At 32.5% G+C, this 72,089-nt stretch overlaps 2 protein-coding genes across 2 annotated transcripts; one reads left to right on the top strand and one right to left on the bottom strand.

Annotated features, from left to right (window-relative positions):
• The first annotated feature begins 25,894 nt into the window (after positions 1-25,894).
• On the top strand, positions 25,895-28,143 carry LOC139897488 (1-aminocyclopropane-1-carboxylate oxidase homolog 1-like). Its single transcript, XM_071880192.1, has 3 exons — positions 25,895-26,629; positions 27,048-27,369; positions 27,704-28,143. Exons 1-3 carry the CDS (start codon positions 26,094-26,096, stop codon positions 27,956-27,958), a joined length of 1,113 nt encoding a protein of 370 aa, XP_071736293.1. The 5' UTR covers positions 25,895-26,093; the 3' UTR covers positions 27,959-28,143.
• Positions 28,144-31,653: 3,510 nt separating this feature from the next.
• Positions 31,654-41,033, bottom strand: LOC139897487 (mitogen-activated protein kinase kinase kinase 3-like). Its single transcript, XM_071880191.1, has 11 exons — positions 40,447-41,033; positions 38,007-38,390; positions 37,082-37,169; positions 36,851-36,913; positions 36,146-36,306; positions 35,982-36,057; positions 34,908-34,967; positions 34,674-34,781; positions 32,820-33,059; positions 32,571-32,662; positions 31,654-32,167 (listed from the first exon to the last, which is right to left on the bottom strand). Exons 1-11 carry the CDS (start codon positions 40,968-40,970, stop codon positions 31,891-31,893), a joined length of 2,073 nt encoding a protein of 690 aa, XP_071736292.1. The 5' UTR covers positions 40,971-41,033; the 3' UTR covers positions 31,654-31,890.
• Between the last annotated feature and the right edge of the window lie 31,056 nt (positions 41,034-72,089).

Here is a 72,089-nt window from a genome sequence, read left to right as displayed (position 1 = left end):
AAGGTGTAAGGCGGTTTGTGGAATTCGTAATTAGGGCCACATCAGATGGTAGGAAACGGTTTTCAGTAGTAATGTTGAGTAACCGTAACTAAAAAAGGGGGAAAAACTGATAGCAAGTATTATAACTTTTTTTATCCATAATTTCACAAGAGTGCATTTAGCTGAACAGTTTGCAAGCGCTTTTCAAACCTGATCACCCCAGGTTCGATTCCCGAGGGATATTTTTTAAAATAAATAAAATATGATATTATATGATAATTTAAGATTTGAAAATAATATCAGAAAAGCACACGTGAATTTACATGTCATTAGCATAATTAATTAGAAAATTACACGTAAGCAAATTATTGAGAGAATTAAGGAGGAGCCGGCACATAGAATTTAATCCCTTGATTAGTCGACGATCATACTGTGACGACCCGGAAAAATTCAACCAAATTTAAACCTAATCTTAATATGATTTCGACACGATAAGCAAAGTCTGTTAAACTGAGTCTTAAAATTTTTGTACTGTTTACATGGATTCAGTTAACCTTTGACTACTCCCGACGATTCACGAACAAATGTGTGTAAGTAAATATGTATATATATATATATATATATATATATATATATATATATATATATATATATATAAGTGTATATATAATATTTTGAATTAATAAATACTCTCCAATTAATTGAAATTAAAAATGTAAAATAATATACAGAGTATTTAAGTTGCTATTAAAATAAAAATATATATATGTATACAACTTTTATACATACTTAATAATATATGTAATAGTTTGAAATAATAATATACGATTTAATTGCTTAAACTAAATCAGTAAAATAAATAAAAGTTAATCATTTGAATAGAAAATGTAAAGTAATATACGAAATAATTAAGCTGTTATTAAAATGAATCTACATATATATGACTTCTATAAATAATCAATATTATATGTATATTGTAATCTATATATATATATATATATATAAATAATCAAATAGGTTATTATATAAAATAAGTAATACATAATTAATGAAATGTAAGATTAATATACTAAACCTTATTACAAGTTAAAATATAATTGCTATGTTAATAATATTATTATTACTTTTATTAATATCAATATCTGTAATAATATAATATATAATATATAGCTATAGAAATTGAAACATATAACTTCTTATTACTAGTATTATTAATATTACTATATATTATATATATATATGAAGTTGATACATCTAATGGGTTGTAATTATTATCAATAATACTGTTATCATCATTAATATTATTAAAAAAACATTATAATTAGTAATGAAATTATGATTTTTAGTTATTATTATGATTAAGTATTATTCTTAATATAAAAAAAAATTATCATTTTTTTATTATTATCATTAATTTTACTTTTATCTTCACTATTGTTGTTATTAATATAATTATTAATTATTAATATTAATTACATTATATATATATATATATATATATATATATATATATATATATATATATATATATATATATATATATATATATATATATATATATATATATATATATATATATATATATATATATATATATAACTATTATATAACGCGTAATTCCTATTGCCTATCTGCATCATATTTTTTTCCTGTCCTTGAGATTATGTATGTCGAATTCTGTCTACCATTACAAACAAAATTCAGTTAGGGGTCGACATCTGAGTTTTTTATTTATTTATTTATTTTCTATCTGCTTTATAATATTTTGTTCGATACTTCCTGGCTCGAATAAGCTGTCGACTACGTTAAATTCTATATAATAAACGATTATTGTTGACAGAAACCAAACGACCTTTACTCCATTATATTCAACTATCAATTTTATCTGCGAATTTATACAGAAAAGAACAACACCCATTTATCACCTCTGTTTTGAACTCAAATTGCAAAAACCATGAATTCGAATTCAATTTCAAAATGTATAAACGTAGTTTTGTCAGAAATCCCTCACTCAATCTATCTGTAAAGTTACAGCCTTCAATTTCAATTATCGAATCCGAATTTTTCGAGTCAAAGATAATTTTCAAAAAGTCAACAAATTTGTTCATCGGAAAATTCGCGTTCGTTGGGATGTTTTAAGCCGAATTGACTATCCAGAAAGTTTATGGGTTTGATTTAGAATATTTTTCATGAAGAGATCGTAGTCTCAAAACATCTCTATATTAAAAATTCTTTAAAAAAAAAATTTCTTTCAGCGACTGCAGCTGTTTTCTTTTATTTTTCTATTACGAAACTCAATCCAATCACTTTCAATTATTTTTTGTTTCATATAAACGCCTAAATAAAATACGCTGTTATGAAATTTTTGTTGCTTTGGTTGTTGTATGAATCTGTGAAGAAGAAGAAAAATGAGACAGAATAATACGGGTTAAAAATAAATGGAAAGGGTTTTAAATCAGAAACTGGGAAACAGCCCAACAGTTCAGAGTGTTTACAGGTGAGCGGGAGGTCGCGGGTTCGAGTCCTGCTCGGGATAAAAAAATTTAGAAAGGCTTACACTATGAGGTAGTTATTATATTTTATTATTATTACTTCCTTATTATTATTATTTTTATGTTATTATTATTATTACTTTGATTATTATTATGAATTATTATTATTATTGTTATCATGTTAGATATTATTATTAACAAAATGATTAATAATATAATTTATGATATTATCATTATTATTACTAGTATTATTATTTATAAATTTATTAGTATTATCATTACTAATATTATTATTATTATTATTATTATTATTATTATTATTATTATTATTATTATTATTATTATTAGTATTATTATTATTGTATTATTATTGTTAGTATTATTATAATTTCAAGGATACTAAACATGTTAATAACATAAATATATAATCAAAGATGATGTGATAAAGATTATAGAAATTAGTTATAATTATACGAATACAGGTAAAAATTATGATTATAGTTACAAATAAATGTTATAAGAAGCTATAATCATTAGTATAGAAATTTAACACGAAGATTATGATTATTATGATTAGGAATATGAAGGCTTTATTAATATTATTAAGATTATCAAATATAGAAATTTTAGATATAAATATTATTATGAAAATGATTAAAAGGTATTATTAAAACTATTACAATTATTGTTATCATAGTTATTATAATATAACTCAGTATCATTATTATTATTATTAATATCATTAATTTTATTAATATCATTATTATCACTTTTATCATTATTACCAATATTAGTATTATCATAATTATTAATTTCACAAATAAATGATTTTCATATAAAAATATATTTAATATATATAACTTAACTATATTTATATTTTTATATATAAAATGGATATATTTAATTAAATAATGAAATATATAAGTTATTAATATAAAAACAATATCAATAATAATAATATGTATATTTGTTCGATTACAAGTATATGTTTTAATATATATATGAATGATATAGGTTCGTGAATCCGAGACCAACCTTGCATTGTTCAGTATCGTCGTATGAATATTTTTACTACAAAATATTGTATCGTGAGTTTCATTACTCCCTTTTTAAATGCTTTTGCAATATACATTTTTGGGACTGAGAATACATGCGCTACTTTTATAAATGTTTGACGAAATAGACACAAGTACTTAAAAACATTCTACGATTGAGCTACGAGTACACCGGATATCACCCCTTTTTAGTCTGGTAATCTAAGAATTAGGGAACAGACCCCCTAATTGACGCGAATCCTAAAGATAGATCTATGGGCCTTGACAAGCCCCAGTCAGAGAATTTGAACTGCTTTAGTACTTCGATTTTAGTATACAACTGCCAGCTTTAAAAGATATGGACCTGTTTGTGAGGTGTACACAACCGTCATATTTAAAAGAGTGGCCTGTTTGTATGCTGTTTGCATGCAGTTTGCGAAATGCCTGTATGCGGGGAATATTCTAGATGCATTTTGTTAATGTCGATTACCAGGTGTTTAATTTCATTTGAATGATTTTTATAGCAGTGAGCAGACCTGCACAGATTGTTTTTGAAATATGAGTATCTTATGGTCTATAAAAATGATGGAAATGAATATTGATTATGATAAACTAATGAACTCACCAACCTTTTGGTTGACACTTTTAAGCATGTTTATTCTCAGGTATGAAAGAAATTTTCCGCTGTGCATTTGCTCTTTTTAGAGATATTACTTGGAGTCATTCATGACATATTTCAAAAGACGTTGCATTCAAGATGTTGAGTTCATCAAGATTAATATTAAGTCATTCATAGTTTGGATATATTATGAAAGGATATGCATAACTGTCAACTTTCGATGTAATGGAAGTTTGTCTTTTAAAAACGAATGCATTGTTTGTAAAATGTATCATATAGAGGTCAAATACCTCGTGATGAAATCAATTATTATGTAACTTTTATAATCGATATGAACGAAGCATTTCAGTTGGTATCAGAGTGGTGGTCTTAGCGAACCAGGTCTTGCATTAATGTGTCTAATTGATAGTTGTTTAAATGCATTAGTTTGTCTGGACTTCGACCGTGTCTGCATGTCAAAAGTTTTTCTTATCATTTCATGTCAAAAATTATTTGCTTCTCATCCTTAAAGTCTAGACACGTCTTACTGCCTCTATTGCATAGATAGTGTATAGATAAATTCGTATCTTAGCGTATCTGTTACTGTAAACTTTGCCTGACAGCTTTCGAAAATTCCTTCGTAATCTACGGGAACTCCTGTACTATGTATAGGTATTCTATGTAATTCTGACAGCTATTCCGACATGGATGTTCACCTAAGCTCCGAAAGCAGCGTCACCGGAATGAATCAACCAATCACCCATCATCAATTCTGGATGAATTGGGGATGGGTTCGTAGTCTCCTTAATCAATGGAGACGAGAAGAAGGCGATCCTTTCCACCAACCGAATTCCCCTTTTAGCTAAGAACCTGAAGCACTTACCGGCGAACCTGTTCGTACTACCATTTCCTTTCTCATTTCCAGATTAGCTCGTCATGATTATATACTATCTAAAATTCTAAACCTTATTCATCCGCTCGTTCCGACCGACAATCATTCCGGAATAATAGAAGAAGTCAACGAACTTCGCGCTCGAGTAATCAATTTGGAGAATATGGTGCAAAATTTACCCGGGTTAATTCTGAGCGAGAGGTCAAACCAATCCCATTCATCCTGGTCTGTTCCGAACGGATCTTGTTGAACGAAGTGATCCATTGTTCTATGCCCTACTTCTTAGTTCATTTTTTCCTAAGCAACATCACCGGCACCAACAGTACCACCAGCATCGGCACCAGTACCATCAACAACCACATCCGCGCCGCAAACCTCAACTTCACAATCTGTCCCACGAGCATCAACGTCGTACGCACCATAGATACCAAGGAGTATCGATAACAGTAACTGATGAAGTATTAATTTATAATTTCATTGGAGAAATATTAGGCGGCGATTATGTAATCTCTAAAGTTTTAGAGATTATTTATTATAGTTCCAACCAAAAAATCAAATGAGATTAATATCATATTAACTCATTAAATCTATATTACATCTGAAGAAAATATATATATGTAAGTATATTTTCATAAAGATTGTAATTAAAAATTCTTTTGTACAAACTGTTAATGGTGAAAATATTTTAATGGGTAGGTAATACCCTAGAAATATTTAGATTTCACATTAATATGTTACACTGTACATTCTTCAATTCTGATTCAATAGTCATTAACTATCCTAATTGCATCCGCACATATACGAATCTGTTCACCACAGAATAACAATTTTCATTCAATTTCATATTTGGATTTTAACTTATCAGAATCCAACAAGTGGCATAATGAAGAAAACATTAGACAAAAAAATTGTTAGAAACAAAGAAATTAACTATGAGAAATTTTGTTAAGAATCCATGCTAACAAAATCCTAGCTAACTGTTAATTCCTTATTACATTTTATTTATCGCAATTTATTTATCGCAATTTATTTATCGCAATTTTAATACTCGCAATTTTATTTACTGTCATTTAATTTCTGTTATTTATTTTACGCACTTTAAATATCGTCGGATAAATCGGGACACGTATACAATGTTTTGACATATCATATCGACGTCATCTATATATATATTACTTAGAATAACCGTAAGTCACTCTATATGCGGTAATGCTCGAGTTAGCATATAAAGGGTCGAGGTTGATTCTAAAATAATATATATATATATACCTTGAGTTGTGATCGAGTATGAGACATGTATACAATGGGTCACGATACGTATCAATTAATTCGAATATTATATATTAAACTATATATGAATTATTGAACTACTATCTGTTGGACTACTAACATTGGACAATTAAAATGAATTAAAATATTGATTATAACATATGAAACTAAACAATTCTTCAAGTTTGCCACTTGATTTCATCTTAAACCTCATTTGTATCTTGACGATTACAATCTGCGTTCAAACCTTTCATGATTCTTGAAAACACCTCAATCGAGAGGATGAACCAACCGCACTTCATCTACGAGAAGAAAGATTTAAGCAATAATCATGCACCTGGAAAACTCTCAGAAACTAAGTAAAAGTTTAACACGAATCCGTATCAGATCCTGTAAGCATTATTATTACCCAAAATAACTTGGTAATCCCTTTCAAAGTAGCAAATTTTGTCACAGCTCCAACAAGACAACTTTGACTTTTCCTCCAGAGTAACTCTATTATAACCCTGATATATACGATTACCCTTTCCATCATTATTACCGGGGAACCTTTTATATTCCACCACATTAGCAGTAAACTTACCAGTAACTTCATTACTCATTGGCTTAAGTCTCTCCGAAGAACCATTATAATTGTTCATCAAAACCCTATCGTATACTCATCCACATCTTATAACGAGAATGGCCATACCAGCTACTGGGAATTAGCAATCAGTATTTTGAATCTCGCCATATTTTTACATCAACAGTTATATGTATACATATAACATTTATCTCTTAGAATTATGATCTTCCATTCTAAAATTCTGAAAAACACTCAGTCTACGAATCAATACTCTGAATTTTTGAAAATGCTGATGAAACAGCAAAAATGTAAACGACCTTAACAGTCAAAAGTTTGATGATAAAGAATAATGTGTTGGCAAAGATCAGAAAAAGAGAAGGTTTGGAACTGGAAAACGGATTGAACAAACCATTAAGGAGGCTGTGGACAAAACACAAGGACTAAATCTGCCTTCAAAGAATCCAAATGATTCAGTATCTGCTGAAGTCATTAACGAATACCTTGCTCCTGACTCTAAATCTTTGCGAACAAATCTTCTTTAACATCCTTCGATATTAGAAATTCTAAGATATCATCGTATCTTTCATTATAAATATCCTCGATATTTCTGAAGATATTTTCATAACTATTCTTATCTGAAATCATTTATCTCCTCGCGTTATCTGTATTACATCATAAAGGAAACTGTTTAGTTTCTATATTCTGTAAACCTTCGAGTTTAAATTATGAATGTTTTTGAAGTAGTGTTGGGAATTGAAGCATGAGTTAGTATAATATAATGACACTTGATCAACGTGATTATATTACAGTAAGTCATGCTGAGTTTCTAACGGAACGTGATAATTCACATATTATAATGTCATCATGTGCCATGTTACACAACTCTTACATTCTACCTAATCTCTAAACAAATCAAGAACATATTTTCTTGATAATTCTATCATTTCCAGTAACTTCTAATAATTTGGCAAATGCTTTGAAAATATGAATTGAAGTATAAAAGATGAGAATAATGGAACGAAAGAAGTTCATTTATAATGAAATACCAGACAGAGCAATCGAGACAGATGATCGCTATTATTTAAAAGGTCATAATTTCCTTAAATCCCGAAGAATCAGATCTTATTTAGATTTTAAAGATTTTCTCTGAATCCCTTGAATTCCGGAAATCCACAGTGACTACGTCAAAAGTTAAATCTCTATTTTTTGTGACAGCTTCACTCGTACTCTCCACAAAAATCAAATTGTTTTATCCATATTTCTCACTATTGATAAAACTTTAAATTTCAACTCGTATGAGTCATGAAAACATACTTATTGTCATCCATGACCATCCAAATCAAATTTCGGGACGAAATTTCTTTAACAGGTAGGTACTGTGACGACCCAGAAAAACTCGAACAAATTTAAACCTAATCTTAATATGATTTTGACACGATAAGCAAAGTCTGTTAAACCGAGTCTTAAAATTTTGGTACAGTTTACATGGATTCAGTTAACCTTTGACTACTCCCGACGGTTCACGAACAAATGTGTGTAAGTAAATATGTATGTATATATATATATATATATATATATATATATATATATATATATATATATATATATATATATATAAGTGTATATATAATATTTTGAATTAATAAATACTCTCCAATCAATTAAAATTAAAAATGTAAAATAATATACAGAGTATCTAAGTTGCTATTAAAATAAAAATATATATATAGGTATATGACTTTTATACATACTTAATAATATATGTAATAGTTTGAAATAATAATATACGATTTAATTGCTTAAACTAAATCAGTAAAATAAATACAAGTTAATCATTTGAATAGAAAATGTAAAGTAATATACGAAATAATTAAGCTGTTATTAAAATGAATCTACATATATATGACTTCTATAAATAATCAATATTATATGTATATTATAATCTATATATATATATATATATATATATATATATATATATATATATATATATATATATATATATATATATATAATCAAATAGGTTATTATATAAAATAAGTAATACATAATTAATGAAATGTAAGATTAATATACTAAACCTTATTACAAGTTAAAATATAATTGATATGTTAATAATATTATTATTACTTTTATTAATATCAATATCTGTAATAATATAATATATAATATAATTAAGATGTTTTCTTTTATTTTTCTGTTACGAAACTCAATCCAATCACTTTCAATTATTTTCTGTTTCATATAAACGCCTAAATAAAACACGATGTTATGAAATTTTTGTTGCTTTGGTTGTTGTTTGAGTCTGTGAAGAAGAAAAAAATCGAGACAGAATAATACGAGTTAAAAATAAATGGAAAGGGTTTTAAATCAGAAACTGGGCAACAGCCCAACGATTCAGAGTGTTTACGGGTGAGCGGGAGGTCGCGGGTTCGAGTCCTGCTCGGGACAAAAAAATTTTAGAAAGGCTTAAACTATGAGGTACTCCCTCCGTCCCTTAATAAGTGTCCTGTTTGACTTTTCATGGTCTTATTTTCAAGATTTTGACTTCAATTATTTTTATTTGTATTATGTAGTATTTGATGAAACTTATATGAATAAATTCGGTTTTAAAATGTGTTTCCATTGCTATAAGTTTCATCAAATATTATGTAACACAAACAAAAATATTGGAAGTCAAAAATCTACAAGTAAGATCTTGAAAAGTCAAACAGGACACTTATTATGGGACGGAGGGAGTAGTTATTATATTTTATTATTATTACTTCCTTATTATTATTATTGTTATGTTATTATTATTATTACTTTCATTATTATTATTAATTGTTATTATTGTTATCATGTTAGATATTATTATTAACAAAATGATTAATAATATAATTTATGATATTATCGTTATTATTACTAGTATTATTATTTATAAATTTATTAGTATTATCATTACTAATATTATTATTATTATTATTTGTATTATTATTATTGTATTATTATTGTTAGTATTATTATGATTTCAAGGATACTAAACATGTTAATAACATAAATATATAATCAAAGATGATGTGATAAAGATTATAGAAATTAGTTATAATAATACGAGTACAGGTAAAAATTATGATTATAGTTACAAATTAATGTTATAAGAAGCTATAATCATTAGTATAGAAATTTAACACGAAGATTATGATTATTATGATTAGGAATATGAAGGCTTTAATAATATTATTAAGATTATCAAATATAGAAATTTTTGATATAAATATTATTATGAAAATGATTAAAAGGAATTATTAAAACTATTACAATTATTGTTATCATAGTTATTATAATACAACTCAGTATCATTATTATTATTAATATCATTAATTTTATTAATATCATTATTATCACTTTTATCATTATTATTACCAATATTAGTATTATCATAATTATTAATTTCACAAACAAATGATTTTTATATAAAAATATATTTAATATATATAACTTAACTATATTTATATTTTTATATATAAAATGGATATATTTAATTAAATAATGAAATATATAAGTTATTAATATAAAAACCATATCAATAATAATAATATGTATATTTGTTCGATTATAAGTATATGTTTTAATATATATATGAATGATATAGGTTCGTGAATCCGAGGCCAATCTTGCATTGTTCAGTATCGTCGTATGAATATTTTTACAACAAAATATTGTATCGTGAGTTTCATTACTCCCTTTTTAAATGCTTTTGCAATATATATTTTTGGGAATGAGAATACATGCGCTACTTTTATAAATGTTTCACGAAATAGACACAAGTACTTAAAAACATTCTATGATTGAGTTACGAGTACACCGGATATCACCCCTCTTTAGTCTGGTAATCTAAGAATTAGGGAACAGACCCCCTAATTGATGCGAATCCTAAAGATAGATCTATGGGCCTTGACAAGCCCCAGTCAGAGAATTTGAACTGCTTTAGGACTTCGATTTTAGTATACAACCGCCAGCTTTAAAAGATATGGACCTGTTTGTGAGGTGTACACAACCGTCATATTTAAAAGAGTGGCCTGTTTGTATGCTGTTTGTATGCTGTTTGCATGCAGTTTGTTAAATGCTTGTATGCGGGGGATATTCTAGATGCATTTTGTTAATGTCGATTACCGGGTGTTTAATTTCGTATGAATGATTTTTACAGCAGTGAGCAGACCTGCTGTAGTGACCCGAACATTTCCATGTTTACATATATATTAAATGAAATTGTTATTTACATGATTAAGTGTTTCCAACATGTTAAGCAATCAAACTTGTTAAGACTTGATTAATTGAAATAGGTTTCATATAGACAATTGACCACCCAAGTTGACCGGTGATTCACGAACGTTAAAACTTGTAAAAACTATACGATGACATATATATGGTTATATATATAGTTAACATGATTTTATTATAAGTATGTATCTCATTAGGTATTTTAACAATGAGTTATATACATAAAAATGAGACTATTAATTTAAGAAACTCGAAAATGATATATATATATAACGATTATCGTTATAACAACGTCTTACTAGGTAAATATGAATCATATTAAGATATTGATACACTTGGTTAATTATGTTAAATGATAATTAAATATATTATTTAATGTATTAACAATGAAATACATATGTAAAAATAAGACTACTAACTTGATGATTTCGAAATGAGACATATATGTAACGATTATCGTTGTAACGACATTTAACTGTATATATATCATACTAAGATATATTATATATCATGATAATATAACAATTTAACATCTCATTTGTTATAATAAACAATGGGTTAACAACATTCAACAAGATCGTTAACCTAAAGGTTTCAAAACAACATTTACATGTAACGACTAACGATGACTTAACGACTCAGTTAAAATGTATATACATGTAGTGTTTTAATATGTATTCATACACTTTTGAAAGACTTCAAGACACTTATCAAAATACTTCTACTTAACAAAAATGCTTATAATTACATCCTCGTTCAGTTTCAACAACAATTCTACTCGTATGCACCCGTATCCGTACTCGTACAATACACATCTTTTAGATGTATGTACTATTGGTATATATACTCCAATGATCAGCTCTTAGCAGCCCATGTGAGTTACCTAACACATGTGGGAACCATCATTTGGCAACTAGCATGATATATCTCATAAAATTACAAAAATATGAGTAATCATTCATGACTTATTTACATGAAAATAAAATTACATATCCTTTATATCTAATCCATACACCAACGACCAAAAACACCTAAAACACTTTCATTCTTCAATTTTCTTCATCTAATTGATCTCTCTCAAGTTCTATCTTCAAGTTCTAAGTGTTCTTCATAAATTCCAAAGTTCTAGTTTCTTAAAATCAAGAATACTTCCAAGATTGCAAGTTTACTTCCAAGTTTTCTAAATCCATTCCAAGTAATCATCCAAGATCAAGAAACCTTTGTTACTTACAGTAGGTTATCTTTCTAATACAAGGTAATAATCATATTCAAACTTTAATTCAATTTCTATAACTATAACAATCTTATTTCGAGTGGAAATCTTACTTGAAATTGTTTTCGTGTCATGATTCTGCTTCAAGAACTTTCAAGCCATCCAAGGATCCTTTGAAGCTAGATATATTTTTCTCATTTCTAGTAGGTTTATCCAAGGAACTTGAGGTAGTAATGATGTTCATAACATCATTCGATTCATACATATAAAGCTATCTTATTCGAAGGTTTAAACTTGTAATCACTAGAACATAGTTTAGTTAATTCTAAACTTGTTCGCAAATAAAAGTTAATCCTTCTAACTTGAATTTTAAAATCAACTAAACATATTTTCTATATCTATATGATATGCTAACTTAATGATTTAAAACCTGGAAACACGAAAAACACCGTAAAATCGGATTTACGCCGTCGTAGTAACACCGCGGGCTGTTTTGGGTTAGTTAATTAAAAACTATGATAAACTTTGATTTAAAAGTTGTTATTCTGGGAAAATGATTTTTATTATGAACATGAAACTATATCCAAAAATTATGGTTAAACTCAAAGTGGAAGTATGTTTTCTAAAATGGTCATCTAGACGTCGTTCTTTCGACTGAAATGACTACCTTTATAAAAACGACTTGTAACTTATTTTTCTGACTATAAACCTATACGTTTTCTATTTAGATTCATAAAATAGAGTTTAATATGAAACCATAGCAATTTGATTCACTCAAAACGGATTTAAAATGAAGAAGTTATGGGTAAAACAAGATTGGATAATTTTTCTCATTTTAGCTACGTAAAAATTGGTAACAAATCTATTCCAACCATAACTTAATCAACTTGTATTCTATATTATGTAATCTTGAGATACCATAGACACGTATACAATGTTTTGACCTATCATGTCGACACATCTATATATATTTCGGAACAACCATAGACACTCTATATGTGAATGTTGGAGTTAGCTATACAGGGTTGAGGTTGATTCCAAAATATATATAGTTTGAGTTGTGATCAATACTGAGATACGTATACACTGGGTCGTGGATTGATTCAAGATAATATTTATCTATTTATTTCTGTACATCTAACTGTGGACAACTAGTTGTAGGTTACTAACGAGGACAGCTGACTTAATAAACTTAAAACATCAAAATATATTAAAAGTGTTGTAAATATATTTTGAACATACTTTGATATATATGTATATATTGTTATAGGTTCGTGAATCAACCAGTGGCCAAGTCTTACTTCCCGACGAAGTAAAAATCTGTGAAAGTGAGTTATAGTCCCACTTTTAAAATCTAATATTTTTGGGATGAGAATACATGCAGGTTTTATAAATGATTTACAAAATAGACACAAGTACGTGCAACTACATTCTATGGTTGAATTATCGAAATCGAATATGCCCCTTTTTATTAAAGTCTGGTAATCTAAGAATTAGGGAACAGACAACCTAATTGACGCGAATCCTAAAGATAGATCTATTGGGCCTAACAAACCCCATCCAAAGTACCGGATGCTTTAGTACTTCGAAATTTATATCATATCCGAAGGGTGTCCCGGAATGATGGGGATATTCTTATATATGCATCTTGTTAATGTCGGTTACCAGGTGTTCACCATATGAATGATTTTTATCTCTATGTATGGGATGTGTATTGAAATATGGAATCTTTTGGTCTATTGTTACGATTTGATATATATAGGTTAAACCTATAACTCACCAACATTTTTGTTGACGTTTAAAGCATGTTTATTCTCAGGTGAATACTAAGAGCTTCCGCTGTTGCATACTAAAATAAGGACAAGATTTGGAGTCCATGTTTGTATGATATTGTGTAAAAACTGCATTCAAGAAACTTATTTCGATGTAACATATTTGTATTGTAAACCATTATGTAATGGTCGTGTGTAAACAGGATATTTTAGATTATCATTATTTGATAATCTACGTAAAGCTTTTTCAACCTTTATTTATGAAATAAAGGTTATGGTTTGTTTTAAAAATGAATGCTGTCTTTGAAAAAACGTCTCATATAGAGGTCAAAACCTCGCAACGAAATCAATTAATATGGAACGTTTTTAATCAATAAGAACGGGACATTTCAGTTGGTATCTGAGGGTTGGTCTTAGAGAACCAAAAAATTTGCATTAGTGTGTCTTATCGAGTTTGTTAGGATGCATTAGTGAGTCTGGACTTCGACCGTGTTTTCTTTAAAAATGATTGCTTAACATTTTTGTTGGAAACTATATATTATTAACATGTATATATTATGTGATATATTAATCTCTTAACATGTTTGATATTGTGTGATAGATGTATACCTCTAGCACAAATCCCATTGACTCACCTAATAATAACGAAGATTCGAATATATCTTGGACTGATTCACAAGTTCCCGAAGAAGAACCGGAAGAAGAATCAGAACCGGAAGAGGAGGAACCGGAGGAGGAAATAGAACCGGTGGGGGAAATAATAAAACGGTTAAGTAAAAGAAAATCCTCAACCAACCGACCAAGGTTAATTATGGTCAATGGTGTTTCCGCCAAGGAAGCAAAATATTGGGAGGATTACCAATTCTCCGATGAATCGGATTCCGATGAGAATTCCGATGATGTTATAGAAATTACCCCAACTGAATTTAAAAAGGAAAAAGAAAATAATAAGGGAAAGGGCATAAAAATAGAGAAATTTAATTCCAACCCCGATGAACTTTATATGTATCGTCAACCCCCGAAGCCCTTAAGTTGTAACAATGACCCGGGAACCACTAAACCACCAGGTTTTTCTAAACCGTTGTGGAAAACGACAGCTCGTATTAGGGGAACATCATATATCCCTAGAAACTTGGCAAAACGAACCAAAACCGAAGAAGAAGAAACGAGCGAGTTGGAATATGATAGTTGTATTCGTGTGGTGTAATATATGTAATATAGTGTGCTTATGCTTTATGATATATGTAAAAATTGCTTGTATTAATAAGTATTTTTTTTTTTTTATGAATCTAACTCTTGTCTATTTTACAGTATAAAAACACAAAATGGATAGACAACCCAATATTTTAAGAGACCTACCCGGAGACATGATTGATGAAATCTTGTCTAGAGTCGGTCAGAATTCTTCGGCACAACTATTTACGGCGAAATCAGTTTGTAAGACATTCGAAGAACGTTCCAAGAATGTCTTGGTTTATAAAAGATATCACATTGGGAAACCCATAAGTTACAATGTGTTTACTTTGACGTATATATTGCGAGGAACCCAAATGCTATTTTACGCAACGGGTTACGAAATTATTTTGACTCAATGTATCCGAATATAGGACTTCATGATTTAGAAAAAGCGGCTAACATGCAACATAAAGAAGCATGCTATGCTTACGGGTTAGTAATGTTCGCTTCTCACCAAAGTGAGAAAAAGAACATCGGGCTACAACTATTAAACAAAACGTTCCCACAAGTGACGGAGTCGGTAATTGGGGTAAGAAATGAGGTTTTTAGGTTATTACGAGACTGTTGGTCATTACGTAACCCTCGTCCCTTTGACGACGTTACAACACGCTGTCTTATCAACGGCCATAACGGTTATGTTCCACAAGACCAAGGATGGGAAGTAGTCCTAGTAAAACCAGAATGCATGACTTGTTTCTGGACGTATGAATTACGTGTCTTTATTGCCTTTGCTTAACGACTTGTGTACTAGCTAGAATTATCTTCACAACTATCTTGTATCAAAGTTATTGTGTGCTATATTTCATGCTTTATGTAAAATAAGCGATATTGTAAGTTGTAAAATATTGTATAAAAGTTTGAACGCGAAATATTATTATAATCAGTTTTTCATATAGAATTGTAGTAGTTGAATTGTATATTAGCTACTAAGTATGAACTTAACGGGTAGGTACTACCCGAATTTAAACTTATAAAACGCTAATATGAAGAAAAAGCTTTTATAAATGAGTTCATATTATGCTACAAAATACTATTAACTACTCTTAATATTCTGTATGATTAACTTGTTCCATTTGACTATTTTGAAGGAAATGGCACCGACTACTCGACACACCGTGAATATGAATGAAGAGGAATTTCGTACTTTTCTAGCTTCAAACATAGCCACAGTACAGGCTGCGCTACATACCAACAATAACCTTGGATCTAGCAGTACAGGAAATCGTGTAGGATGCACCTACAAACAATTCACTGCCTGCAAACCTTTGGAATTTGATGGAACCGAAGGACCGATCGGATTGAAACGGTGGACCGAGAAGGTCGAATCGGTGTTTGCCATAAGTAAGTGTACTGAAGATGACAAAGTGAAGTACGCTACGCATACCTTCACAGGTTCTGCGTTAACATGGTGGAATACCTATCTAGAGCAAGTGGGACAAGATGATGCGTATGCACTACCGTGGTCAGCATTCAAGCACTTGATGAACGAGAAGTACCGTCCCAGAATCGAGGTCAATAAGCTCAAGACAGAACTTAGAGGGTTACGAACCCAAGGATTTGATATTACCACGTACGAAAGACGATTCACAGAATTGTGCCTATTGTGTCCGGGAGCGTTCGAAGATGAGGAAGAGAAGATCGACGCGCTTGTGAAAGGATTACCGGAAAGAATCCAAGAAGATATAAGTTCACACGAGCCCGCCTCCATACAACAGGCATGTAGAATGGCTCGCAAACTAGATTGAGGAAAGAATTAAAGAACAGACGGCTGAAGAGGCCAATGTGAAGCAAGTCAAAAGAAAGTGGGAGGAAAACGGTGATAAGAATCACCAATACAACAACAACAGCAATTACAATAATAATCGCAACAATTATCCCAACAATCGCAACATCAATCGCAACTACAACAACCGGCCCAACAACAACAACAACAACAACAACAACAACAACAACAACAACAACAACAACAACAACAACAACAACAACAACAACAACAACAACAACAACAACAACAACAACAACAACAACAACAACAACAACAACAACAACAACAACAACAACAACAACAACAACAACAACAACAACAACAACAACAACAACAACAACAACAACAACAACAACAACAACAACAACAACAACAACAACAACAACAACAACAACAACAACAACAACAACAACAACAGCAGCAACTACAGCAATCATCCCAACAACAATAACAACCGCAACAACAACAACAATCAGAAGCAGCTACGCCAAAGGTGTGAAAAGTATCACTCGGGGTTCTGCACCAAATTTTGCAACAAGTGTAAAAGAAATGGTCATAGCGCAGCGAAGTGTGAGATCTACAGACCAGGGGTTAACAAAACGAAAGGAACAAATGGTGTCGGAACGAGTAATGGCGGAGCAAGTAGTGTCGGAGCAAGTTATGCCAATGTAGTTTGTTATAAATGTGGAAAACCGGGCCACATTATTAGAAATTACCCGAATCAGGAGAACATGAATGGACAAGTCCACGGAAGAGTTTTCAATATTAATGCAGCAGAGGCACAGGAAGACCCGGAGCTTGTTACGGGTACGTTTCTTATTGACAATAAATCTGCTTACGTTTTATTTGATTCGGGTGCGGATAGAAGCTATATGAGTAGAGATTTTTGTGCTAAATTAAGTTGTCCATTGACGCCGTTGGATAGTAAATTTTTACTCGAATTAGCAAATGGTAAATTAATTTCAACAGATAATATATGCCGGAATCGAGTAATTAAACTGGGTAGCGAAATATTTAAGATTGATTTGATACCAGTAGAGTTAGGGAGTTTTGATGTAATAGTTGGCATGGACTGGCTGAAGAAGGTGAAAGCAGAGATCGTATGTTATAGAAATGCAATTCGCATTGTACGAGAAGAAGAAGAACCCTTAATGGTGTACGGAGAAAAGGGCAACATGAAGCTACATCTTATTAGTAATTTGAAGGCACAAAAACTAATAAGAAAAGGTTGCTATGCTGTTCTAGCACACGTCGAGAAAGTACAAACTGAAGAAAAGAGCATCAATGTTGTTCCCATCGCAAAAGAATTTCCCGATGTATTTCCGAAAGAATTACCGGGACTACCTCCACATCGATCTGTTGAATTTCAAATAGATCTTGTACCAGGAGCTGCACCAATAGCTCATGCTCCTTATAGACTCGCACCCAGCGAGATGAAAGAACTGCAAAGCCAACTGCAAGAACTATTAGAACGTGGTTTCATTCGACCAAGCACATCACCATGGGGAGCTCCTATTTTGTTTGTCAAGAAGAAGGATGGTACATTTAGGTTGTGTATTGACTACAGAGAGTTGAACAAACTTACCATCAAAAACCGTTATCCACTGCCGAGAATTGACGACTTATTTGATCAACTACAAGGCTCGTCGGTTTATTCGAAGATCGATTTATGTTCTGGATATCATCAAATGCGAGTAAAGGAGGATGATATTCCAAAAACTGCTTTTAGGACGCGTTATGGTCATTACGAGTTTATGGTTATGCCGTTTGGATTGACTAATGCACCAGCTGTGTTCATGGACCTTATGAACCGAGTGTGTGGGCCATATCTTGACAAGTTTGTCATTGTTTTCATTGATGACATACTTATTTACTCAAAGAATGATCAAGAGCACGAAGAACATTTGAGAAAAGTGCTAGAAGTATTAAGGAAAGAAAAACTGTACGCTAAGTTTTCAAAGTGTGCATTTTAGTTGGAAGAAGTTCAATTCATCGGTCATATAGTGAACAAAGAAGGTATCCAGGTGTACCCGGCAAAGATCAAAACCGTTGAAAAGTGGGAAACCCCAAAAACTCCGAAGCATATACGTCAATTTTTAGGATTGGCTGGTTACTACAGAAGATTCTTCCAAGATTTCTCCAAAATAGCAAAACCCTTGACTTCATTAACGCATAAAGGGAAGAAATTTGAATGGAAGGATGAACAAGAGAAGGTGTTTCAATTATTGAAGAAAAAGCTAACTACGGCACTTATATTATCATTGCCTGAAGGGAATGATGATTTTGTGATTTATTGTGACGCATCAAAGCAAGGTCTCGGTTGTGTATTAATGCAACGGACGAAGGTGATTGCTTATGCGTCTAGACAATTGAAGATTCACGAGCAAAATTATACGACGCATGATTTGGAATTAGGCGCGATTGTTTTTGCATTAAAGACTTGGAGGCACTACTTATATGGGGTCAAAAGTATTATATATACCGACCACAAAAGTCTTCAACACATATTTAATCAGAAACAACTGAATATGAGGCAGCGTAGGTGGATTGAATTGTTGAATGATTACGACTTTGAGATTCGTTACCACCCGGGGAAGGCAAATGTGGTAGCCGACACCTTGAGCAGGAAGGACAGAGAACCCATTCGAGTAAAATCTATGAATATAATGATTCACACTAACCTTACTACTCAAATAAAGGAGGCGCAACAAGGAGTTTTAAAAGAGGGAAATTTAAAGGATGAAATTCCCAAAGGATCGGAGAAGCATCTTAATATTCGGGAAGACGGAACCCGGTATAGGGCTGAAAGGATTTAGGTACCAAAATTTGGAGATATGAGAGAAATGGTACTTAGAGAAGCTCATAAAACCAGATACTCAATACATCCTGGAGGGAAGATGTACAAGGATCTCAAGAAACATTTTTGGTGGCCGGGTATGAAAGCCGATGTTGCTAAATACGTAGGAGAATGTTTGATGTGTTCTAAGGTTAAAGCTGAACATCAGAAACCATCAGGTCTACTACAACAACCTGAAATCCCGGAATGGAAATGGGAAAACATTACCATGGATTTCATTACTAAATTGCCAAGGACTGCAAGTGGTTATGATACTATTTGGGTAATAGTTGATCATCTCACCAAGTCAGCACACTTCCTGCCAATAAGAGAAGATGACAAGATGGAGAAGTTAGCACGACTGTATTTGAAGGAAGTCGTCTCCAGACATGGAATACCAATCTCTATTATCTCTGATAGGGATGGCAGATTTATTTCAAGATTCTGGCAGACATTACAGCAAGCATTGGGAACTCGTCTAGACATGAGTACTGCCTATCATCCACAAACTGATGGGCAGAGCAAAAGGACGATACAAACGCTTGAAGACATGCTACGAGCTTGTGTTATTAATTTTGAATACAGTTGGGATCGACATCTACCGTTAGCGGAATTTTCCTACAACAACAGCTACCATTCAAGCATTGAGATGGCGTCGTTTGAAGCACTTTATGGTAGAAAGTGCAGGTCTCCGATTTGTTGGAGTGAAGTGGGGGATAGACAGATTACGGGTCCGGAGATAATACAAGAAACTACCGAGAAAATCATCCAAATTCAACAAAGATTGAAAACCACCCAGAGTCAACAAAAGAGCTACGCGGACAGTAAAAGAAAAGATATAGAGTTTGAAATTGGAGAAATGGTCATGCTTAAGGTTTCACCTTGGAAAGGCGTTGTTCAATTTGGTAAACGGGGGAAACTAAATCCAAGGTACATTGGACCATTCAAGATTATAGATCGTGTCGGACCAGTAGCTTACCAACTGGAGCTACCTCAACAACTCGCAGCTGTACATAACACTTTTCACGTCTCAAATTTGAAGAAATGTTTTACTAAAGAAGATCTCACTATTCTGTTGGACGAAATCCAAATCAATGAAAAAACTTCAATTCATTGAAGAACCCGTCGAAATAATGGATCGTGAGGTTAAGAGACTTAAACAAAACAAGATACCGATTGTTAAGGTTCGATGGAATTCTCGTAGAGGACCCGAGTTCACCTGGGAGCGTGAAGATCAGATGAAGAAGAAATACCCGCATTTATTTCCAGAAGATATGTCAACACCTCCAACTGCTTAAAATTTCGGGACGAAATTTATTTAACGGGTAGGTACTGTAGTGACCCGAACTTTTCCATGTTTATATATATATTAAATGAAATTTTTATTTACATGATTAAGTGTTTCCAACATTTTAAGCAATCAAACTTGTTAAGACTTGATTAATTAAAATAGGTTTCATATAGACAATTGACCACCCAAGTTGACCGATGATTCACGAACGTTAAAACTTGTAAAAACTATATGATGACATATATATGGTTATATATATAGTTAACATGATTTTATTATAAGTATGTATCTCATTAGGTATTTTAACAATGAGTTATATACATAAAAATGAGACTATTAATTTAAGAAACTCGAAAACGATATATATAACGATTATCGTTATAACAACGTCTTACTAGGTACATATGAATCATATTAAGATATTGATACACTTGGTTAATTATGTTAAATGATATGTAAATATATTATTTAGTGTATTAACAATGAAATACATATGTAAAAATAAGACTACTAACTTGATGATTTCTAAACGAGACATATATGTAACGATTATCGTTGTAACGACATTTAACTGTATATATATCATATTAAGATATATTATATATCATAATATCATGATAATATAACAATTTAACATCTCATTTGTTATAATAAACAATGGGTTAACAACATTCAACAAGATCGTTAACCTAAAGGTTTCAAAACAACATTTACATGTAACGACTAACGATGACTTAACGACTCAGTTAAAATGTGTATACATGTAGTGTTTTAATATGTATTCATACACTTTTGAAAGACTTCAAGACACTTATCAAAATACTTCTACTTAACAAAAATGCTTACAATTACATCCTCGTTCAGTTTCATCAACAATTCTACTCGTATGCACCCGTATTTGTACTCGTACAATACACAGCTTTTAGATGTATGTACTATTGGTATATACACTCCAATGATCAGCTCTTAGCAGCCCATGTGAGTCACCTAACACATGTGGGAACCATCATTTGACAACTAGCATGAAATATCTCATAAAATTACAAAAATATGAGTAATCATTCATGACTTATTTACATGAAAACAAAATTACATATCCTTTATATCTAATCCATACACCAACGACCAAAAACACCTACAAACACTTTCATTCTTCAATTTTCTTCATCTAATTGATCTCTCTCAAGTTCTATCTTCAAGTTCTAAGTGTTCTTCATAAATTCCAAAAGTTCTAGTTTCATAAAATCAAGAATACTTCCAAGATTGCAAGTTTACTTCCAAGTTTTCTAAATCCATTCCAAGTAATCATCCAAGATCAAGAAACTTTTGTTACTTACAGTAGGTTATCTTTCTAATACAAGGTAATAATCATATTCAAACTTTAATTCAATTTCTATAACTATAACAATCTTATTTCGAGTGGAAATCTTACTTGAAATTGTTTTCGTGTCATGATTCTGCTTCAAGAACTTTCAAGCCATCCAAGGATCCTTTGAAGCTAGATCTATTTTTCTCATTTCTAGTAGGTTTATCCAAGGAACTTGAGGTAGTAATGATGTTCATAACATCATTCGATTCATACATATAAAGCTATCTTATTCGAAGGTTTAAACTTGTAATCACTAGAACATAGTTTAGTTAATTCTAAACTTGTTCGCAAATAAAAGTTAATCCTTCTAACTTGACTTTTAAAATCAACTAAACACATGTTCTATATCTATATGATATGCTAACTTAATGATTTAAAACCTGGAAACACGAAAAACACCGTAAAATCGGATTTACGCCGTCGTAGTAACACCGCGGGCTGTTTTGGGTTAGTTAATTAAAAACTATGATAAACTTTGATTTAAAAGTTTTTATTCTGGGAAAATGATTTTTATTATGAACATGAAACTATATCCAAAAATTATGGTTAAACTCAAAGTGGAGGTATGTTTTCTAAAATGGTCATCTAGACGTCGTTCTTTCGACTGAAATGACTACCTTTACAAAAACGACTTGTAACTTATTTTTTCGACTATAAACCTATACTTTTTCTGTTTAGATTCATAAAATAGAGTTCAATATGAAACCATAGCAATTTTATTCACTCAAAACGGATTTAAAATGAAGAAGTTATGGGTAAAACAAGATTGGATAATTTTTCTCATTTTAGCTACGTAAAAATTGGTAACAAATCTATTCCAACCATAACTTAATCAACTTGTATTGTATATTATGTAATCTTGAGATGCCATAGATACGTATACAATGTTTCGACCTATCATGTCGACACATCTATATATATTTCGGAACAACTATAGACACTCTATATGTGAATGTTGGAGTTAGCTATACAGGGTTGAGGTTGATTCCAAAATATATATAGTTTGAGTTGTGATCAATACTGAGATACGTATACACTGGGTCGTGGATTGATTCAAGATAATATTTATCGATTTATTTCTGTACATCTAACTGTGGACAACTAGTTGTAGGTTACTAACGAGGACAGCTGACTTAATAAACTTAAAACATCAAAATATATTAAAAGTGTTGTAAATATATTTTGAACATACTTTGATATATATGTATATATTGTTATAGGTTCGTGAATCAACAAGTGGCCAAGTCTTACTTCCCGACGAAGTAAAAATCTGTGAAAGTGAGTTATAGTCCCACTTTTAAAATCTAATATTTTTGGGATGAGAATACATGCAGGTTTTATAAATGATTTACAAAATAGACACAAGTACGTGCAACTACATTCTATGGTTAAATTATCGAAATCGAATATGCCCCTTTTTATTAAAGTCTGGTAATCTAAAAATTAGAGAACAAACACCCTAATTGACGCGAATCCTAAAGATAGATCTATTGGGCCTAACAAACCCCATCCAAAGTACCGGATACTTTAGTACTTCGAAATTTATATCATATCCGAAGGGTGTCCCGGAATGATGGGGATATTCTTATATATGCATCTTGTTAATGTCGGTTACCAGGTGTTCACCATATGAATGATTTTTATCTCTATGTATAGGATGTGTATTGAAATATGGAATCTTGTGGTCTATTGTTACGATTTGATATATATAGGTTAAACCTATAACTCACCAACATTTTTGTTGACGTTTAAAGCATGTTTATTCTCAGGTGAATACTAAGAGCTTCCGTTGTTGCATACTAAAATAAGGACAAGATTTGGAGTCCATGTTTGTATGATATTGTATAAAAACTGCATTCAAGAAACTGATTTCGATGTAACATATTTGTATTGTAAACCATTATGTAATGGTCGTGTGTAAACAGGATATTTTAGATTATCATTATTTGATAATCTACGTAAAGCTTTTTAAACCTTTATTTATGAAATAAAGGTTATGGTTTGTTTTAAAAATGAATGCTGTCTTTGAAAAAACGTCTCATATAGAGGTCAAAACCTCGCAACGAAATCAATTAATATGGAACGTTTTTAATCAATAAGAACGGGACATTTCACCTGCACAGATTGTTTTCGAAATATGAGTATCTTGTGGTCTATAAAAATGATGGAAATGAATATTGATTATGATAAACTAATGAACTCACCAACCTTTTGGTTGACACTTTTAAGCATGTTTATTCTCATGTATGAAAGAAATCTTCCGCTGTGCATTTGCTCATTTTAGAGATATTACTTGGAGTCATTCATGATATATTTCAAAAGACGTTGCATTCGAGTCGTTGAGTTCATCAAGATTAATATTAAGTCATTCATAGTTTGGATATATTATGAAAGGATATGCATATATGTCAACTTTCGATGTAATGAAAGTTTGTCTTTTAAAAACGAATGCAGTGTTTGTAAAATGTATCATATAGAGGTCAAATACCTTGCGATGAAATCAATTATTATGTAACGTTTATAATCGATATGAACGGGGTGTTTCACATACTGTGGTATACCATACTTGATCATACTGTGGTATATCAGCAGTAGGCCCGATTAGGGTTTAGTTCTTGCTTCAATTGGGATGCGATGTGAATTCCGTTTTAAATTCCGCATACATAGCAGATTGATTCGGTGTGTATTTTAGAAATCAAGATTGGAGGCGGTGGAGGATTCCGGTTAAAGAGACCATCTGGTCTATTGCAAGAAGGATCGAGGAATTGCTTGAGGTACGGTTACATTGTTCGATCAAAGAAATTGGATTACATTCCGATTGAAGAATCGATGGACTTTAGAGTTTTTTCCGATTGAATCGTTTGAAACACCGATTTAGAATTTTAAGGTGTAAGGCGGTTTGTGGAATTCGTAATTAGGGCCACATCAGATGGTAGGAAACGGTTTCAGTATTAATGCTGATTAACCGTAACTAAAAAAAGGGGGAAAACTGATAGCAAGTATTATAACTTTTTTTATCCATAATTTCACAAGAGTGCATTTAGCTGAGCAGTTTGCCAGCGCTTTTCAAACTTGATCGCCCCAGAAGGAAGAGCTGGCTCGTAGGATTTAATCCCTTGATTTATAATATGTTATAGGTAGATTATAGATATACATGACACTATTTAGACATTTTACTAATCTATTATAAATTAAGAAAATTTGTTCGGTGATAATTTCTATGAGACCGATGGAATATAAAGTATAAATTTTATATGTACATAAAAAACTATATATAAAGTTCATCAAATGAATTCATGTTACGTTATCGCAAGGAAACATTAAAGTATATACTATCTATTTAATAATGATTAACTCATGAATTTGAACATGTGAGTTAATCAAATTGTTTATTATAGTATCATTTTAGTGGGCATCTGGAATAATATATTATGCACCTGATCTACTAATGGATATGCGGGTTTGACCACTCGTTACTAGTTAATATTGTCTACAACCCAAAACAAAGAATTGAAGAAGATGGTTACAAACAACTCATCTGCAGCAATCCAACCGGATTACGACCGAAAAGCTGATCTGGCAGCGTTCGACGAAACAAAAGCTGGCGTCAAAGGACTAGTTGACGCAGGGATCACTAAAGTCCCTCGTATATTCCTCGTCACACCTTCACCCGAAAACTTCAACTCAATCAACGAACCGAAACCATGTCTTCCAATCATCGACATGGAAGGAATAAACGAAGATCAGAATCTTCGAAAAAAGGTGATGGAGCAAGTGAAAGATGCGTTTCAGAGTTGGGGTTTTTTTCAGATTGTGAATCATGGAATACCAATTAGCTTATTAGAGGATGCGAAAAAGAGTGTTATGGAGTTTTTTGAGCAAGATACAGACTTAAAAAAGCAATGGTACACAAGAGATGTGAGTGGGAAGACTAGAGTGGTTTATAACAGCAATTTCGATTTGTATTATGCACCAGTGACTAGCTGGCGTGACACGTTTTACTGTGTCATGGCTCCTAACCCTCCTCAATCACACGAATTGCCACCGTCTTGCAGGTTTCGATATTATATTATATAGTTTTCTTTCTATTTAACCAGCAAAAACCGATAAGTATTTCTTTGGGCTGAGTATTTATGTTATTTGATGTATGCAGCTTAACGTGGTTATCATGACCGTTTCGACCTTTTGTTTGGTCACCCAATATATGTTGCTTGTAAGGTTTCAACATGAGACCTCTTATGTTAGGACCCAACTGTTTAGTTATGTTGATATCATCACAAATGGTCTAAAGCTCAGTAGCAACATATGTTGGGGTGATTGAAGAAAACATTAGAAATGGTCACAGGATACCTGGTAGTTAGACTACATACATCTGAGTATAAATATTCGCCGTCCACTGTTTGAACATGAAAACGACGACTTATACTAACATATACTGTATTAATATCAATTTTTGAGTTGAATCAATTGTAGAGATATATGGCCAAAGTATTCGAGCCAAGTGATGAAGCTTGGATGTTGTTTGTTTGAGTTGATATCGGAGGCTCTTGGGCTCGACCCTAATCGCCTTTATGACATGGGGTGTGCAGAAGGGCTTTCTCTTCTTGGCCATTATTATCCTTCATGTCCACAACCAGAGTTAACAATAGGCATCCCGGGCCATACCGATGCCGTTTTTATTACGATTCTTCTACAAGATCATGTTGATGGCCTCCAAGTTTTTTATGAGAATCAGTGGGTTGATGTTCCTCCTATCCCAGGAGCTCTGGTAGTCAACGCAGGAGATCTTCTACAGGCATCTTTCTCTTTCAAACCTTGGTTCCGTTTCAAATTTTTTGTTTTAATTCAAAGTAAAAGTTAAATTATAAGGTTTTCCCTGTTTGGGTTATTCGGGAGAACGAGTAATCCAACCCCATACATAGTGTACGCAATCCATCGGGATTACTCCTTGACATTTTCCAACCATTTTCTGGCCACCAAAAGATTCGAACATGATACCTTCTGCAATGATGTCAGAACCCCAACTAGTGGACTACCTTGTGATGGTTTATTAAAAAAAATAATAATAATTCAAAGTAAAACGTACACTAATCTAGTATATAACATCCATGGACCCTTTTGCTTTGCAGTTGATTACAAATGATAAGTTTGTTAGTTCACAACACAAAGTGGTGGCAAACAAGATTGGTCCGAGAGTATCATTTGCGTCGTTCTTTTCAACAAACGTGATTCCCACCATGAAGGTGTTTGAACCGATCAAGGAGTTGGTTTCGGAAGATAACCCAGCCAAGTATAGAGGCACAACGGTGAAAGAATACACAGAATATTTTAGGGAAAAAGGACTTTATGGCACTACTCCTCGTTTGCAACACTTCAAGATCTAAACATCAAAAAGTTGGCCCTCTTTTCATGTAATAATTCATCTTTAAAATGGTTGCTCTGTATTGTGTGTGTTTTAAAACAATATATAATCTACAAGAGAGGTTTAATAAGATGTATGAAAAAAAGATGTACGAAAATAAGATGTATAGATATGTAAAATAGTCTGATTACCCTTTCCCTTTGGCAAATTGGGATGTTTCAGTGTGATTTGAAGTTTTTTTTTTTTGTCTTGAACTTGGTCTGTGTTGGGGGTCACGTGACATTACTACACGGTGTAGTTGATCATCGTTTGGTGTTTGCGTAGGCTTGTGTTTGATATATAGGTGCACAGAATCGGTTTTGGACCGGTTCCGGTTCCAAAAAAACCGGTTTTTTCCGGAACCGGTTCCGGTTTCGGATTCGGTTATTTTGATCGGTTTTTTTCGGATTTTTTTCGGAATCGGTTTTTATTCGGTGCTCGACCGGTTTTTTTCGGATTTTTTTCCCGGACTAGTATTTTACCGGGTGCGATTTTTACCGGAATTTTTTTACGGGATCGATTCTTATAACTTTTGAAAAACAATAATATAGTTATAACTTATAAGTTATAACGCTTTGCACTATAAATAATATAATTATAAATTATAACGCTTACCACTATAAATAATATAAATAACAACATATTTATTTATAACGCTTACAAGTTACAACTTACAACTATAAATAACAACACTTTTATTTGAACAATACAATAAAAAATTTATAAAAAAGTTAATACATTTTGAGCTTCGGCATGGCCATCACCCAAAAATATATTACTAGTTTACAACTAAAGTATATCGAGCTTCGGCATGGCCATCACCCGTTATACTCGTGTTGCCTTTGTAAACCTTCATATCGATCATGTGTATGAAATTCATCGTCTTGTAAGTGTTGTCGCATTTGTGTAATTCTTTCTTCAATGTCAAATAGATCAAATTTACCTTCTTCCAATTCGGTGTCGGTATTTTCTTCGGTTGTTGTTGGTGATAATCCTGCTTGTTCTTCTTCTAGAGCTATACCATCTTCAACATCGTTATCTAATGGGCATTCTAATGATGTTTGATCTTGTATCCTATCTACCCCATCCAAATAATCCTTCAAACATACGCATACTTCCACGGCTTGAGGTGTAAGTCTTAACCTTCTATCGGATATAATTCGACCGCTAACCGAAAAGGCCGATTCGGAAGCTACGGTCGAAGCTTGGACGGCTAATAAGTCACGAGCTAAAGTGGCTAATATTGGATAGGTGTCTATGTCATCTTTTGTTTTCCACCAACCCAATACGTCAAAATTGTGAATTTGTTCGGGAGAAAAGTTTAGTGTTAAGTTTCCAAGTTTATAGTTTCCCAACTCGCTTGTGGGTGTTGATGTTCTTGCACGCTTCGTAGCGTCTTCACGTAATTGAATAAAAAGGGTTATATTAAGATCTCGGGGCCTTCGATGAGACGATCCAGCCGCATATTGGTCAACAATTGGGTTTGTTTGTCGACCATATTTTGTTGCGTAAACTCCAAATAATTGCTCAAAAATTTGATTAAATTCGTATATTTGATTACTTATATAGCTAGGTTCGGCATCTTCGGGGCCATGCATACAATCCAAATTATTATATATTGTTGTCATCATAAGTTCGACCCCATTAAAATTTATTCGTGGGTCAAGCGCGCAAGCACAACAAAAAACCATGGGTAATTTACCAAAATATTTTTTAAACTTTTTTCTTATGTGAAAAACGGTTTGTCTAAATAAACGATTACTAGAACCCGCAAATTCGACTATTTTTTCCGTCATTAAATAAAGTTGTTGTAATACAAGTGAACTAGTTGGGTAATAAACACCCGATAATTTGTCCGTTGCCTCTTTAAAAACTTGTAAAAAAACTTGTTAATGCTTCTAAGTCATCCCATTCTTGATTTTCAAACGGTTCGGACAATCCTTTTCTAAGTAGTTTTTCATTAAAACCCGTCACGTTGTCGTAATATATTTTCAAACATAATAAAAGTAGAATTCCATCGAGTATTATTATCAAAATAAGGCCCTAACCAAACCCCACCACAAATTTAACGTATTTTTTATAGTTATGATGTCGTTCGTTGCTCGAACGATATATTGTTACTAATAATCTTCTAAATTTATCTTTTAACGGACCACAATAGTTTAAACAATCTTGAACGGCCAAGTTTATAATATGAGCAACACAACGTGTATGTACTAAAGCACCATCTAAAACCGGTTTTAAACGAATTTTTAACATACGCATTGCACTATTATTATTTGACGCATTATCTAGAGAAATACTAAAAATTTTATCGTCTAAATTATATTCAATTAAAGTGTCGTGTAGAATTTTCCTTATATTATTACCCGTATGCGGATAACCAAATAATTTAAAAGCGATTGTCCGTTTCATTAATAACCAAGAATCGGGATGAAACCAATGAGTGGTAACGGCTAAATAAGAATTTTGTGCGGTCCAAACATCACATGTTATAGAAACTTTATATTTATAGTTTCCATAATTTAAACGCATCACGTCTTAAAGTAGAACGACTTACATTATTATATCGCGGTTGTAGTCGAGTACGAATTATTTGCGTAAGTTTTGGATTGTTAAAGTGGTTGAAAGGAAGCCCTTGTTGAATGACATACTTCGTTAAATCGATACGAAGGCCTTCCATATCGAAAGCTAAAAGTGAGTCATCCCGACCAAGTGGAGGTTGCATCGCATCTTGATCAAAAATTGATTTACAACTTGTAGGTGTAGCAAGATGTTTTCGTAAAGAAGTGTTACCTACACTTGAATAATAATTCCCACATCTTTTACAACGAGCTTTTTCCGCCCCATCATTCATTACACACAAGTCGAAATTAGCCCAAACATCGCCTTTTCGGCTAGTTGTTTTTATGTGGCTAACATCGTTGTTGGTGTATTTGCGTGAAGATGTTCCAACGGAAGTGGAAGCGGATGTTTGAGAATTATCCATAATAACTAGTAACTACTGCGTTATTGTTAATAAGTGAATAATTATATATTAAGATTTAGAGAGATATTTGAGAATTGAGATTTGAGAGTATGAAACGGTGTGATTTCAACCAAAACTAATACTATGTATTTATACTAGACTAATGGGGGTAAAATTGTCAAAAAAAAAGTTCAAAAAACTGCACAAAAAATAGAAAAAGAAACGGCTAATTTTTTTTATTTTTTTTTTTTTGACCGTTGATGCCGAAAACCGGTTGAGAACCGGTTTTTGTCCGGTTTTTACCCGATTTTTAACCGGTCGAGGTTCGAAACTGGATCCGGTTTAGAATCGGTTCGGATCTGGATCTGGTACCGGTTTTCGAGCAGAACCGGTTTTGTCAGAACCGGTTTTCGGATCTACACCGGTTTTTTTTGAAAACCTGTTCTGTTGTGCACCTCTAGTTTGATATAATAAGTGTTCTTGTAAGGGGTCATCTGAAACCAAACATAACCTAAATAAACCCAATTTAGATAAATGGGTAAAAATTTACACTACTTGTAAGTTAATAATGCCAAGAACACTATGGAATGCTCCTAGGACCTAGAGCAAACCAACATTCTAGATTACCAGTTCCAGTATATCATCCAAAAATACATTACGAGTGCGCTTACACAAATATCTTGGTTCATCTTATGCAACAAGACATCTGAAAATGTCAAAGTCAATTAAATGAGATGTCGCTGTTATATTCATTCTATAAGAAATTTGGCCAACATGAACTTATCAAGCCATAAAAACCGACCAATCTCTACCATGTTTGTATACATTAATAAAGCTCATACCCGTCTTTATTTACACTTAATCACAACGACGAACAATTCCTTCCAATAAAAAGTTTCCTACTAAGATGGACTGATCCTATAAAATTTAGTAAATCTTTTGGTGGATCAAATGAAGTGTGGTTTTCGAGATCTGGTGGGCGTTTGGGGTTTAACCTGAGGGGTTTCAAACCATGGGTCACGTGTGGTTTGGAAATTGGGTCTTGAAGGAACTTCATTCAAATTGTAATTACTTTGACTTTGACTTTGACTTTGACCTTGACCAATCAAGGTATAAGATGGATGAGGAGGTGAAGCATAACCATTTCTGTATGTGGATCCATACTGCCTTAATGGGCTTGATTTCGGAGATACAGGCAAAGACGTAATTGCTCTCGTATTTCTCCTGCAGATTTAAACATAAATAATATTTAGTAACACAGCCTTTAATTCGAAAAATTAGTCACCTTTTTACTTTTAAAAGATCAAGCCGGTAATTTCTAAAATCATTACCGACCGAACTTTTGCAACCAAAATGCAAAAAAGTAACTAACTTGGTAAAAGATAATCTATCATAAGCACAAGAGGGGGCAACTTTGACCCTTTAATTAAATAATAAATGGATTGATAAAGTTTTATGTTTAAAAAGCATTTTTTAAAGCATTAAACCACCTGAATTAGCTAACTTTAAAATAAATAAAAAATTAGATTAATTAGTTAACAAAACCACTTTCAACCCGTCACCTAATCCACCCAACCTGCTCATTTTGCCACCTCAAACGAGCACTCTTTAAGTTGTAAAAAAATACCTTGGACTCAACATTGCACTTCTAGATGATGCAACTACGGGTGCCTCAAACGAATTTGTGTTTCTTCTGTTAGAATGCATTTCCGAGGCCGTCTGTTTTAACATTAGAAACCATAATGTATAGATTAGTCTAACTTGATTTGTAACAGAAGAATTGAAATATCCATTTCTCAAAATATTCATGTAATATTTTAAATGTAACTAAACTAGTGAGTAACAAATGTGTATGCAACTATTTAAATGGTTTTACCGGGGTACGACTTCCGTCAAAGGTGAAAGGAAATGCTTCCTTGGTTAAGCTAATAACATTGGTTCCTCTTGATGTTGATTGGTCCCGAACAAATGGATGATCCAACAATTTTGAGGCTGGGGGTCGTAAAGATGGGTCCCGTTGTAAGCATTGTTTTATAAATGATTTTGCATTTTTTGAAAGATGGTCGGGTATTTCAGGCATATCTTTGCTATTTCCAATCTTGAATATTGCTGCCACCTGAAATGCAACATGTCCAATGAAGTTATGAATTTATGTAAAAAAGAGTATCACAACAAAAGTTAAGTATACAGGGGATGGTTGGATGTTAGTTACAATGTGAATATTACGAATGTAAGTCAATGTAATGAATCAAAAAACAAAGCGTTAACGTGTTATATTGAACCACCTTTAGCATAATGCAAGGTTGCAAAATTAATCGGTCAGGACTTTGGGACTTTGGAAGGAGTAATCGGCAATTCGGGGACTATTCGGATTGGAGCTTTTATACATTTAGGGTGTGTTTGGATGAAACTAGCTTGTAGCTGGAGCTGGAGCTTGTAGCCAGAGCTAGAAGCTGAAGCTTATTTTTTAAGCTAGAAGCTGGAGCTTATGTTTTATAAGTGTTTGGTAAAGTAGCTGGAGCTTATGTATTTAAAATGACATGAATGTATCAAAAAATTAAATTTAAATAATGATTTAAGGGCTAGTAATGTAATTTTACCTTCATAAGCTCCCTGACTTATTTTCAAAAGCTACTTCTAGTAGCTTATTTTTCCAGAGCTTATTTTTTTCATAAGCTCTGGAATATTTGTCTGCCAAACAAGGCTAGAAGCTAAAGCTTATGAAAATAATAAGCTTAAGCTCTCATAAGCTCCAAGAAGCTTGTATACCAAACACACCCTTAAATGATAAATTTCAAAAGTATATGTATGAATATATAGAAGAAAACCATAAAGATAAACATAAACTTTAACATAATTGTCTAAAAAATAAATATAATCATTCATTTTGTTCAACAATTCAAAAATTTTAGTTTATATTCATGTTAAAATGTTGACCAATTTTGACTTTGACCGACTTTGATCGACAAACCCGATTCAATCCATTAACAGACGTTGACCGATTAATTAAACGGATTTTGGAAAATTGGAACAAGACTGTTCGTAAAAAAAGAATAATTGGGGATTAATCAAGAGTAATTGAGGTTTTTTTACAACAGTGGCATAATGTATTCGAAATTAAGTCTTTTGAAAAGACTTGCACCGATGTTGATCATCTACGGTCAACATAACAAAGATAGGAGAGTGTAATTAATGTGAGGAGTAGTTAATGAAGGTAGAAAAAATGGGTGGGTCAGGCCATGGTGGTAAAACTTGGCTGGCTAGTTGTGGACTCGTGGTTTTGAAGTTACCAGTCAAATTGTCCGACCCGACTAGGCCAAGTCGGTCATAAGTCACCGGTCAACTCTCAACTGTCAACCTCGGTAAAAATCTGTCAGCAGCCCCCGGATTTAGTCAATCAAATTTAGGATTATGCGGTCAAAATCGTTCAAGTCGGTCAAAGTCAGTCAAAAGAGTCAAAGTCAAATTTGGTTAATGTCCAATTGGGGACCGATTAGACCCTAAAAGATCATGACAGACTAGTCCCCTCTTAGCAACTTTTACAAACATGGGTTAGGCCGGTATAGTAGCAAGTCAAAATGGGAATACAGTGCATGTCAAAACGGACCAGGTTTGGATGGACATACCTACAAACAACTTTTTATCCTTCTTTCAAGTTTACCATATATAAAATGATTTTATACTGGCGAAAAGATAAAGCTTAAATTTACATATGATTGAGACATCATACCCCCTCATATTGGCCCCACGGAGGCTTTGACGTTGCCATTTCAAGAACTGTACATCCCAAACTCCAAATATCTACCGCAAGGTTGTAACCATTTGTATTCATTACAACCTGAGATCAAAAAGTTGCATGAGTATATATATATATATATATATATATATATATATATATATATATATATATATATATATATATATTTTACGTATAAAATACGACATTTAGATGAAGAAAAAGTACCTCAGGCGCCATCCAGTAGGGGCTTCCTTTGAAGGAAAGCATTGAAGTACAGTTTGTTATCTGATAACAAGTAAATGCCTTATCAGAACTAGTGCAATATTTCATTCTCTCTTCTTTAAACACTAAGGAGACAAAATTCGGAACAATTTATAAAGTTACTAAAGCAAGATCGTAAAAAAAATGGCATTTTTTAAATAATGACACTGCAAAATTACTAGTTAATTTTCTTAAGCAAACAAACAAAAAAGTAATCCATAGAGAGCAGTCTCTAGATTACCCTTCCTTTAGCAGAGCTGCAAGAATGAGTCATCTTTTAAAATTTATATCATCAAATTTTCAATAAAATATAGTAAAATTCTTTTTAACTTCCTTTCAAGGTTTTGAAACGGACACATCATCAAATTAGAGTAAGAACATTTCTCTACCTTTCTGCACTGGAAAATATGCAGTCAACAGAGGTCAAAAGTTTGGAAAATCTAACAAAGTCAAATATAGTTGACAAAGTTCATGAAAGTCTATGCATGCATGATACAGTATATCTGAACCATTTTTCAAAAATACTTCTATTACTCGAACCCATGACCTCCAAGTCAAAAAGAGTCAACATTATCATTTAAAAGTCAAGGTGACAAAGAAGCTTCCAGAATGTATTACATCTTTTAATAGAAAAAGACGGTTTCCACTTTCTATTAGTCATACAGTCAAACCTATGACATTTCATACTCCAAAGTACCTCACAAAATGGTCAGGTCAAGTGGGCTGGGTAACGACTAAAGAGTCAAACGAAGGATTTTAATTATGTGTGATAAGTTGTCCAACAACAAATATAGTTTATCCATTTTTTTAAACTTCATTAAATAAATATCATCGTGTTTTATACGATAACAAAAATATAGTATTAACTTACAAATCTAATTTGCTTTGACTTAAAATACCTATGGCATGTTACATATAAAATACTCCGTAACAAATTAGAACGACGGAAACAATTTAATTACTTCATTTTTTCTGATTAGTCAGCTTCTTAGATAACTATGTATTAAATTAACTTCTACTAGGAGTATGTATACTTACATGTTTTGCCATGCCAAAATCAGCAAGTTTGATTTCACCATTAGGGTCGACTAATATGTTTGCCCCTTTTATATCTCTGCAATGGAGCATACATTTCTTATTGGCATACAAAAAGTCAATTCGAAGATTATAAACATTTCAACGACAACAAAACAAAAACGTACCTGTGTACTGTATTTCTTTCGTGCAGATAAGCAAGCCCACTGAGGAGTTGCCTAGTGTAATTTTGAATTACGGGCTCCCTAAACGGACCGTATTCTTGCAGTAGCTTGTGAATGGAACCACCCGAGACGAAATCCAAATAAACAGATAGTGTGTCCTCCCCCTGAAAATTCCAAAAAAATCATCCCCATACACTTTTGATTCTTTACTGCTTTTCAAAAAAAAAAAAAAAAAATTATATCTTTACACTACAGAAAAGTTGTTTATGACCATCTAATCTCCGTGTCACTTTCCATTCACTTTGCAATTGAAAGCTACATAAATGTTTTCAGTCTTTTGCCACCCAAAATATTTCCATGAACGTGTTCGAATGTGAGCTATAAATGTTACTACATATTAAGCTGATATTAAATGATAGGATACATATTATGAACTTTTAAGTAACAGTCCTAAATTTCTAAAATTCAAATAATCATATACACACATGTTCGTCACATTGTGTATATGATTATTCAAATTCAAAAACCACATAAGAGTGATATTATATTATACTTGATAATTGTACTCGTTTTCCCTACAACTGAAACCTGTGCAATTAGTTTTAGAGTTTATACATGAATGGATCACGTTGAAACTCATAAAGTCAAATTAGGATGTTGTGCTAATTTTACTTGGCCAATAATGATTACGTAAAAAAGGTAAAGTACCATTTCACTTCCATAGTACTGAACAATATTCGGATGCTTAAGCTTACTGAGCAATGTGATCTCCTGTTATAAAGAGCATAGACTTTTCAGAAAAAGAAAATAATAATAATAATATACTATAAACAGAATGAAGTTTGTGAAATTATAAGGGTAAATCTCATTTCCCCAAAACATATTACAATGTGAATGTGTGTGTGTGTGTGTGTGTGTGTGTGTAATATAAAAACAGACCTGGTTCAATTGCTTCAAACATTCTTTTGATGACTGATCATCCGCAACAACCTTAACTTCTTTTATCGCACACATCTGCCCACTCTCACTATTAAAAACACACACAGACGCCAACAGAGTTTCTTAACTGTCTGTTACTAATCTTATATCATGCAACATATAAAATATATAGCGAAAGTGCACGTGCAAATTTTTTAAAACAGTTTACAGACAAGCATATTTATTATTTATTACATAATCTATATATTATTACTTAATACAGAATATATACATCTCTTTTGCAGAAAATAAAGACTATGGTGTATCAACAATCAAAACCAACACTGTTAACTTTGATAAAATAAAAATAAAAAAAAATAAAAAAATAAAAAAAGGAATATGGTGCATTCAATTGATATAATCCCTGAACAACGTTATTGGAAGTATTTAGTTATACATATACTTTGTCATTAGATACTCGGAAGTCGAATGTGGGGTTTATTAAGGTGGCATTACATCTAGGACCAAACTTTATAAATATATAAATAAATATTAAATATATATAATATATAATATATAATTAAAATAAAAATAGGATTAATCCATAATTAGAGGCGGTAATTTTGGCCCCTTTACTTATAAATGGTTTGATTTAAATTGGGTGAAGCGAGTTGATTGTTACCAACAACCCTTTTGTAATGTAGACAACCTCCTAATTCAAAAACTCGGATTATCAATGCACTACATTTATTTTTCTAACTTGTACGGATATTTAGAACAGTTAACCATATTTAAAAGTCTGCAAAGTGTTGACCCATAACCCAAGCTAGCCACATCAGCTAAGCAAACCGTTGACCCATAACCCAACATAGCCACCTCTAGTCCACAATAGATGTACATTTAACATACAAAGAGCCATAATAAAAAACAACTAAACATAGCATACCTGTTAAAACCGAGGTAGACATGTCCAAACGTGCCCCGTCCCAATAATTTTCCTTTCTTCCACTTGGATGGTTTGGGGTTTGAATTCTCGGTGACACCAAGCGTTTTGTTACTGGACAATACTGAAGAGGGACTAGTAGGTGAGATGGGTGAGCTGCCGGTTCGGTTACTCGACAACCCGGAACAAGGGCTCGTGGGTGAGCTGGGTGGAAGAGGCAGCGGATGACATTCGTCTAGTCTTTTGATAGGAGAGTCTAGAGTTGTACTAGTAGAAGCACTAAACCGTGGATGAAGTGGTGATGTGGCAGTGGTCCCCACTCTTGGTCCGGGACATGGACTTCTTGCTCGAGGGCTCGACTTGGCCTCCACATACCCTCTATTAGACCTGACAAACAAGACCCAAAGCTTAAAAAGTGGGTTGATTGGGTTTACTTGAAGACCCAAATGGGTCCAAGCACATAATATCAAAAATTACTCCAAGACCCAAATGGGTCCAATAACATAATAGAAAATTACTTGCGGACCCAAATGGGTCCAAATGGGTTTAGTTCAAAAGATTCGATTACAGATCGTGAGTTCGAGGCGCGTTATTCAACGCGCGTTTTTCGACGTGAGTTTTCGACGCCCGGTTTCGACCCCCCGTCTTCGAACCGCGTTTTCAACACCCGGTTTCGGCGCCAATGTGCCCCCGGTTTCGACCCCCCGGTTTCGGCCTTGGGTTTCAACCCCCGGTTTCAGCGGCCGTTTTCGACGCCCAGTTCAACCCCCGTTTTCGGCCCCCGTTTTAAGACCCCGCTTTCGGCGACCAAATTCGGCGCCCGGTTTCGGCCCCCATTTTTTACCCCCGTTTTCGAGGCCCGTTTTCGGCGCGTGTTTTCGTGCCCAGGTATCAGACCCCGTTTTCAGCGTCCGTTTAGCGCGCCGGTTTTCGAACCCGTTTTAGGCGCCCGTTTTCGGCGCCCGTTTTCGGGCCCCCGTTTTTTGACACCGTTTTCGACGCCCGGTGTCGGCCCCCGGTTTCGTCGCGCGTTTTCGGCGCCCGGTTTCGACGCCCGGTTGTGCGCGCCGTTTCGGCCTCTGGGTTTTAGGCCCTCATTTCGTCGCGCCCGTTTCGGCGCCCGGTTTCGGCGCCCGTTTTCGTCGCCCGTTTTTGGCCCCAGTTTCGGCGCCCGTTTTCGGCTCCCGGTTTTGTCGCCCGGTTTCGGCCCCCGGTTTCGACGCCCGTTTTCGGCGCCCGGTTTCGGCTTGCCGGGTTTGAACCGCGTTTTGGAGGCGCATTTTCGACGCCAGGTTTCGAGGCACGTTTTTGACGCGCATTTTCGACGCCCGGTTTCGAGGCGTGTTTTCGGCCCGAGATTTTGGCGCGCGTTTTTCGACGCCCGTTCTTTACGTGTGTTTTCGACGCGCCTTTTTCGTTCATCAAAAAATACAATTAAGAACAATTTTACTAGCCCAACCCAACCGACCCGGGTCTTGACCCAACCCGACCCGGGTCTTTAATTCGGACCCATCTCGATCCGTTTGCCAAGTATACCCTCTATCATTAAAAAAAAAAAAAAAAACAAATTATCAACATGATAAAGCTATAATTAGTAATGGGTATTTCATATTTGGATGTGCGCGTAAAGCGATTATTGTGTGGTGAAGTTTAAATGTACTTGATTTTCTGATTACTCGATGTCAAAAAAATCGAACTTTAAAACAAATCAAAAGTAGTTGCATGAAAACTCATTACTTAGACATAAGAGCGTCTAACTATCCTTAATTATAATCAGATAATTATCTAAATCTACTTTGGATTCTTCAAGTAAGGATGATTATCTATAAAACGCAAATGGAAGCCCCTCCCATACGTTTGGACTTGATGCTAAAAACATGTTAACCTAGGATTCTGATATCCACAAGGTTGCAAAAATCGGAAAAAAATCGCCGAGAACTCGCTCAACTATAATCCAATTTGCAGAAGCATGTAAGAACGATATCTCGCTCAACTATAAGTAACTTTAATAACCGCTAATATAGGTTTTGCCCCTTACTAAATTTGGCTAAACAAATTAACTTCGGGAAAATTTCAAGTCTAGTCATATAATCTATCATATATGACATATCGATCCAACTTTTCGACTTCTAATAGTGATTACAATCAAAAGAAACGAAAACATACATTCTCATTGTCACCTTAACTTTTCAAATAAGTCTAAAAACGAATTCAGGAAATCTTTAACAAAACACAACTAGCTTAATTTGATCATTCATAATACATTGCGAATTCAGCTAAAATTAGTGCCATGTTCTATTTAAGCATTGAACCCTAATACCCTTGTTTCTAATTACACTTAAGTAACTTCCCAATTTCATCAAATACTAGGCCAATATATCTAAGCTAAACCCTAATTTACAATTTCTCCAAGAAGCAATTTTTATTGAATTTTAATACAAACCTGAAAAAACCCAATTGAGGAATATCAATATTGCTATGTTCATCAGCAGAAGAAACAGAAGATCCACCACTTGAAGAAACCGACCCGAAACCATTTTGATTATTTGGGTCCACTACTCCAATCGTTGACGGCAACGAAGTCGTAGGCGAAATCGACGGCAACGACGTCGTAGGTGAAATCGACGGCAGCGAGGTCGTAGGCGAAATTGACGTCAACGAAGTCGTCGGCGAAATTGACGGTTGAGGTAACGGATGGGCTATTCGATCCGAATCAAAACCCGAATACCCAGAAGACGATCCGGGTACAGGTAAAGGAGATGGAGAGGAGTAATCACGGCTGACACGTGGCGACCCACGTGGCAATACGCCGTCGTTTAATGGCTGCTGTTGTTTATAATTGGTGTGATAATTATTACTGAAAAATGGATTGTCTTGATTTTTGATGGGTGATTGTTGGTCTTTGTTTTTGGTTGATTTCTTGCCGAACCAAGAAGACATGTTTTTTTCGATGAAATTTGACTTCATTTTTGGATTGGGGTTTTAGGGTTGAAGAAGAAGAAGAAGAAGAAGATATTATTACAATTATTACAATTACAATTACAATTATTACAATTATTACAATTTACAATGAAATGAAGAAAGAAAAGAAAAAAGAAGTTGGAGGATGAGATGGGGGAGTGGGACCCTATCCAATCAAATGAAACGTGATTGAAAGACAAATAAAGAGTTAACAACCAGCTGTTAGCTGGGCCATGTAGCCGAGCCGAGGCGGATCATTTGTGTTTCATCCGTGTACGGCCGTGAAACTTAAAACTTCACCAGTTGGATGGGATGAAAACTTTGTAAATTGGAATTAGGGGGGCGCCCGCTGATAATGTGTACGGGTTTTATATACTCACGATCCGTTCGTGCTTTTTCTGTTCATTGAGATACGTTCTTGGATAAAAAAAATTCGCCCATGCCCGTTACCTGCAAACATGGTTGCAAAAATCGGAAAAATCGGCCGAGAACTCGGCGATAACTCCCCGAGTTCAGAAAGTCAACGTTAATCAACAACCGAATTCTCCCCGAGTTCTCGAAGAACTCCCAAAAATTGCCCCGCAGAAAACTCACCAAGTTCCGAATTCTTCAACCTTGCCCGCAAATACCCGTGACTCACAGGTAAACTCGCGGGTAATATTATACTACAACTTCGTTATTTTTTTTAGAAAAGTTAGGAAATTTTAGTAATTATAAACAATATGATTATTACATTACAAATAAATTCCTTTTTAATTTGATAATTGTATGTATAAACTCGCGATTAAATAAAAAAAAAGTCTCATAAATTAGCGGATCGGGCTTTACCCGCGACGGGTAGTATGTACCCGCAACCCGCCCACGATCCGTTTGTGGTATGATTTTTTACCCGTACCTGTACCCGCGGGTAAGATTTTATGATTTTACTCGCCCATTACGGATCGCGTCTCCGCGGATCACGGGTTTTTTCTCGCCCATTGCCATCTCTACTTAGAACTCATTTGTTCCTTTTTACTAAAATAACGATAACTATCAAAATTAAAAAAAAAAAAAATCATCAATAAATAAAATGAATCTTTAAATTGATATATCTAACCAATCAAACGGCTAATATGCTAGAACAAAAGAGAACTAGACCTAGCTAACTGACCAAGCATAGATTAGATCTTAGGGGTACGGTCTACTCTTATCAACGAAGGGGTTTAAGGGTCTTTCGAGTTTAACTCTCGGGTCCGGTGCACCGTGAATAATGAAATGTCCCGTTCATATTGATTATAAACGTTCCATATTAATTGATTTCGCTGCGAGGTTTTGACCTCTATATGAGACGTTTTTCAAAGACTGCATTCGTTTTTAAAACAAACCATAACCTTTATTTTATCAACAAGGTTAAAAAGTCACCACTTAGATTATTCAGAAATGATAATCTAACAAATATCACACTTACACATTACCAATACTGTGACGATCGCTCCAAATCCATATGGACGAACACGTCATTTATTGATTTCATTGCGAGGTATTTGACCTCTATATGATACGTTTTGTAAATATTGCATTCTTTTCAAAAGGTACACAATAAATGAATATCAATTTCTAAGGTTTTCAACGTTTGATGATTTCTACATATAGACAATCACCATAAATAATAGTTTACCATAATACATCCGTTGACAATGAAGTCAAAATAAGATACACGATGATGATTTTGTGAATGCAAAGTTTTCTTGAATAAAGCATGTATGACTCCATGCACATAGCTTGTATCACATATAAGCAAACAGCGGAAGACTTCTAGAAACCTGAGGATAAACATGCTTAAAAGTGTCAACACAAAGGTTGGTGAGTTCATAGTTTTAATGTTGCGCATAATTTGTATATAAAGGTGAATCACAAGTTTTCAGTTGTTTCATCCAGAAACGTTTATCAAAATATTCTACGAAATTGAGCACTCTGGTAATTAAACTTAACGTATATATATTTTATACCCTTTGTTTAATCATCTTAATAATACACGCAAACCAACGTGTACGCTTCTCAAATAGCATACGTCCGTTAAAAGGCTAGCGCTCTAGCTCAGACGGGGATATCAAGCCCTATGGATCCATATACAACTACTCGCGTCCACCAGTTCTTATAACTGGCAGTAACTAGTTACCAAAGCTAAGGGATTTTCGGTTCAAACTCAGTGTAGAATTAAGTATGTACTTGTGTCCATTGTTTTTAAAATAAAGTGCATGTATTCTCAGCCCAAAAATATAAATTTGCAAAAGCAATTAAAAAGGGAGCAAATGAAACTCACACTTTATAATTATTGTAAAACAGTTATTAAAGCATTTGCATGTATTCTCAGCCCAAAAATGTAAAGGGTAAAAGGGATCATATGAAACTCACCTTAGCAGCACATAAGGTCATTCATCAAAAAGTGACCGTAACTCGGAATGCAAGATTAATCGTAGATCTCAACCTAGAGAACATAAGTTGGTCAATACATGTCTAATAAACTAGGTTGGGTTATAGTGTATCACAATCCTAATGCTCGAGATCGACATACAAAAGTTATCAAAAGTCATTTCAAAAAGTCAATTTTGACAATTGTTCAACAAAACGAGACGTGCCTTATATAAGGATTCATTTACTTGGCTAGTAGTATTTTATCAATCTCATAAACAGGTTGTTTAAATATTAATTGCAGATTCAAAAGCAATTCCAATTAACGTCAATTATAATTCAGTTGACCATATCTTTTGATTCGTTCATCGAAATTACGCGATTTCTAAATGAAAAGTTATTGATTTTTCGCCAGCTTTCCGAAAACATGTATATCATATACCTTTTACCAGTAATATATGTATTTAATTCGTGATTCATTATAAACTGTTTAATGACGAAATTTAGCATACAAGCATGTATAAATATATACTCGAGCACTAGACATGTATACACTATTAATATATAAAAGATAAGATATGAATGCTCACGTATCAATATTGAGATTCAATATTGCAGGAAAGTACGAGACGCAACAGAGATGATAAATACTAGGTTTGACTTGCGAACAATACCCATGAACATTACCCATAATCTCCATAGCTATAACCCATAATTTCCTTAGTTCTATCCCGTTTGAAGCTTGTTTTGAAAGTGACACGCTCATGACCTCGTCGTAATATTTTATGTATAATATTACTAAAAATATTAAGATTAATAATAATAATAATCTTAATAATAATAATATAATAATAATAATAAATAAATAAATAAATACTTAAGGAGTAATATAAGTGTAAAAAAACTCGAGCAGAAACCTGGTATTTATAGCCATAATTCCTGATTCTGATGCCCATGCGATCGCATGGGTTTTATGTCTATTTCTCATGCGATCGCATGGCCGTCAGATCCAGCTCACATATTTTTTTGTTTTCTTGTTTGTCGACATAATTAAATATAATATATATAATTTAAATAATTAATTATATATTATATTAAATTCATGTGCATAGTTGACTTGTAATTTTCGTTCCGATGACTCGTACGTTGTCACTCGACTTATGTCCCGGTTCCGGTTTCTCGAACGCATTTTCGTACGCTTAGAAAACTCGCAATTTACGTTTTGTGACTCGTACCTTTGTCAAAATATAGTCTTAAATTATCAATAAACTATATCATTCTAAGTGTATCTTAAACTTTCGAGTGTTTTGGTCATTTACTTCTATAAATCATTGTCTCGCTATTTGTTAATATATATATATATATAATAACAAATCGTTTTATGACCAAGTTAATATATATTTTCAACATTCATAAACACGTTTTAAATATACGTCGCAAGTATTCATACATTTAATATTCCAACTTTTCATATATATTCAAATAAATATTTAAACCAATAAGTTTAATGTACGGTATCAAACAATTAATACATTGTTACGTTTTCAAGTTATAGTATATATATATGTATCTATATACATATAATTGTTCGCGAATCGTCAAGAACAACCGATAGGTATTTGAATATATGAAAGTAGTTCAAAAATTTTGAGATTCAGTTTTACAGACTTTGCTTATCGTGTCAGAAATGTTAATCATATAAAGATTAAGTTTAAATTTGGTCAGAAATTTCCGGGTCATCACAAATACATATTGGTTTACAAATATTAATATGTTACAGCAAAATAAATCTCGAATGTAGTTTTAAACAATATTATACAAGCATGCTGACACCAAATCTTATCCATATAATAGCATGCAACAGCGGAAGCTCTTAATAATCAACTGAGAATAAACATGCTTTAAACGTCAACAAAAATGTTGGTGAGTTATAGGTTTAACCTATATATTTATCAAATCGTAATAATAGACCACAAGATTTCATATTTCAATATACATCCCATACATAGAGATAAAAATCATTCATATGGTGAACACCTGGTAACCGACCTTAACAAGATGCATATAGAATATCCCCTATCATTCCGGGACTCCCTTCGTACATGATGAATTCGAAGTACTAAAGCATCCGGTACTTTGGATGGGGCTCGTTGGGCCCGATAGATCTAGCTTTAGGATTCGCGTCAATTAGGGTGTCTGTTCCCCAATTCTTAGATTAGCAGACTAAAAAGGGGCATATTCGGTTTAATAATCCAACCATAGAATGTAGTTTCATTTACTTGTGTCTATTTTGTAAAAAATTTATAAAACTGCATGTATTCTCATCCCAAAATATTAGATTTTAAAAGTGAGACTATAACTCACTTTCACAGATTTTTACTTCGTCGGGAAGTAAGACTTGGCCACTGGTCGATTCACAAACCTATAACAAATATGTACATATATATCAAAGTATGATCAAAATATATTTACAACATTTTTAATACGTTTTGCTGTTTTAAGTTTATTCAGTCAGTTGTCCTCGTTAGTGACCTACAACTAGTTGTCCATAGTTAGATGTACAGAAATAAATTGATATATATTATCTTGACCCAATCCACGACCCAGTGTATACACGTCTCAGGCTAGATCACAACTCAAAGTATATATATTTTTAGAATCAACCTCAACCCTGTATAGCTAACTCAAATATTACTGCGTATAGAGTGTCTGTGGTTGTTCCAAATAATATATATACATGGGTCGATATGATATGTCAAAACATTTGAATACGTGTCTATAGTATCCCAAGATTACATAATATATTAGAATACATGTATAATACAATATAAGTTAGCTAGGATATGATTTGTATAGAATTGTTACAATATTTCCCGTAGCTACAACAATCAAAAAATATCCAATCTTGTTTTACCCATAACTTCTTCGTTTTAAATCCGTTTTGAGTGAATCAAATTGCTATGGTTTCATATTAAACTCTATTTTATGAATCTAAACAGAAAATTATAGGTTTATAGTCGGAAATATAAGTTACAAGTCATTTTTGTAAGAGGTAGTCATTTTAGTCGAAAGAACGACGTCATGATGACCATTTTGAAAAACATACTTCCACTTTGAGTTTAACCATGATTTTTAGATATAGTTTCATGTTCATAAGAAAAATTATTTTCCCAGAAGAACAACTTTTAAATCAAAGTTTATCATAGTTTTTAATTAACTAACCCAAAACAGCCCGCAGTGTTACTACGACGGCGTATATTCGGTTTTACGGTGTTTTTCGTGTTTTCAGGTTTTTAATCATTAAGTTAGCATATCATATAGATATAAAATATGTGTTTAGTTGATTTTAAAAGTCAAGTTAGAAGGATTAACTTTTGTTTGCGAACAAGTTTAGAATTAACTAAACTATGTTCTAGTGATTTCAAGTTTAAACCTTCGAATAAGGTAGTTATATATATATGAATCGAATGATGTTATGAACATCATTACTACCTCAGGTTTTATGGATAAACCTACTGGAAATGAGAAAATTAGATCTAGCTTCAAAGGATCCTTGGATGGCTTGAAAGTTCTTGAAGCAGAATCATGACACAAAAACAAGTTCAAGTAAGATTTCCACTCGAAATAAGATTGTTATAGTTATAGAAATTGAATCAAAGTTTGAATATGAGTATTACCTTGTATTAGAAAGATATCTTACTGTAAATAAGAAAGATTTCTTGAGTTTGGATGATCACTTTACAAGATTGGAAGTAAGCTAGCAAACTTGGAAGTATTCTTGATTTTATGAAACTAGAACTTATAGAATTTATGAAGAACACTTAGAACTTGAAGATAGAACTTGAGAGAGATAAATTAGATGAAGAAAATTGAAGAATGAAAGTGTTTGTAAGTGTTTTTGGTCGTTGGTATATGGATTAGATATAAAGGATGTGTAATTTTGTTTACATGTAAATAAGTCATGAATGATTACTAATATTTTTGTAATTTTATGAGATATTTCATGCTAGTTGCCAAATGATGGTTCCCACATGTGTTAGGTGACTCACATGGGCTACTAAGAGCTGATCATTGGAGTATATATACCAATAGTACATACATCTAAAAGCTGTGTATTGTACGAGTACGAATACGGGTGTATACGAGTAGAATTGTTGATGAAACTGAACTTGGATGTAATTGTAAGCATTTTTGTTAAGTAGAAGTATTTTGATAAGTGTCTTGAAGTCTTTCAAAAGTGTATGAATACATATTAAAACACTACATGTATATACATTTTAACTGAGTCGTTAAGTCATCGTTAGTCGTTACATGTAAATGTTGATTTGAAACCTTTAGGTTAACGATCTTGTTAAATGTTGTTAATCCAATGTTTATTATATCTAATGAGATGTTAAATTATTATATTATCATGATATTATGATATATTAATATATCTTAATATGATATATATATATATATATATATATATATATATATATATATATATATATATATATATATATATATATATATATATATATATATATATTCATTTAAATGTCGTTATAACGATAATCGTTACATATATGTCTCATTTCGAAATCATTAAGTTAGTAGTCTTGTTTTTACATATGTAGTTCATTGTTAATATACTTAATGATATATTTACTTATCATTATCATGTTTATATATAGTGTAACAATATCTTAAAATGATTCATATGTAATTAGTAAAACATTGTTATAAAGATAATCGTTATATATATCGTTTTCAAGTTTCTTGATTCAACAGTCTCATTTTTATGTATATAACTCATTATTAAAATACCTAATGAGATACTTACCTATCATAATATCATGTTAACTATATATATATATCCATATATATGTCATCATATAGTTTTTACAAGTTTTAACGTTCGTGAATCACCGGTCAACTTGGGTGGTCAATTGACTATATGAAACCTATTTCAATTAATCAAGTCTTAACAAGTTTGACTGCTTAACATGTTGGAAACACTTAATCATGTAAATAACCAATTCATTTAATATATATAAACATAGAAAAGTTCGGGTCACTACAAATAACCCTGTTGTAAGATGAAGATCTCGATAAGGTTGGTTAAACGTCGACCCACCGTCATCGTACTAGCTGATATTGATGGCCCAAGGGAGGGTATTAGGATTTGTATTCATAGAACGTTACCTGTAACCGTTAGCGTAGGAGTGAGCTGTCTAGAATAGCACGGGTGGAATACTTGAATACGAAGATCCAAAGTGGATATATGTGTTTTCTCCATCTTCTAATATGCCTTTCATATCCCTATTTATAGGTGAATACTTTTCATCCCCTGGTACCATGTGATAGGACAAAAGGGACATGCATGATCTGTGTCGTACTATTTTGTCTATAAAGCTGTTAAAATTCAAAAGCATATCCTGATGAGTCTGTCCATTATCTGCAACAATGTCCATGCAGACTGTCGCGTCGTCTGGTGACTGTATTGTATTAGGATCATGCCGACTACCTATGTTGCCTTTTGTTTGTTTGTGCTTTGTCTGTAAACTGCAGGTTACAGCCTCCCATGTATATTTTATGTCAGCGCACAAACCTGTACTCCTGTTATAAAAAGTATGTTTATGTTTGGCGCGCCAGCGCCATGATGACGCCATAATAGGTCACATTTACTTTGGTCAAAAAATTGAAAAAAAAAACCGTGAAATACACGTGCGTAGTACGTGTGATGCGCTATACAGAGCTTTTGAGTATGCGTATCATTTAAGTCCCCTAATTCGATATTATGTGCAAGAATTGCGCATGGTGTCGAACTCAACTATCCTCAAAAAATGAGTTATCAGGCGTCAACTAAAAAATAGACAAAATTGCATCGTTGGTCCTCTATATCTGTCTCAAACGACACATGTAACCTTTTTCTTTTTCTTTTTGACCTCGTTGACCTTCATTTATCAACTTTCGACCCCGTTAAGTATGCCCACGTAATAGGCACGTGAGGGCAATTTTGTGCACAGATATCATGACTAATTTATACAAGCCAAGATTAAAATAAAAACCCTAACTAAAAATTCAAAATCAAAAATCAACAATCGAAGATCAAAAATAAATAAAAAATCCTAACAGTATATACTTAATTAGTAATGCAAGTAACTAATTTGTATATACAGGAAATCGAAGGTATATACAATTAAATCAAAACCCTCCTTTATTATCAGACTTTGAACAAATCCTTGTTGCACATCCATTCATCTTATATTATTCACTTGTCTATCAGAGAAGAGTTGTCCAATTTAAAATTGTTATTAGAGTGAGTACTATAAAGTTAAACTAACTAGGGTTAAGAAAAGCCTAGTTAGTGTTAAACTAACAAGAGCAGTACCTTATAATATCTAAGGGTCTGTTTGTTTGCATCTGAATGGAACCATTCAGATCTGCCACTGAATCGGTCAGTGTTCAGAGTGTTTGGTATGGGCCTCTGAATGGAATGCTAGCTCTGAATGAAATCTGAACGATTCATGGACTGGAATATATCTAAACCATTCAGATCCCCATTTCTCCCCTAAATACCCTTTTATTTCTCATTTATTTTTCCACCTTTTCTCTTCAGATCTGTACTTCTCCAATTCTCCTCCGATTGATTTCTTTTTCCAGGTAATTTTTTCACCCTCAATAATCTTCTACTATGAAACCCTAAAATTTATCTATTTTTTCTTCTATCATGTATATGTTCTTATCATCATAACTGTTCTTGTGAATCTAATATGTTTTTCTACCTCTGAATAATCCTAATATGTTTGTAATATGTTTTTTTAATAAAAGATTTAAGTTCCATTGGTGTGGTATGTTATAGAGATATAAGAAGCAAGTGAAATTACCAAAGAACCCGCTGAATTTGTTGATGATGATGGTGTACGGAGCTGCATAACATGAGGTGATGAAAAAGATGGTGTTGACGATGATGATGTCGGATGAGGATGATGATGATGACACATCTGAAGAGTTTTGGTTTAAGCCTCTGTACTGAACCTGTGTATTGAAAAAGGTAGGTTAAATTAAAACTTTAGTTTATAATTATTTGACAAAAGTCTCTCTATCTATCTATAATTATTTGACTGTTTATTTATTCAACAATGTATCATACACAGGGTTAAAATGGTAATTATAACTCATTCAGAGTGTCGATTCAGAACTCTTATCAAACAGTGAACTTTCATTCAGAATCATATTGATTCAGAGTTTCTGAACCATTCAGGACTCTGAACCATTCAGTGCTAAATCATTTAGTTTATCAAACGCACTCTAAGATTGCACACCTTTTAATGTTAAGGCTTAACTAGGCAATAAGTGGAGACCTTGATATCAGTTAAACTAACTAGGGTTAAGAAAAGCTGAAACCCTTCTTAGATATACCACTTTATTCTTGATCCAAGGATTTCATCCAAGAAGTCGTTTCAATCAATTAAGATTAACATTGGGAGTGGGTATATTAGTTTTGGTCAGAATCTTTAAAGCCTAAACTCTTAGTGACAAGTCAGTTAGATTCACCCCCAACTAATTTAGTCATCATTCTAGGAAGTAAGACTCTATCAACGGTTCACCTTCAGCTCTAGATATCGCATCCACCTATTTTATTTTACATGTCTGTTATCTTATCTATAAATACTGTAAACCCTAAAGATTGATTCATCCTACTTGTTATCGGGTTAACTTTAGACTCACTTTGATCCCTCGTTATCGGCAAATGTAAAAAAAATACAAACTTAGGTTATACCTATCGCTTACTCATTATAGAAAACACAAGTACTTGAAATATAGCTAGAAACCACAGCTAAATATAAATATTAAAACTACACTACCCCCTTTTGATACTCTGAAACAGACGGTACGCGACCTAACGACACCGCATCAAAATAAACCGTCTGTTTTATTCATATCACAGCTCGGCAACAAGAGATGGATTACCACTAACTTGAACTTCTTCACTGAAAGAAACAATTGAAACAATAGCCTCATCAAAAACCGGAGTCGAATTCAAATTAAACCGAATTTGACTTGAACTCGTTTACCATCCTAATTAAATTGTTCATTATTTCAATAGATAAAATAATGAAATAAAATTCTTTTATGTTTTTAATGTATGCATTTAAGACAAAAAAAAAATAGATAAAAGTAGGGTGTGAAACTAGAAACCTAGCAAAAGATACAATGCAATAATTATATTTGTTGGACTGTGTGTGATAATGCTAAAAACGAACATATATTTCATAGCATTATTCCTCAAGAAAGACAAGCTTTTAGTTGCAATCGTTCTATTTACAAGTGATATTCGTTTAAATAATAAAAGGTGAAGACAAAAGACAGATTCGACGAATTGAAGATGCAAACGACCAAAAAGCTAAAAAGTACAAAGTACAATCAAAGTAGTTCAAATTATTGATGAGAAACGTCTCAAAATTACAAGAGTACAAGACGCAAAACGCAAAGTACAAGATATTAAATTGTACGCAAGGACGTTCGAAAATCTGGAACCGGGACCAGAGTCAACTCTCAACGCTCGACGCAACGGACTAAAAATTACGAGTCAACTATGCACATAAATATAATATAATACTTAAATAATTCTTAAAATTATTTATATACTATATATATATATATATATATATATATATATATATATATATATATATATATATATATATATATATATATATAAACCGTCAGCAAGATGCAAACAAAGACATGTGAGTTCTCCCAGCTGGCCATGCGATCGCATGGACTGGAAGAGTAAAATCTATGCGATCGCATGGCCCCATTTTGAGGGTCAGGTCCTATAAATTCGCAGTTTTTGTTGATCAAAAACACATCTTTTTCTTCTCCTCAATCTCAACGTATATATATATATATATATATATATATATTATAATTTTAATTTTAATTTTAATTCTAATAATAAGGGTATGTTAGCGAATGTTGTAAGGGTGTAAGTCGAAATTCTGTCCGTGTAACGCTACGCTATTTTTAATCATTGTAAGTTATGTTTAACCTTTTTAAATTAATGTCTCATAGCTAAGTTATTATTATGCTTATTTAAGCCGAAGTAATCGTGATGTTGGGCTAAAATATTAAAGATTGGGTAATTGGACTTTATACCATAATTGGGGTTTGGTCAAAAGAACGACACTTGTGGAAATTGGACTATGGGCTATTAATGGGTTTTATATTAACTTAACGATACCTCGTTAATTTAATATAAAGGTTATAATTTGACGTATCTATAAATAACCACATACGCTTAATCGGGTACGGTGGGCGGGATATCTATAAATACCAATAATTGTTCATTTTACCGGACACGGGACTGGATTAATAGTTAATGGACTAGTTAAAACAGGGGTGGATTACATTCGAGGGTAATTGGTGTAATTGTTAACAAAGTATTAAAACCTTGGTTTACACGCAGTCGATAACCTGGTGTATTCATTAAACAAAGTAATAAGACCTTGTTACAGTTCGAATCCCCAATTAGTTGGAATACTTGACTCCGGGAATAAGAATAATTTGACAAAGACTTTCGCACTTTATGATTATGACTGATGTACTATTATGGACAAATCCGTATGGGCATATCGAATAATCCAGGACAAAGAACAATTAACCCATGGTAATAAACTAAAAACAACACGTCGAACATCATGATTACGGAAGTTTAAATAAGCATAATTCTTTTATTTCATATTTAATTGCACTTTTAATTATCGCACTTTTAATTACTGTCATTTTATTTAATTGCACTTTTAATTATCGTATTTTTTAATTATCGCAATTTTATTTATCGCACTTTTATTTATCACAACTTCATTATCGTTATTTACTTTACGCTTTAAATTAAGTCTTTTATATATTTAATATTTTACATTAGGTTTTAACTGCGACTAAAGTTTTAAAATCGACAAACCGGTCATTAAACGGTAAAAACCCCCTTTTATAATAATAATACTACTTATATTTATATATATATTTATTTATTTACAAATATAGTTTTAAAAAAATATAGCGTTAAACTTGGCGAGTTCCCTGTGGACGAACCAGACTTACTAAAAACTACACTACTGTACGATTAGGTACACTGTCTATAAGTGTTGTAGTAAGGTTTAGGTATATCCACTCTATAAATAAATAAATAACTTGTGTAAAATTATATCGTATTTAATAGTATTTTGTAGTAAAAATATAACTATTTTGTATACATCTCTACGCACATCAAGTATCTTTGGCGCCGCTGCCGGGGACACTAAAACGCCGAAAGCGCAACGCTATAAAAAAAGATTTTTTATTAAGTTCTTTGTATAAAAAAATATACGTTTTAAATATTAAAAATACAAAAATATAAAAAGAAAAACAAAATCTATATATATTTAAGAGTTGTTCAAAAATATATAAAATTATAAAATATTTCTATTTCTATTTTTAGTTTGTAAAAATATAAGTTTTATTTAATTTATATAAATATTTTTTATAAATATTAAAATAGAAAATTAAAACAGAAAAAAAATATATATATAAAATTACTCGGCCCGGTACTGTAGCAGCCCAATTTCTGGCCCGAAACTCTACTCCATGCGACCGCATGGATTTATAACGCGAAGACCATGCGATCGCATGGCTTGATTTGAACCGCCTGAAACCTCAGCCGACCAGTTTAGGGTTTAAATTATTAATAATAATTATTATTAAACCCTAATTAGGGTTATATTTAATAATAATTTGTTTTTTTAATTAATTTGTATTATTTAGTTTAATTAGTTTTATTAATATATAAAAATTAATACTTTTATAAAATAAATAATATAAAAATAATATTTTTATAAAAATTGTATTTTTACAACTTTAAGTTTATTTTTTATATTTTGTATCTTTTTATTTGTTTTAGCGTAATATTTGTATTTTTCGCTCGTATTTAGTTTTAAGTCATAGGTTTTGCCATAGTTATTTTTATTTCTAGACTCTTCGGCTTTGCCGTAAAATCCCTTAAGTACTTTTTCTTTAGACTAAAATTTAGGTGCTTTAGAATTTTGCGACGCCGTTTTATAAATTTTAGTACTTTTTAAGTTATTTCCGTTTTAGGATATAGAATTTCTTTTAAGCTTTAATATCTTTAGACGTAAGTTTTAATTTTTAGTTTTTAGACTTTTTAGTTTCGACACGCTACTTTCTTATTTTTATTTTTCGACGCCTATTATTTTTCGACTTTTTATTTTTCGACCTTTTTCGACGCGCTCTTTTTCTTTCTTATTTTTCGCCACTCTAGTTTTTAGGACATAGAATTTTCTATTTCTTATCTAAAATTTCTTTAAATTTCAACGAAAAATTATTTTAAGTGGTTAAATTGATAGACATCCAAATTTTCTGCTTCGTAGTAATAGTTGAATTTGTTAGTGGCTGAGTTGTGAGCTTCCGATTTAAAGGGTTCTGGCTCCCTGCTGCATCTATTGGCTATTCGAAACGTGGGCAAAAACAGAAAAGTCTATTAATTTGATAACTTATATAATTTTTATTTTTATAACTAATAGGATATTCAGTGAATGCACCGAGCAAAACGTTCACCACCTTTTATACGTTCACCACCTGTAACTCAATCAAGATATCTAGCCAATATTGTCGCCGTTGATTTTTCTTAAGAATCGTCATCAAGTCGACCAAGTACTCCAATTCAAATTTCCAGTAATCCATTTTTTGAACCCGACCTCACAATTGAGAATCCGGAGGATATTCAGGGATAATTCAGAGATCCTGAACCACTAATCTTTCCTCCGGAACCACCAATCATTCAAATGGAGATTGTCGAGGAACAACCCATTAAATCAGAATCCTCTAGTGATTCAAATTCAACAAATTCAATCATGGAGAATCTGGAACCTCTAAGTATGGAAGACCGAATGCGAGCTAAACGCACTGGCCAAGGTCACGCAATTACTCAACCAGACATTAATGCGCCAGATTATGAAATCAAAGGACAAATCCTACACATGGTAACTAATCAATGCCAATTTAGTGGTGCGCCGAAGGAAGATCCAAATGAACATCTTCGTACCTTTAATAGGATCTGTACTCTATTTAAAATCCGAGAAGTGGAGGATGAACAGATATATCTCATGTTATTTTCCTGGACTTTAAAGGGAGAAGCCAAAGATTGGTTAGAATCGTTACCTAAAGGGGCGATTGATACATGGGATGTTTTAGTTGAAAATTTTCTAAAACAATTCTTTCCAGCATCTAAAGCCGTGAGACTTCAAGGAGAAATAGTTACGTTCACACAAAAGCCAAATGAAACTCTATATGACGCGTGGACAAGATTTGGAAAGTTATTGAGAGGATGTCCGCAACATGGTTTAGACACTTGTCAAATAGTACAAATATTCTACCAAGGATGCGACATCACTACAAGAAAAGACATAGATATAGCAGCTGGTGGTTCCATTATGAAGAAAACCGCAACTGACGCTTACAAAATTATTGATAACACTGCTTCCCACTCACATGAGTAGCACCAAGAAAAAGATATCGTTAGATCATCTAAAGCGGCTAGAGCCGATTCTAGCCATGACTTTGATTCCATTTCTGCAAAGATAGATGCTGTCGAGAGACGAATGGAAAAGATGACTAAAGATATTCACTCAATACGAATTAGTTGTGAGCAGTGTGGAGGACCACATTTGACAAAAGATTGTCTCAGTATTGAACTAACAATGGAACAAAGAGAGAATGTTTCATACATAAACCAAAGGCCTGGAAATAATTATCAGAATAATTATCAACCGCAAGACCGATCTACAATCAAAACCAGAATTATAACCGAAATGTTCCATACAAAAACCAACAAGGTCCTAGCGATCAACAAGTATCCAATAATACTTACAACCAGCAAAGACCTGTTTTTCAAAACAAACCACCACAAACCGATGATAAAAAGCCAAATTTAGAAGATATGATGTCGAAGCTAGTTGAATCTCAAACACAGTTTTTCACATCTCAGAAACAAACCAATGAACAAAATGCTCAAGCATTTAGAAATCAACAAGCTTTTATTCAAAATTTGGAACAAGAAGTAAGCAACCTAGCAAGGTTGATAGGTCAAAGAAAACCGAGAAGTCTACCTAGCGATACAAATGCTAACCCCCGGAATGAAACAGCTAAAGCCATTACCACAAGAAGTGGTATTACACTTAAACCACCTGAAATACCTGTAATTTCTGATGAAGCTATTCCTACTCCACAAGAACCACAGCCTGAGCAAGATAAGGAAATAGAACCGGTAGTTGAAAAGGTTAATGAAGATAACACAATTAAGGCTAAACCTTATGTTAAACCATACCAACCACCACTTCCTTACCCGAGTAAAATGAGAAAAGAGAGACTTGAAGCCGAGCAATCCAAATTCTTGGATATGTTTAAACAAATAAATGTTAATCTTCCTTTCATTGATGTGATTTCAGGAATGCCTAGATATGCTAAATTCTTGAAAGATCTAATCACAAATATGAAGAAAATGGAAGAACTCTCGGCTGTTACAATGAATGCTAATTGTTCTGCAGTACTGCTGAATAAGATAACAAAAAAATTATCAGATCCAGGAAGTTCCACGATTTCATGTTTTCTGGGTAGTCTTAGTTCAATAGAAGCATTGGCAGACTTAGGTGCTAGTATAAATTTAATGCCGTATTCACTATACACTAAACTAGACCTTGGATAATTGAAACCAACACGAATAAGCATACAACTAGCCGATCGATCAGTAAAATATCCTAGAGGGATAATGGAGAACATGCTAGTTAAAATTGGTACTTTAGTATTTCCAGTAGATTTTGTTATTCTGGACATGGAAGAAGATTCTCGAGTTCTTCTCATATTAGGAAGATCATTCTTAAACACGGCTAAAGAAATAATAGACGTGTTCGGTAAGAAACTGACCCTAAGTATAGAGGACGGGAGTGTTACCTTTTCTGTTGATAGAGCCATGCAACAACCGCAATCTGCAGATGATACATGTTATTATATTCAAACTATAAATTCACATGCAGAATTGTTGGTAGAATTTCCAGAATTACAAGGAACATGAGAATGTTCTTTAGGAGAAGGAACTGAACCAATTGATGAAACTGAAATGTTAGCCGCACTCATGGCTAATGAATATGAACCAACAAAAGAAAAAATTCAAATGCTAAAAGAAGAAGACAGATATCGATATAAATCATCAATAGAAGAACCACCGACATTAGAATTAAAGCCACTTCCAAACCATTTGGAATATGCTTATTTACATGGTGAATCTGAATTACCTGTAATAATATCGTCTTCTCTTACTGAAAATGAAAAATCTCAACTCATTACTGTGCTAAAAGCTCATAAACCAGCTATTGCATGGAAGATTCATGACATTAAAGGAATAAGTCCTTCGTATTGCACACATAAAATCCTTATGGAAGAGGGTCATAAAACGTATGTGCAACGCCAAAGAAGACTAAATCCTAATATGCAAGATGTTGTTAAGAAAGGAATTATTAAACTGCTAGATGCAGGTTTAATTTATCCAATCTCTGATAGTCCATGGGTAAGCCCAGTTCAATGCGTACCTAAGAAGGGTGGCATGACTGTCATCACAAATGAGAAAAATGAGCTTATTCCTACTAGGACTGTAACAGGATGGCGTGTTTGTATTGATTATAGAAAATTAAATGACGCCACCAGAAAAGATCACTTTCCCTTACCTTTCATTGATCAAATGTTAGAAAGATTAGCCGGAAACAGTTACTATTGTTTTCTTGACGGTTTTTCTGGATATTTTCAAATCCCGATAGCACCCGAGGACCAAGAGAAAACTACGTTCACGTGCCCTTATGGTACTTTTGCTTACAAACGCATGCCATTTGGACTTTGCAACGCCCCTGCAACCTTTCAAAGGTGCATGATGGCAATTTTTTACGACATGATAGAAGAATGCATGGAAATTTTCATGGATGACTTTTCAGTCTTCGGTGATACATTTGAAACATGTCTAGTTAATCTTGAACGAATGCTTATTAGATGCGAACAATCAAATCTAGTTCTTAATTGGGAGAAATGTCATTTCATGGTTAAAGAAGGCATCGTTCTTGGTCATAAAATTTTAAAGGAAGGAATTGAAGTGGATAGAGCTAAAGTAGATGTAATTGCTAAACTTCCACATCCCACCAATGTTAGAGGAGTTAGGAGTTTTCTAGGGCATGCCGGTTTTTACCGACGTTTCATAAAAGATTTTTCTAAAATTGCCACTCCTATGAATAAAGTCCTAGAAAAGGATGCTCCATTCATCTTTTCAGATGATTGTATCAAATCTTTTAATATTCTTAAAGAAAAACTCACTAATGCGTCGATCATGATAACTCCAAATTGGAATCTACCATTTGAACTAATGTGCGATGCAAGTGATTTTGCAATGGGAGCCGTTTTAGGACAAAGGATTGAAAAACGATTTCAACCTATATATTATGCTAGTAAGACATTACAAGGAGCATAAACAAATTACACAACTACTGAAAAAGAACTCCTTGCTAATGTCTTTGCTTTTGACAAATTTCGTTCATATCTCGTTCTAGCTAAAACGGTGGTCTATACCGATCATTCTGCTCTTAAATACCAATTTTCGAAACAAGACGCCAAACCAAGATTAATCCGTTGGATCTTACTCTTACAAGAGTTCGATATTGAAATCCGAGATAAAAAGGGAGCAGAAAATCTCGCCGCTGATCATCTTTCTCGTCTTGAAAATCCTGAATTAGAAGTTCTAAATGAATCGGCCATACAAGACAACTTTCCTGATGAGTATATATTGAAGATAGATTATAATGTAATTCCATGGTTTGCAGACTATGCAAACTACTTAGTATGTGGATTCCTTGAAAAAGGATTATCGTACCAAAAACAAAAGAAATTCTTTAGTGATATAAAACACTATTTCTGGGAAGATCCACATTTATATAAAAGTTGTCCCGATGGAATAATACGCCGATGTGTATTCGGAGATGAAGCCAGTCAAATCTTAAACCATTGTCACACAGGACCAACAGGAGGGCATTATGGGCCTCAACTCACAGCAAGAAAAGTTTACGATGCTGGATTCTATTGGCCTACAATTTTCAAAGACGCACACCTTCTTTGCAAATCCTGTGATGCATGTCAAAGGGCCGGAAAAATAAGTCAACGTGATGAAATGCCACAAAATGTCATTCAAGTATGTGAAGTATTTGACATTTGGGGTATTGACTTTATGGGTCCATTTCCAAAATCTCATAATAATCTCTACATTCTCATTGCCATTGATTATGTATCTAAATGGGCGGAAGCACAAGCTCTCCCGACTAACGATGCACGAGTTGTAGTCAACTTTTTAAAACGTCTTTTTACAAGGTTTGGAACACCGAAAGCTTTAATAAATGATCGGGGTACTCATTTTTATAATTGAGAAAGTTCTCAAAAGATATGGAGTAACTCATAAAATCTCAACCGCTTATCATCCACAAACAAGTGGACAAGTTGAAAATACCAACCGAGCTTTAAAACGTATTCTAGAGAAAACCTTTAAATCCGAAGGAATAGTCCATGAAATTGGAGGATGCACTCTGGGCTTTTAGAACAGCCTACGAAACTCCAATTGGAACCACACCTTTTAGACTCATTTACGGAAAAGCATATCATCTTCCAGTAGAAATTGAACATAAAGCATTTTGGGCTTTGAAGACATGTAATCTTGATTTACATGAAGCCGGATGTCTACGGTTAAGTCAATTAAACGAATTAGAAGAATTAAGACATGAAGCATACGAAAATTCGTTAATCTATAAAGAAAGAACGAAGAAATGGCATGATAAAAGAATCAGAAGTTCAAAAGAATTTAAAGAAGGAGACAGTTCTTCTTTTCAATTCACGATTCAAGCTATTTCCTAGAAAATTGAAATCAAGATGGTCTGGACCATTCATAGTCAAAAGAGCTTTTCCGTACGGAACAGTAGAATTAATAAATTCAAATGGGATTGAATTTAAAGTTAATGGTCACAGAGTTAAACATTACATAGATAGTCCAATGGAAGTTGAAGATGAAGTTAATCACAATTTTGACACCACAGATAACTAAGTGTGGGAAGGTTCGAATCTTTTTAGGGTAATATGTATTTCTGTTAGAGTTAGATATTTTGTTTTCGTGTAGTTTTCGAGAATGGAATCCGAATGGTCTTTCCCTAGCAGACCCTAAAGAACTAGTCTTCTCCCTCCATTCTGAATTTTTATTTTTTTTAGGTTTTACAAGATGAAGAATTCCTTTGATCTGAACCATGGTCTAATGCTACACGCTATGATTACTAAACGTAATAATGACACACTTCCGAGTGAACTGGTATCATTTATAAGAGACAAAATGGATGGAGTAAGAAAAGAACTCAGAAAAGATCATCATAAGATACATTTTGGTAAAGGAAAATCAAAATTCGCAACAAAAAGAAGAGCACGACACCTTGAAAGATGTTACAAATGCGAAAAATGGTCACACGAAGGTAAATGTTCAAATAATCAAACATATTCAAACACCGAATTTGTTACTCTATGCAGAGAAGGACCGTTCATATGTTTAGAAGAAAAGATATTTAAGATTCGAGGTTATGCTTATGTAGCTATGGAGAACCAAATCACACGACTCTCCTATGAGTCGGCTAAAGCAAGTCTCTGAGAATTCTTTCTCACAGGTAAGTATGTATAGTTTTTATTTTTATTGTTTTTAACCTTTTGATAATAAACGCTGAATCGTTCGCTATAAAGTATTAAATTGGTATTCAATAAAATTAGGTATGCGTAACCGAAATTATTGATATCATACAAAAATTTATTATATCACTGCGAAATTTACCGTTTATTCTTAAGGTATAAATATCTTTAATCAATCAACCCAAAATATTTCAGAAATTCGTCAGGAGTAAAACTAGGTAATATAGCCGAAATTACTTTACCGAAAAGAGGGGCGTATATTTTTGATAATATTTGATTGATTAAAATGGGATAAAAGACCAAAAAGATTTTTAATTTTATTTTTACTTTGTTTTTAAAATTAATATTAAATTATTATTGTAAACTTTTTAAAATTAATATATTTAAGTTTGTAAATATTTAAAAAATTAATATTTTTAATATAAGTTTGTATGTATAAAAATAAAAATATAATATTAGTTTGGTGTGAATTTTTAAAATTTTAATAATATGAATTTTTAATTTTATGCATTTTAAATTAAAGTTTGGTGTGAATTTAAAAACAAAAATTTACTTTATTTTCACTAAGTTAAAAATATGATTTTTAAAAATTCGTCGTGAGTTGAAAACTAGGTCGTTGAACCGAAATTGCTCTACCCAAGGGAGGGACGAGAATTTTTATTATCATTATTTTTAATCTTATTGAATTAAAATATGCCAAAAACATTAAAAAAAAACCCAAAAAATCTTTGCTTTTAAAACAACGCTTAAAAAGTGACAAATTTTAAAATTTTGTCGAGGGACGGACTAGAACAACGATCCGAAACACCCTCATTCGTAAAAGAAACAAATTTTTAAAATTTAATTTAATTTAATTATTATGTATTAAAAGTAATGGTTTTTATATATAAAAATAAATAAATAAATAAATACAGACCCTCATGCGATCGCATGGGGATTGCAAGGGGAACCCATGCGATCGCATGGGCACCCTGAAATGGTGAGAAACAAAAGGCCAGTCGACCTGTGCTTCTGCCTCACTCCACACTCACACAAACATACGAACATACATACACATACCACTCTAAAATCACCTTTTTTCACCAAATTCAACCAAATTTCTCACAAAACTTCGCTCTAATCATGCCTAGTTTCGGATTTTTCAACAAGAATGTAAAAATTACACCCCTAAACTCTTAAATTTTCTAGTTTTTGTGATATTTATCAATATTTTACCTAATTTGATTTTGTCAATTTCTAGTGTAATTAGAGTTAAATTGATAGTATATTATGCATGTATAACCTAGATTGATGCTATTTAACATGATTTGAAGCCAAAAACTTCAAAAATTTTAGAAATCTAGGGTTTGTGTTCTTGAGCAATTTGGGGCTTTTTGATATAAACAGGTTATTGCCGATTTTTGGCATGAATTTTTTCTAAATTAAGTAGTGTAATATGTTTAGGTAGCTAAATGATCCAAACTTTGATCCTAAACATGATTTTTGAGAATTAAAGTGGACTTTTTAGGTATAAAATTCATGAACTTGATTAAATTGATGTAAATGCCATTTGAAACTTGTTTAATTGCTAGTAATGATTGTTTTAACATGTTATTTGAGTTGAATGCTTATGAACTTTGTATACATTTTCATATATGCTTATTTGAAAAAGTGTAGATTTTGATAAAAATATGAAAATGAGCATAAGTTTAGTATAGATTAAACATGTCATCGTGATTGTTTTAAGTTGTTATTTTGCTAACACTAATGCATATTTGGATGCACAAATTTTGTGTTTAATGTGTTTCGCAGAAATATACTGAAACTGGAGGTGCATCATCATCATCTAGACAACCACAACCGGAACCTGAGCCAGAATTGCAATACGAGCCAGAACCCGAACAAGAACCACAACAGGAACAACAACATCAACCTGATCAACACGTACCTTATTATGATCCGCTACAATTTGTTGATGCCTTCATAGTATTTCCGATGCATCCACCAGTAGAATACCCAACGATTCCTGAACACACATTGCATCCTAATCTGAGATTCGATAGAAGCTGGAGAGATTACCCGACATATCAAAGTAACAAATTCAAACTGATACCGAAAAATGTAGAAGTGCTGAGGGTAATCGATTGGGAGCCTTTAGAAAGGGTCCAACTAGTTAACTCAGTTAGGGAGCATCTGATCCAAAGGTATGGCAGTTCTTCTTTTTCCGATTGGAAACGTCTATTCACCATTCGTAGACCTGTATATAAGGAATGGTGTATTGAGCTTATAAGTACTATAGCGTTAAATGCAGATGTAGATAGATTAGATGATAGAAGTTTTCTTAGATTTATACTTGGCCGTAGGATGTACAGGATGTCCATGCTGGACATGGCCAGGGCTTTGCAGATATATACTCCTAGTGAATTACTACTACCCGATTGTATGAATTTGATGTATCGTGGTGAAAGGGTAGATAGGAATTTTGAAGCGAATGCCGTCTGGAGGCGCATGTCAGATTATAATGTTTTTACGCTAGGAGGAAAACACTCCTACTTACATATTAACAAAGCCGAGCTTTGTATAATTCATAGATTTTTGGCTAACTCGATTACACAGAGAGGTCACAACAAGGAGAAAATGACCTTACATGATTTATTTTACCTAAAGTGTATTCGAGACCCAAGAGGCTTTGTTAATATCCCTTACTGTGTTGATTTTTATTTGTCTAAGATGGTGGAAGGAATACAGGAAGGGGGAATAATAGGAGGAGGTATTTTTGTTACTCTCATTGGAGAGTATTTGGGTATAGATAGGGATCAAGGGGGTCCACTTTTGGAATGTAGGGAACATGTTGAGCCTTTAGGATTGAGGGTCTATCAGGATGCTAAGGTTTTAAAGAGCAGACGCAACCAGGCAGTACCCTATGAAGGTAGTCATCCTCAGGTAGAGAGAGGTTCAGATGAGGAAATGGAAGAAGCGGAAGACATTAGAGATGTCATTAGGGAGGCTATGACTGACGTCTACCAGCGTGTAGATGAGGTGGAAATGACAAACGAGGAGATACATAGACGGTACGAGCAGTGGCAAGCCCGGAATGATTACGAACATTCCAGGCAATGACAGCATGATAGATGGGACTATCATCAGCGTCAGATCATGAGCCGGCTATCACCTCAGGATCACTACGTACCGACCCGACCTGCTTACTATCCTCCACACCAGCCCGAGATGAGACCACCATATACTCTCTACGACCTTAACCAGGCCTACCAGTACACCTATCACCAACAATGGAACCCGAACGACGACATGAACTGGAACCCCTATCCAGATTGATATAGTTCCCGTTGGTGATTTCTATGATTTTTATCATTTTATTATTTTTATTTATTTATGTTTAAACACATTATATTTTGATACTTTTATGTATGTTTAATATATTTATTATGTTGTACTAATATTTCATATTTGATTTGAAAGTGGGATTTTAAGTCCCATTTCAAATTACCATGCATGTTTATATTTGTATTGTATGTATTTGATTTCATGTACACAACAGGGTAAAACAGCGCATTTTCAAAGACTGACATTAAGTTCAGCAAAAGCTACTGATTTTGAAGACAAAATGAAAAACAAATGTGATGTAACAACAAGACGGAATGAACAAATGATGTGCACCATTTATCATTCAACAAACAAACGCCAATATGTTTGGAAACTTTGGTAAAATTTAATCATTTTTCTACGCTAATCACCCTCAATAATTTAAATTGTTACTGATTTCTTGCAAATGAGGGCATTGCAAGATCTTAAGTGTGGGAAGGGGTTAAATTCTTTCGGATTTTTAAAATTTTAACTTATACACTTGGTTACCATTAAAAATACTAGTAACGCAGTAGTTGTATCAGAATCTAGTGCTCTCTGATAATAAAGAACAACACTAGTCTTATATACTGACTACCCAATTCTAGTAAAATTTTTCAAAATTTTCAATTAAATGAACTCAAAATCATGTTTATACATATTTATGAGCGATAAAACTAGGTATTAACACCGAAATTATTGTTACCTCGGAAAGGACATAAATTGATAAACAACCCAAAATGTTAGAATTCATTTAAAATGGAATAGAGGACAATAAAAAAGAAAAGAAAGGAAAATAAAAGCCAAGTGTGGGAAAAATTTACCAAGTTATTTTGAACATATATCACATATTTTTGTACAAATAACTGAAGATACTTTTGTTTTGGACAATTTTATCAGTTTTACCCAATTTCTTATAATATATTTGAAAGAAAGATGGATCTACACGATGAATCAATTCCATCATTAAAAGGAAGTAAAGTCTTCCGAAAAAGACACGCGCTTCTTGATTTAGGTCAAGAAGTTGTCGTCCATACCAGTTGTAGAGTCTACGAAAAACCTTGAAAAGTTTTCTCGAAAATCAGCTGGAAATCCACGGACCTCAGCATCAAACAGGGTCGCCAAGTGGTCAGACTTATCCTAACCATGAGAGGATCTGTCTCGTAAAATGGGGAGGGCACCGTGCAAATTAGCTTGATAAGACTAATGAATCAGATCCCCAGAAAGGATAATCTCCTTAAAAAAAAAGAAAATCAAAAATCAGCTTTTAAGACTGATATTACTCAATCCTAGAGATTGACTTTTAAAGATTGAGAATTTCAAACTCATGGAATTCAATGATATCTAAACTCGAGCTTGAACGAGAAAATATTTTGATCAAAATTACAAACCGATTTGTTTTCTGAAAACCTATTTTTAATGCGTTCATTACCATTGAACGTAAAATCCTAGGAATTCACCTGGAATTCATTAGGTCACCTGAACCAAATCGGGTGTCAACCGTAAGAACGGTGATTGCATAGCATGGTCAAAGACAGGACCTTGTGCCAGACCAAAAAATTATAGGGTGAGCTTTACTATTGCTCCTACAAAGGATAGTAATTGCATCCGACACGATATAGACCATAATTAAAAGCATGTCAGGGGACATTGCCTTAACAGTTGCTTGTTCAACGCTTTCCTTTACAACCGGACGGTAGTTTACCGAAAGGTAATATACGGAGCAAGTAAACTGGACGTGTTGTTTTCCCAATACAAGGTTAGCAAGTGGGTGACACAAAACCGCAAGTTTTGAGCTAAAATTTTCAAATCTGAAACCCACCAAACCCACAAAAACATTTTGCAAATACCGGTGAAGGGTTATTCTGGAAAACTTATCTAGGGTAAAAGCTAGATTTAATTTTTAAAAGATCAAATGTTTTCATAAAGATCCAATTTCCTAAAGGATCTAAATTTTTATAGTCATGTGGGACTGTAAACCACAACGTTACTATCATTGTTTATACCGCCGGATAGAAATCACTGATATACAAAGTGTGAAGAATAAAGAAGTGATTCTAGTATTTTTATTTCAAGACTATATTGCTTGAGGACAAGCAACGCTCAAGTGTGAGAATATTTGATAATGCTAAAAACGAACATATATTTCATAGCATTATCCCTCAAGAAAGACAAGCTTTTAGTTGCCATTGTTCTATTTACAAGTGATATTCATTTAAATAATAAAAGGTGAAGACAAAAGACAGATTCGACGAATTGAAGACGCAAATGACCAAAAAGGTAAAAAGTACAAAGTACAATCAAAGTGGTTCAAATTATTGATGAGAAACGTCTCGAAATTACAAGAGAATAAGACGTAAAATGCAAAGTACAAGATATTAAATTGTATGCAAGGACGTTCGAAATTCCAGAACCGGGACCAGAGTCAACTCTCAACGCTCGACGCAACGGACTAAAAATTACGAGTCAACTATGCACATAAATATAATATAATATTTAAATAATTCTTAAAATTATTTATATATTATATATATATATATATTTATAAACCGTCGGCAAGATGCAAACAAAGACATGTGAGTTCTCCCAGCTGGCCATGCGATCGCATGGCCTGGAAGAGTAAAATCCATGCGATCGCATGGCCCCATTTTGAGGGTCAGGTCCTATAAATTCGCAGTTTTGGTTGATCAAAAACACATCTTTTTCTTCTCCTCAATCTCAACGTATATATATATATATATATATATATATATATATATATATATATATATATATATATATATATATATATATATATTATAATTTTAATTTTAATTTTAATTTTAATTCTAATAGTAAGGGTATGTTAGCGAATGTTGTAAGTTATGTTCAACCTTTTTAAATTAATGTCTCGTAGCTAAGTTATTATTATGCTTATTTAAGCTGAAGTAATCGTGATGTTGGGCTAAAATATTAAAGATTGGGTAATTGGGCTTTGTACCATAATTGGGGTTTGGACAAAAGAACGACACTTGTGGAAATTAGACTATGGGCTATTAATGGGTTTTATATTAACTTAACGATACCTCGTTAATTTAATATAAAGGTTATAATTTGACGTATCTATAAATAACCACATACGCTTAATCGGGTACGATGGGAGGGATATCTATAAATTCCAATAATTGTTCATTTTACCGGACACGGGACTGGATTAATAGTTAATGGACTAGTTAAAACAGGGGTGGATTACATTCAAGGGTAATTGGTGTAATTGTTAACAAAGTATTAAAACCTTGGTTTACACGCAGTCGATAATGAAAGGACCCGTTCATATACATTATAAACGATTCATAATAGTTGATTACATTGCGAGGTATTTGACCTCTATATGATACATTTTACAAACATTGCATTCGTTTTTAAAAGACAAACTTTCTTTACATCGAAAATTGACAGGCATGCATACCATTTCATAATATCCACTATCCAACTATAAATTTATTTAATAATAATCTTTGATGAACTCAATGACTCGAATGCAACGTTCTTCGAAATATGCTATGAAAGACTCCAAGTAATATCTTTAAAATGAGCAAATGCACAGCGGAAGATTTCTTTAACACCTGAGAATAAACATGCTTTAAATTGTCAACCAAAAGGTTGGTGAGTTCATTAGTTTATCATAATCATTTATTTCCATCATTTTAATAGACCACAAGAATTTCATTTCCAGTTCTCATAAATATACGTCCCATGCATAGAGACAAAAATAATCATTCATATGGTGAACACCTGGTAACCGACATTAACTAGATAAGAATATCCCCTATCATTCCGGGATCCTTCTTCGGACATGATATAAATTTCGAAGTACTAAAGCATCCGGTACTTTGGATGGGGTTTGTTAGGCCCAATAGATCTATCTTTAGGATTCGCGTCAATTAGGGTGTCTGTTCCCTAATTCTTAGATTACCAGACTTTAATAAAAAGGGGCATATTCTATTTCGATAATTCAACCATAGAATGTAGTTTCAATTACTTGTGTCTATTTCGTCAAACATTTATAAAAGCGCATGTATTCTCAGTCCCAAAAATATAAAGGGTAAAAAGGCAAATGAAACTCACCATACTGTATTTCGTAGTAAAAATACATATAACGTCATTGAACAAGTGCAATGTTGGCCTCGGATTCACGAACCTAAATTAATTATATATATTTATATGTTGGTCAAGATTTGTCTAATAAATTAGGTCAAGTCATAGTGTACCACAATCCTAATGCTCGAGACTAATATGCAAAAGTCAACAAAAGTAAATTTGACTCAAAATAATTTCCAAAAATCTATACATGATTAATATATAGTTTAAATATCGTCGTTTTATATTTTTAAATATTTTTAAAAGATTTATTAGAGTAAATAATATAATTTATTTATTAATAAATAAAATTTTATATTAAATTTATATAATAAAATATACTTTTATATATACTAAGTAATAAAATTTATAGGGTTCATTTAATATCATAAAGATAATATGATAGGTATTATTAAAGTAAGTTATTACACGTAGTAAAATATGTTTGTATCACATATTTATTTGATAAAATAATATCTATAATGATAGTAAGTAAAAGTTGTATTATTTTGTAATAATAATTATTATTATAAAAATATCAATATTTATAATTACTAATATGACATTATGATAAAATGATAATTCTAATTATGATAACTTTAATATTTACGATAATTTTTAATATTATCTTTAAATAATAATTGTATTTAAAATAATAATAATAATGATATTTTATAGTAACAATGACATTTCTATTAAAATGATAATTTTTGTTAAAATGATAGTTTTAATACTAACGATACTTTTAATAATAATAGTAATGATAAAAATAATAAGAACGATAATTTTATCTAAATCAATATCTTATAATATTTTAATTTCATCATGATACTCTTACTCATTATTTCCTAATCGTTTCATTTAATAGCTTTTAATCGTCTTTTATATCGTGTTCATAATAATGATAATAATAGTAATCAAAATAATTAGGTGTTACAAATATTTGTTTTAATTACACTAATATTAATAATGATAGTTACTATAACATTATTAACGATAATACTAATAATTATCTTAATGATAATATAGTAATAATAATAATAACAATAACAATAACCATTTTTAAATAATGATATATATATTAATAATGATAATAATAATAATAATACTAATACTAATAATAATAATAATAATAATAATAATAATAATAATAATAATAATTGGATAATAATAATAATACTAATTATAACTTTAACGATAATAACGATAGTAATAATTAAACAAAATAACAAATTTTAATGATAAATCCCTTTTATTGATAAAGATAATAATAATCATAATAATAAGATAAAACTAGAACGATGATAAAACGACGATAATAATAATCATTTTTAATAAAAATATCGAAAATTCAATTGATTATAACTTCTAATCCGTTCATCGAAACCATTCGATATCTAAAGGAAAAGTTCTTAATTTTTCGCTAGCTTTCCAAGGACATTCATATATTATACCTTATCTCAATCGCAAGTGTAACTAATTCAAGTTTCAACCTAACCTGTCTAAGGGCAATATCAAAAGTACAAGCATGCATAATCCTAAATACTCGAGCACTAGTCAGGGATACACTATTAGTATGTAAAAGTTAAATTATGAGTACTCACGTATCAATATTGAGATTCAATATTGCAGGAAAGGTACGTAGACGCAACGGAAATGATAAACACTATATTGACCTCACGAGCTTACCCATGAACCATACTCAATCACCTCCATAGCTATAACCCATAATTTCCTTAATCCTATCCTACTCGAAAAACAATTTCGAAACCACTCGGACAGCACTCCGTCGTAATATTTTATGTATACTAATAATATCTTGAAATAATACGGAGTAAATATATATATGTAAATCGATTGAGAGAGTTTAGAGAAAAATATTTTCAAGTTTCTATGAAATAATGAAACCTATTGAATTCTATTTATAATAGATTTTTGAATTATTAAAGTGAATTATTAAAGTATGAATTATTAAAGTGAATTATTGAAGTTAAATTAAAGTAAAAATAAACTAAAGGTAAAGTTTAAGTATAGTAAAAGTATAAAACTATGTACGTATAATACGCGTATAAATATATATAATATTAATTTAAATCGTTATATATATTTAATAAAATAAAATATAAATATCGTTATCTTTATCATACTAGTTAAGTAATGAGTTGTCAAAAGTGGTTCTAGATATTTATAAAAGTTATATACGTTTTAATAATAAAGTTCTTTTTAAACTGAAAACGTTTTTGTACGTTTGAAACTAAATAGATCAATCGAGTCTTTATGAGATTCAATCTTCTACTATCCTTTGTCTAGTTCTCAATGATTGACAATTTGCTCTTATTTATAAATCACTTTACCATTTTTCGAATATTGTTAAAATGGAAAGATTTCTCAAATCAACGTGGGCCTTTCAACAGAGACTTGTAATCATAATTCAATATATCTGATAATTCAATCATTTGATCTTATCTTCTAATTCCATTGATAAACATTTTGAAACAGATACAATCATATAAAGTATTTAATCTAATATTTTGTTTACGTTTCAAGTTATAATATATATACACATATACATATATAATCATATTCGTTTAATGGTTCGTGAATCATTGGAACTTGGTCGAGGTTGAATGAATGTATGAACATAGTTTAAAATTCTTGAAATTTAACTTAACAAATATTGCTTATCGTGTCGGAAACATATAAAGATTAAAGTTTAAATTTGGTTGGAAATTTCCGGGTTGTCACAGTACCTACCCGTTAAAGAAATTTCGTCCCGAAATTTGAGTGGAAAGGTCGTGAATGATAATAAGTATGTTTTCATGATGCATACGGGCTGAAAATTAGAGTTTTATCATCAACGAATAATTTGGATAAACAATTCATTTATATGAAGAGTACGAATGAAGCTAACATAGAAGAGTGAAATGAGTAAGTGTAGATTCATCTTATCATTTGACGTAGATATGATTGATTCCCAGATTTCAAGGGATTTGAAGAAAATCTTCTTAATAAGATTTGACTCTTCGGTAATCAAGGGAATTAGGATCCGCTTTAAATGCGATCGTCCATTTTAATTGTTCTGTCAGAGATTTTCTTATAAATTCACCTCCTTCATTTCCTTACAACTCACACCTTCTGTTGATGCATTTTATGTAAGTCTCTAGACATCTACCCACATCCATTGCAGGTACAACAATTTACAAGCCACCATGATTGCTCGTTATTATCCTATCCGTGTTTGTATGTGGTTACAGGAACTGTAGGAACGAGATTTAGATGTTTGACTATGTTAGACTTAGTCAGACGTACGAGTGAAGCCTCACTAGTACGGCAGATAGGCTCATACGCACGGTTGATGCTGAGCTAAGTCACAATTACAACCTAAATGAGAAGACACGAGTGAGTGATCACCCGTACGGCTGATGAAACCAACTCGTACGTGTGATGAATGAATCGTATGGGTGAGTCAACAGCAGGGGTATATAA

The sequence above is a fragment of the Rutidosis leptorrhynchoides genome, chromosome 3 (genome assembly GCF_046630445.1).
Source record: "Rutidosis leptorrhynchoides isolate AG116_Rl617_1_P2 chromosome 3, CSIRO_AGI_Rlap_v1, whole genome shotgun sequence".
NCBI lineage: Eukaryota > Viridiplantae > Streptophyta > Magnoliopsida > Asterales > Asteraceae > Rutidosis > Rutidosis leptorrhynchoides.
The sequence above is the reverse complement of the archived record's forward strand: the minus strand, read 5'-3'. Positions and strand labels throughout refer to the sequence as shown.

Bases quoted from the DNA above. Each gene is read 5' to 3' on its own strand.
- LOC139897488 (XM_071880192.1), top strand. From the start codon at position 26,094: ATGGTTACAAACAACTCATCTGCAGCAATCCAACCGGATTACGACCGA. The intron at 26,630-27,047 runs GTTTCGATATTA...AATCAATTGTAG, and splicing joins GAATTGCCACCGTCTTGCAG to AGATATATGGCCAAAGTATT. The intron at 27,370-27,703 runs GCATCTTTCTCT...TTTGCTTTGCAG, and splicing joins ACGCAGGAGATCTTCTACAG to TTGATTACAAATGATAAGTT.
- LOC139897487 (XM_071880191.1), bottom strand. From the start codon at position 40,970: ATGAAGTCAAATTTCATCGAAAAAAACATGTCTTCTTGGTTCGGCAAG. The intron at 34,782-34,907 runs GTACTTTTTCTT...TTTTGATCTCAG, and splicing joins CCTACTGGATGGCGCCTGAG to GTTGTAATGAATACAAATGG. The intron at 33,060-34,673 runs GTATGATGTCTC...GTTGCATTTCAG, and splicing joins CGTGGGGCCAATATGAGGGG to GTGGCAGCAATATTCAAGAT.